This window comes from Lynx rufus, unplaced genomic scaffold (genome assembly GCF_022079265.1).
Source record: "Lynx rufus isolate CCGP_SWC_20201006 ecotype Redwood Valley unplaced genomic scaffold, mLynRuf1.p SCAF_5, whole genome shotgun sequence".
Taxonomy (NCBI): Eukaryota; Metazoa; Chordata; class Mammalia; order Carnivora; family Felidae; genus Lynx; species Lynx rufus.
In genome coordinates, this window is record NW_025814867.1 from 42,212,131 (window position 1) to 42,283,291 (window position 71,161).

The following is a 71,161-nucleotide window of genomic DNA, read 5'->3' on the forward strand; positions in this document are numbered from 1 at the left end:
CTTACAAAGATGAGACTCAAAATCACCAAAAAGGTAAATGTCTTCATTAGTCTGATCTCTGAAGACTGTCGAACATTTCATTAATTTATAATTTATGATTGTTTGACAAATATTGAAAAGTATGTAAATATGAGTGGGATAATGTCTTTTCTGCGGGAGATGAGGAAATGACCCAAACTGTACGTGCCTGCAAGATTACACACAGGACCCAGCTCTCTGTTATCAAACTGTGCCGCCCCTTTAGCCAACATATTGTGCAAGTGACAAGTGAAATAGTGCAGATAAACCAATGGTTTAAAACGTAATAAAGACAACAGCCATTTGCATTTTTTACATTTTATTACAAAGGTAATTTACTATGACACATTTCTGAATGTAATTTATGAAAACATGTTAAAGCAATTACATCGTGTATACAGCCCTCAGAGCTACAAAATTCAGATAAATAATAATATTATAGATCTTTAGAGACTCACTATTGAAAACATATCATGAAGGGAATCTTTTATTTCAAAAATGCGTTGTACAGAAGAAAATAATGGCATTAAAATTTAAAATTAAGAATAAAATCTTGAAGAACAATAGAAAGTAAATGAATAATATGCTTTGCTGGAGCTGTAGAATTAACTCTTCATGATGACAATTTGCTTACTTCACAGGGCTTATTATCAATACATTTTTTTCCTTCCTGGAGTCAATATTAGGTGCAAAGTGTTAAAGGTTTCTGGGGAGGGAGGTACAAGAGAAATGCATGCTCCCTCTTTCAAACTTCTGAGCTCTTTCCTTCTCTCCATTTCTCTTTCCCAAAGCACAGAATTGTACCAGCTTTGAAAAGTAAAAGAGAAATCCATTCCCTGAAGGTCAATATGTCTGAACTGATCCTTCAAGCAGACATTCTACACCAGCCTGTCATAAGCTATCAAAATGGGAGAAGAATCCATGGGGGGAAAGGGAAGAAAAGTTTATGTAATAGAGCATGAAATAAAAATGAGGGACGTTTCATTTCTCTCCCAACTCCCTAGACATTAATTTATTTTGTAATAACTCCACAATATATTTTAAAATTGGGAATGCATGGTTAGATACTTTAGATTCAGCCTCTTAACTATTCTTATCAACTTTTCTTTGTTGGTGGAGGGGTTGGGGCAGGAATCATCCTTCCTCCTGTATGTGCACGTACAACACTTTGTAAATGCATTAGCTTTAAAAGTGAACCATAAACTAAATCTGAAATGGGCCCTTCTGCCTATGGAGGGCATGCCCTGGGTTTATTCCACAATCTTGAGACTATCTGCAAGGCCTGCTGTATGTTTGCTTGAAAGATCCCTTGAGGAATGTTACCTGCTATGACAGGCTTACAGCCATCACTCCCCTCCCAGCCTTATTAAAATCTCTCCAACCTAAAGAAAAAGGACCTTGACACCACTCAAAGCCGAATTTGTGGGTCACTGGGTGCATGTAACAATTGTGCCCTGGTCTTCTCTTTCAGTTAGGGAGTCCCAGCAGCCCACAGTAACTGGCCCCCAAAGCTTCCCCCTCCTTCCCAGCTCAAACGCCCAACACCCCACAAATGGATGCAGAGGGGCTGCGGCCCTTCAAGAGTGCCTATAGAGAACCTTCCAGCTATTAGAGGTGGGCATGGCCTAACGTGTCCTCATCGCCTCGACAGCAGTAGGCAGGTGAGTCCCCGCCTACAAACTTTTGCTCTACCCAGCCTCCTGCTAGACATTTGGCTTCAGAACTGACAGTTAACGTTTCTACCACCTTCAGATGAAGCTAGTGCTGCCGCCCATCCCACCAAAGATCCCTCAGGTCCGTATTGCTGGGGGGACAGTTCCGCAGCCCAGGGGTCCTAAGTTTTCGGGACTGATCCCCGACCGCCACACCACCATTTTGGTAGCGTGGGTCGCCCTTGAACCCTGCTTTAGAACAGATTCTGACTCTAATACTGGGATTCGCGCCCCTCACCGCAAACACCGATCCCTACCCCAGCCAAGGCCGGTGCCTAAATCTGATAGCCCCTGGCCCTAGCAGAGTCTCAGCCCCCTCTCCCTTGCCTCCAGATCTGCACTGGACCTAGGAGGTGGGCTGTGGGTTAGTTTTAGCCAGGGTGAAGTCAGTCCTCAGCTCCAGCCTTTGTCTCTCTTGGAATGTTTAGGGGCTGCATATGCTTTTGTGTTGCAAACAGCAAGCGGGGTCCCCAGGAGTCCCTGACCCCATGCCTTGGCAGGAGCACGGTTTCCCCGGACAACTGTGGCTGGGCGGGCTCCGGGCGGTAGTCTAGCGCAGGCACACTGCCACGCACACCAGAGCCAGCGCAGACTTGCAGCGCCCCGCGCGCGCGCGCGCGCGCGCGCGCGCGCACACACACACACACACACAGAAAAGTTCCTAAACAAACAAACAAACAACAAACAAACGCTGATGGTGAGCTACCTGAATGCGTGGACTAGATGAAGGGAGAAATATAATGAACAAGGGGATCAATAAAGAGAGGGGAGGAGAGAAAAAAAACCTGCTGTTGTGTCAACTTCAGTGGGCAAATAATTTCCTAATAACAAATGAAACAATGAAAGGGCTACACTGTTTTCTATTACTCTCTCTATATATGACCCTGTTTATATCTGCATGGCCATGTTTTGATGACTTAGAGTGTATGCAAAAACAAACTTTCCCCGCAGTGTTCCCCCCCCCACCCTTCTCCTCTGCTTGTCAAGCTTTTCTTTCCAAACAGTCAGATGATTTTAAAAAGAAGGCAAAGGAGAAGAAGAAAAAACCTCCACCACCATCACCACCCAAGAAATGATAAATAGCATCGCATAGCTAATCGCTGGAGGGCGCATTTACCAATTCATAATCATTTATTCTTGGTGATGTATGGCTCTTACACTTAAATCTGAAAAGCTTCTATTTGAAGGTGTAAATAGCTTTTTTTTTTCTTTCCTGCAGTAAACCTTCCTGCATTAGCAGTGATTGATCTCATGTACAATTCGTCCCAGAGTGCTATTTTACAGGGGGAACACTAGCTTTTGGAGATTAACTGGGGAGTCTGTTACATATTAATGAAGCCGGGAGATATACTAACGTTTTGGTAATTTAGTTATTTGTGTCTATAGCTATCGTCGTTATTTTCTTTTAGACCCCTGCGGTTGTTATCCATCGAATTAAAAAGTGGTCCTTAGAATTATTTTTTCTTCCAATGGCAACTAAACGCCATTTAATGTGAAAAACAAATGTTGACTTCTCTCTTGAAGGAACTGTGTCTCTTGGCAAGACATCAAAGTGTTTTAAACTGTATTAGTGGGTTATGTTAGTTTTCTTACCCTGAGTCTGCGCTAAAATAATGACTAACAGGGAGAAAAAGGGGGGGGGGACAGTCTGCCTGCCTCTAAGAAAAATATTTAATCTGGGAGAAAGGGATACAGTTAAAACTCTAGGATAAAAGTATTCCTGGCAAAAGCTTCCACAAAACATTTGGAAATCCAAACTTAATGTTGGGAGTAGGGTTGGGGGAGGAGAAGCAGAGGTTTCCCATTGATTTGCAACTTGATAATTAATATCCCGCCAAATGAGACATCAGCTTCATTAATGCCTGTGGGTTCACAGATAGAGACTTTTGAGTCAATTGCAAATAAAATCCACATTCCACAAAGAACTTGCTTCATGGCCCTGGATAAAATGGCATCGATTCTGTTTTCTTGTAGGATTTTTATGGGGAGAGAGTGTATCTAAAATGCTCTGGCTTCCCACACTAGACCTAGGGGAGTGTCTGCAGGCAGGTAGCCTCCCCAGATATTCTCCAGTTCCCAAGTTCTGCGGAGGATTCAGAACCACTGCCAATTGCAGGAGTAACAGGATGAGAGGGGAGAAGCTGTTGAGAAATGCTGTGCTTAGAGTGCTGTGAGCACCTAAGTGTGCCTCACGTAATAAAAGGTGGATAACTCATTTCCACTTCCACGGAGTCGGGGAACTGCCTGCTGAGTTCAGGAGAGGCCAGGAAGTGGCATAACCTCCCCTAGGGACACATCTGCTCCTGGGTCTTGGTCACATGAATCTTAGCTCCAAGGCCCTTCTGACGCCTACCCTAGGCCTCATCCTTCTCCCCTCCCCCCCCCCCAAATAAAGTCTTCTCTACATTCCCCTCCCTCAGCCAGTTATCACTCTCCTCCCAGAAACCGGGATCTGGAGCTCTAGACTATGGGGGCCTTCCAGCCAGGGTTTGCCATGAGGGCAGCTTCAAGAAGCAACAAACTTTCCAGGGCCACAAAACACTGAAGCGTGATGGCGCCAGTTGGCCGGGGCGCGCCCCTTTTGTTTTGGGGGGCGATTTATGTTCTTTATAAAAATGTGGATCGGAAAAAATAGAAAGGGCCTTGAAAACGTTGTTACAATGAAAAAGGGACAAATTAGAAGACATTTTCCGTGATCAAAGGCGGGAGGGAGAGCGCGCATGGGCATTCACAAAGCTTGACTTATTCACTCCCCTCCTTTGCAAGCCGGGGCAACAAGCGTGTCCCCCATTGACAAGGCGCCCTATTCAGACTGCAGGTGCGAAGTGGGCCGGCGCGCCCGGCCACATTATGTCAAGGTTGTTGGAGATTAGTGTTCGGCCTTAATAACTAAAGCGCTTGATTTACATTGGAAAAAAGCCCCCTCAGCCGTGAAAACAAAATCGTTGAACGCGTGATCATTGCGAGGGCGGCTGATATCCTAATACTCGCATTGTCCTAGGCTGGGCCCTGGCGAGACAGGCCTCCTCAGAAAGGGCAAGGCCTGGGTTGCTGGTCGTGGACCAGGTCCCCAGTCACATACCCTGTTCGGATTCAGAAAGAAAAGAAAAGAAAAGAAAAAGCGATGGGTGGAGTTTTACAGGAGCCTAAGGAGAACAGAGTGAGGGCTTCCCTGAGAGTTCAGATCTGGGATAGGAGAGTCATGGGAGTCCCCCGGCCCAAGAATAGGCCCATGGTCCATGGTCTTGTGGCAAGTTTGCTGGGCCTCCAACATTACTTTGGGGGCGAGCTGGGGACATGTGTTGAAGTGTCACGGGCAAGAACAACTTTACTCAAAGATGATGATCATCTAGGGGTGACTGGAGAGCTGGAGGAACTTACAAAGGACTAAGACACATCCACTGACAGGCTGTCTTCAAGAAGAGCTTTGCTTTCAAGCTAAATCCTCCAAGAAGAGCCCATTTCAGAGAAGTGCAGAACAGCAGGCAGCCCCTGCTAATCTTTCTAGTTTTGTCTTCCCAATAACTGAGAGGGGCATCTACCTTGGCCTTGGTCCTGCTTCTCCCTATACCCTATATGGGTATTTCAGGGAAGATTCCATTCCCCCATACACTATCTGTGTCTCCCATACACCCCTCTTCCTCCACTCATGAGAAAAGATCCAGAGAATAAGACATCTGTAGTTAGAACCTAGGAACAGACATTTCAATATGGATATGTATCTATTCTAACTGCAATATTTGTGTGTGTGTGTGTGTGGAAGTCAAGCAACTTAAAGCGATTTCCATAAGGTCTGTCCTAAAAGAAAAGGTTTGGTGGGGACAAGGTGAGAAAGCTATTAACTATTGTCTGGCCCTGAAAAGGTCGTAAGTCAGTGCCTTGGTAGCTGACCTGTCAGGGGAAGGTATAAAGGCTTTATTCATGCAGTCGTTTCAATGTTCTCAGCTCTCACAAAAGTGTTTTTATGATTCAATTTTCTTACCTCTTTTCTTAATTAAAAAAGCTGAACCATTAGAATAGCACCTGCATCGTGTCCTGACGGTGCCTGCATACTAATTCCAGAGTCTTTACAACCAGTAATTATAACATAAAATCAGAGATTGAATAAAACAGAAGGATTTTGCTCCCAAAGCCCTGCTAATCCCCTTTTAAAAGGGTCTGGTGAAATAATTCAGAACAGTATCCGGAAGTTGGATTACCGCTCCTTTTTTTAACTTTTTACAATGAAATGATATTTCACACTTAAAGAAAGCTCTGTTTTTCTACAACAGTTTTTTTTTAATTGGCAGGGTTTTTTTTGAATGATAGAAAGCATTTGACTATGGATTCCTTGCTTACTAAATGCACCAGCAGAAAATGTAGGGGAAATTTTTATAGCGCATTTGAAACACTTAAACGTTCTCAGGTGAAAGTGGCTGCAGTGTGATTGAGAATTGTTTCTGTGCATCATGCATTAGGCAACTTTCCTTGTTTCCCTCAGAGGAAATAAATAAGCAAATCTTTCAGGGGCAGATACCTATTATTCATGACTTAGAAATATGCACATTTCAGGCAGAACATTTTTGAGAATATGCTGGGTGCATTTTTAAACACTTACTGAATACATTGATGAGTGCAAAAGCTAGAGACCTCCATTAACCCTGCCCTCCCCCAGAGCAAGACCTTGCAGTGGCTTAAGCCAAGGAGTTTGAGCTGTCTGCATTTTCTCCCCTGTTCTGGCAAGAAACACTATCTTCATCTGGCTAATCTGATCTTGCTTGGGCCAGCCGTCAGCCACAAACAAGGAAAAACTGGGTCATCCTTCTGATATTCTATATAAATCATCCAATAATATTACTAGTGTTTTTTTTAACCCTTCTTTTTGCCATTATCCTACAACTGCATGGTACAGCCAAACCCATAGAAGTTTACCCAATTTTGCTTTCTTCCCTCTGCAAACATTTCCCAAGTCTGCCCATTCATTATGAGGTTCAGAACCATGCACAGCCTGCCTGACTTATTTTGAATTGATCAATATTCTGCCCTGCATGTTGGCTCATACAGAGTCTCACTGGATCTAAAGAAGCCAAAAATGCAAGACAAGTTTCAAATCCATCTCCCTCCTCATATTTACATTTGATTAACTTGCATCCTAAGATGATTTTTTTTTCTTTCTTTTTTTCTATGCAGCTGTTGTATATGTTTGCAAGACTACTGGAAGATTCAGAAGCAACCCCCAAGACCACTCCTAATTGTCTAATGAGTTTCCTTTTCCTGAATGATTTTGGGATCTGAACTTGATAAGATTCCTAGAAAACTCTCAAGCATTTGCCTCACTGAAGATATTTGAGCAAAAAAGTGGTGCTGTCCTGATGCCCAAACAGGAAGTTGGTGACAAAGTGAACATGCTATCATGGGATCTTTGGTCACTTAATGATATCAAGACATGATTAATTTCCCCACAATAAACATCAGTATGAGGAAACTATAATTATAGAAAAAGGCTTTGGCGCGCTAGGGGAGACTCAGTCAGTAGAACATGCGACTCTTGATCTTGGGGTTGAGTCTGAGCCCCAGGTTGAGTGTTGAGATTACTTAAAAATAAAAAATCTTAAAAACAAAAGTTCTGATGCCTTCCTGGGAAAAATATGCTTTTCTGTGACTTTTGCTCAAACGCTCTGTCCTCCGTTGCCCACCCTGGCACTCCCCCCCCCCACCCCCCAATCGCATATTTCCTCTCTTCTCACCCGGATCTTGAAAAACCCAACCGACCTAAGACAAAAATAAATCAACCTCTGGGCCGGGCAGGCCGTAGAGTTCACTGCAGTGCCAGTGTCTTAACAAGTCATGGGGGTGACATTAAGACGATTGGGTTTCTCCAGCTTCATCTCGCACCGAAATAAACTCGATTCCCTTTAATTTTTCTTGGACCTTTTAAAAAATAAATGTCTCTGCCTTAGCGCCCTGCTGCACCAGGCTCTGGGACTCTCAGAGAACGTTACCTCACCTGGTTTCAGAACCCTCCTCTAGCCTCGGGGCTGTCTGGAGAGGTACACCCTGCTATGGAGCTTGAGGCCCCTGGCGGTACATTTTCCGGTCAGGTCTGGACATCTGATTCTGGGAGGAACTAGGGGACATGTCTGAAAGTCGCAGTCGGAGTCATATAAAGTAACGATAGTAACATTAACAAGCACTTAACAACATGTCAATGTTAAATGTTTCAAGGATTAGCTTATTTAACGCTCAAAAAAAAAAAAAACAAAAAAAACAAAACCAACAAAGTGAAGGAGAGTCTTTCAAACTCTATTTTACCAGATGAGGAAACTGAAGCACAGGACAGTGGAGGAAAAGCTCAGTGGAAACCACTAGCAGGCTAAGATACCCCCAAACTGCCCTTGGCGCCGCCATTGCGCGGTGGGAGGTGGGTAACCCCCAGAGGACACGCAAGTTCGTCTCCTAGGGTGAGGCTAGCCAAGGGCACTAGGGCACCGGTGAATGCAACCTCCCCCAGAGGCTACCCCATTCAACTTTCTGCCAAAAAATAGTGGTTTCCGTAAGGAAGTCTGAGCTCTCCTGGTGTCAGGGGCTGCTGAGGTGTTTCGCAGCACGACCAGCACGAGTTGCCAAGGGCAGCCATCCCTCCTCACACTCTCTTCTCCCTCCATTCCCAGGAATGGCTCGAGCCCTAACCCCCCGACCCCCCCCCCCCCCCGGGGCCCTCGCGGCAGGCACACTGCTGTCCGGAGACGGATACAGAGGGCAGGGGAAAGGCCTGGCTCTGGGCTCTCTCCAGGCGCGCACCGAGCGAAGCGCTGAGCCCGAGAGTCCTTCCCAACCCCCATGCTCCCCAGCGCAGCGATTCTGTCGGTGAAACGGGTTTAACGAGCGCTCTCTCCAGGAGTCCGGGTCGGGGAGACGGAAGCGGCAGTGGAGGCAGGCCCCTCTAACCTGTCCCTGAACCGGAGGAGGGGGACCTTTCCTCGAGAGGGACGGGAGGGGGCGCTAATCCCAGTACTAACATCCTATGGCCCTCCTCCCTCGCGGTTCCCAGCGACTCGGACGGGTCTTGGCGGCCCCAGGCGCCTTTCCCTTGTGGCCGCTCTTTTCCCACGCGCGCGTGCCCCTATCGCCTTTGCGAGCCGGGGCCCTTCCCCCAATCTTCTCTTCGGTACTGCAGCCTTTGCCCCAAGAGCTGCTTCTCTAAGGTGTTCTCGATGGAGCCCTAGCACCCCAACCCCAACAGCTGTGACCCTTCCACGGAGCGCAGCCCCCGATCCTCGCCAGACCCACAGGAACCAGTTGAAAGAGGCCAGGCGGAGCGTGTGCTGACGCGGCGCCTGCGCAGTAGGGGGGCAGGGCGAAGGGGTCGCAGGAGCCCTCCAGGCTCTGTGAGCGCGGTGAAGGTGGGAGCGAGGCTCTGACGATTCAGGGGGTTCTGACACATCTGAAATCTCTAGTGGCAGGACCAAATAGGGCTTCCGCACTCGAAGCTACAGCCCACTGAAGATCCCGGTCAGGACCCAGGAAAGAGTCGCTGTGGGCTGTAGCCAGTCTAACGGCTTGGCCTTTCGCAGCTCTCTGAAGGGAGTCGTGAGGTCTGAGCTCCCGCCACTCCGGGAGGGAGTGGGATCCAGCTAGGAAGACTCCTGCGGGCAACTGTGCCCGAGGTACCCCATCCGGACGTAGGCAGGGCTTGAAGCCAGCTCACTCTCGCTTGTTCTTTGCCTGTGTTTATTCCGGATGACTACTGGGCTCTTGTCTGGGAAGTGAGAAGTGGTTTGTGAAAGGGTGCGACTTGTCCCAGCGGTGGGTAGGCTACCTTTCCAGGAAGCCATTGAGAGCATCGTTTTACCTTTCCGTCTTCTGTGACGGAAATTGGTTGATGAGTGCCAGTGTTAGTGGGATGAAATTGGGGACGGAGAAGGCCTCCTTCACAAAGGCCGCTTTGGTGGGGCCCTCCGTTTTGCTGTCCTGAACCACTAGGCTTCCGAGGTGTTTCTGTAAAGCCCTGAGGGAGAGGCAGGGAAAAGGACTGGAGGCTTCAGGAGGGCCCCAATTCTTTCCCTGGATGATGAAGTAATAACAGGACACTCGAATTCAAAAGAGGAAGGGAAACGTCACAACATTTATTACCAAAGAAAGTAGCAAAATGGAGCTCCATGTACACAACGCTCTTTGGAGGGAAAGAGAATCACAGATTTTAATCCATTTTTACATATTTACAGCAAGATGAAGCCACAGCTTTGGACTATGTTTTTTCATTCAACAATCACTTTCAATCAAATACATAACAACTTTTATTTTTCTTTCAGGTTAGTTCATAATTTAAGGATCTAAGGGGGAGAGATGATAAATCACAAACAGTGTGGGTAGAGATGTACCAAATAGTATAAGGTTTCAGTCAGGCTTCTTGTGTGTGTGTGTGTGTGTGCGCGTGCGTGTGTGTGAATTTATGATTACAAAACATTTGCCTGTCTGTATAATTCACATTCATTGCAATCATTACATTTCCCATAAATTAGTGATATAAACAAACATATGGGGACTTCCAGTAAACAAATAAAAATCAATATAAGAGACAACATTTTGCAGCAACTATAATAACAGCATGGGTTACAGCTTGGGGAAACTTCTTTACAAATCATTTATTCAGCACACACAGAGTAGGGAGGCCAGTACATCCTTATGTATGTAAACCACCTTTAAAACCACATTGGGAGGTTTGGGGAAAGCTGGACAGGGTGAAATTTTCTTTCCTGGGCACAATATTAAATGAAGAACTGCATATGTGGATGGGAGGAGGGTATTTGCATGCACTTTGGGGACACTATCTTGTAAACTGAACTTTCTGAACTCCAATTGCCAAGACTCTGAAGAAAACAGGAAATGATAAAAATGTCTCTCCTTCAAGCCACTCTACTTTCTATTAATGGCAAAAAGGGCTTGCTGATTGCTGCTAGTGGGAAGAAACACACAATGGGTCTATTTTTAGAAGAGATTGTCTTTGAAGGAGCAGAAAATATTAACAATTGCTTGGCTGCAGTCAAAGGTTCCAAGCATCCTTGGCAAGAATATTGGGAGTTTGAGGGGTCCCCAAAGGAGGTTCATCCAAGTGATCTGACTGGGACTGATGAGTGCAGGCCAGTGCAGACAGAAGCGGACACACAGTTTGTGCTTGGGGTATGTACCCTCTGCCTACACCTCCTCTGCATTCTTTCCCCCATGTCCCAGAGCCTGTGCAAAAGGCCCCTCAACATCTGTGCGCCTCCACAGAACTTGGGCCTGATGTCTCTGTGTTGCTTTTGTTTTTCCTTAGCAGGACTGAGTCCTAAAGTTATCAGTTAGTGTACTGTGCATGTATTTTTTTTTAAGAAGTTTGATTTTATCTCTTTAGAAACGGTTTGAAACTAACGGGGCAGAGGGAGTTTGACAGAGAGGAGAACAAATCGCTGACAAAGAACCTTTTACGTTTCATCAGCGTTGTTAGGACGACAAGCAGGAATGTCTCAGATAATAACTCCCACTTCAAAGATTTCTCAGCTCAATAGAAAGCGGACCATCCTTTTTATTCAACCACAAGGACTGGCACTAAAGAAGACTCTACTGTTTGATTTTTTTTTTCACCGTGTTTATTTTTCCCCTATTCACTGGGGTACTTGGATAAAATAAACAACAAGACAATTAAGGGAACATGGACTTCTAACTTTCCTGCCATCTTCCCTATCCCCTTGGCCTTGGGCTCTTGAGTTCATGCCCAGGGCCAGCCTAGGCCTGATGGGTATCCTATGCCCCACACTAGGGAGAAACAATATGGGGGCCTGCAAGAGACCTCTGGGATAGAGGGGGCAGAATGGGTTGATCCGGGGACCAGAGTGGTAATGTCCCAAAGGCACAGTTTGAACTCCTTAGATTCATCCAGTGTGTCCCCTCCACAAGTCCCTTTCAAATTCAGGCCTCTACCCTACTCAAGTGGCAGAGAGGCGTTTTGCACAAAATCGAGCTGGGGATGCTCATTTGTTGAGCTTCTGAGGTTGCCCTAAAGTTATTTACTCTTGACCCTGGAGCTTCTTTGGGGGCGCAGTCAAGGTGCACGGAGTCCGGCTCCTCCTTTCCTGAATGCGTCCCTGGCATCAAAACGCCCCCTCCCCACAGGAGTGTAGGGTGAACCCCTAAACGCGGGCGACGCTGGTTCCAAAGAGGAAGTATATACTGGAGAACGTAGTGACAGTATTAAATGGCGTGAAAGCAAAGGTCAGCGCAAATGTATCTTAATAGAGTGTCTGCAGTGAAGTGTGCCGCCTTTGAAGCGGCCGCTCCCCGCGCGCATTTCCATGGCGAGCCTAACGCGGCATGCTGATGCACCGTCAAACTCACACTTTCAACCCCAAAACCCGACTCTTTGAACAACCCGAGCTTGATTAGACCTTTCTCCTTTTCTTTCCCCTCTTACAAACCATTTCCTCGCCTTTAGAAACTCGCCATCAAACCCAAATGCGCCCTCTGATCACCGCAGAAAGCAGAAACAAAGGGGGCTGAGCGGCGATTCAAGCGGCCCTTTTCTTCCCTCACATTATTATCCATTTTTATTATGATCGGGAACAAGTGCCCATTCGCGTGGGTTTTGTTTACCGGAAATTAAATGAAAATGATTTAGTCCGCGTCAAACAAAAATATATACTTGTATACACAAGAAAAAAGGCCTGTTAGACGTAAATATTATGTCCTTAATGAAAAGCCTGGACGGGCTCCAGGCTCGGCCTTTCAGGATTTCAGTGCAACTTGCCCATTGCCATAGAAATCCTAACTTACCATGAAGATGCACCGTGGCGAAGAAACATTGCTTTGTGCGCGGACCCTTTGATGTCGCAGGCGCTAGATGCGGGCGCTCAGCTGCGTTGGGCGAGATTACCTTGCGAGCAGCGCGGTGGACATCTGTAACAAGCAAATGAAAAATTAAAGGCTATTAGGGGCCGACCAAGCATTTTTATTTTATTTCACTATTTTGGATGGGAGTGGAAGGCAAACAGGGGCCTAGAAACAGAAGAGAAAGGAATGAGTCCGATTTGTTGAGGGAAGAATTTTTAAACGTCAGAAGAAGCGAGTTCTGCAGATGCCCTCTCCACCTTGGCGGTGGGGCGGGTGTTTCCCCGATGGGAATGAGTCCTTTGCTGCAGGCCGCCGGCCCTTGGCCAGGCGGCCTCTGGACTCCATTGTACGGGTGAGAGCAGTGGGGGGAGGGGATTGCGGGGCCACTTCCACAAGAATGGATTCACTAAGTGTGTGTTTGGAAGATTCTGGTTTTTTTTGAGAGGTACTGAAAACACCATTCCAGTTAGGACATTGTTTATCTGATGAAAGTGTGGGGCTGCAGGGCAGGAGTGAGAATTGTCTAATAGTGTCTGAAGGGGAGACTGTAGAAGAAAACCCAGCAGAGTAGCAGGGCCAGGACTTGTTGGGCAGTCTAGCGGGCTCCCCCTAGGTGGGACTAACAGAGCGCCCATCTTCCAATTCTTAGGGGATTGGGATAGGTCTACCAAAGCTTTTTCACCCTTCTTTTTTCTTTCTAACCCCCTCCCTCATGTTAGCAAGGATTTGGGGGCAGCCCCATCCTCCCTGCAGAGGGTGAGAGGCTGGGCAACAGGCCTTGATTCCTCCCCTCCTTGGCAACAATTGCAGACTTTCCTCTCCTCTGCCCCCAACATCTGGTTCTTTATCTGGGGACTTGGTCCGCAGGATATCGAATACTCATTCGATCTAGACCCATTGGGTATTTGCCTTTAAAACATTTATGATTGAAGTTAATCTCTCTTGTCCTCCCCCCCCCCCCACCTTTTAAAAAATAAGACGAACAATTGTATGATTTTTTACAAAGATTATCCCAGAATTGATGAGATTCATCCAGGCACTGTTCCCTAGGCCAGATCCCTTCACTGTGGAGGCCTTGGCTCGGTGACGTCATTGGCCCACTCTGCACCCCCAATGCCAAGCACCCACAAGATTTCAAAGGCAGCTCTTCTACAAGGGTAGGGGGGTGGGGAGAGGGTGATTGTTCCCAGGAGGCTTCAGAGCATTGAATCCTAAAGCCCCTCTAGCACTCCTTTGTCTGCATTTTCGGTTGTTAGGACTCACACCTTATCTCAGAGGTATAAGTATAGGGAGCAGATATTTCTGGGTGCTTGGGCCAGCTCTTGGGAGAATGGCATGTGATCCACAGGGGTAGGTGCTTAAACTTCTCTCCCTTTTAACTCCTTTGTATAAGTAGTTGGAAATTTTGGGGCCTGGGACTTGTGCATTTTTGTTTGAGAGGATAGCTGAAGGAGGAGAGAATGTAGGGAGGCAGAAGTAGAAGGAAATAGGCAAGATAATGGCTCAGGGATTCCCTCTGCCACCTTCTGCGATTGGAACTTTCGAGGAGGCTCCCAATGGAAGCTGGGAAGGGAGTCTCGGTGGCAGTCCCAGCCGCCCAGGCCTCGAGGAAAACATTTCACATTCTGTGAACCACGAGAGGACTTTGTGGTCTTAATTTCACCGCCTGCAGCTGCCAAGTTCGCACATAAACTCTCCTAATGTGTATTTTTTTTTTCTTTCGTCTCTTTCTGTACTTTCTCCACCCAAACACTGGTGTCACGCTACTCGGTCGTGAAGGCGTCGATGGGGGTGGGTGCAGGGTGCTGGGTGTGATTGCGGAATAAATATGGGAACCATATTTATATTTTAAAATAATGGATATTATATTAGCATATTCAATGAGCTCTAACAACTTTTAGCGGTTACCTTCCTCCCTCTCTCCCTCCTTCCCTTCCATCCTTTCTTCCTTCCTCACCCTCTCTTCAAGACTCAGTAACCCCGCCTAGACAAGCAGTCAGTGTACCGGAAGCGGCAACCAGAGCAGCAGCGCTAAAACCGGAGGCGGTGGCGGCAGCGGCAGCGGCGGGACCAGGTGGTGGCTGGGGCTTTGGGGGTGCGGCGGGGGCGGTTGCGGAGGGGCCCGCGCCCTGACACACGTACCATTCACTCAGGTCGGCGCCACGCGCCGCCACCGCCGCCGAGGAGGCCACCGGCGGGTCGCGGCCGAAGTCCGATGAGGGCGACACCAGGGCAGACGGCGTGGCTGAGTCGTAGCCAGAGCTAGGCGGCGGCGGCGAGCGCCCATGCACCTTCATGTGCTTACGCAGAGAACTGGGGTGCGTGTAGCACTTGTCGCAGCCGCGCACTTTGCACGTGTATGGCTTGTCGCTCGTGTGCACGTGCGAGTGCTTCTTGCGGTCGCTGCTGTTGGCGAAGCGCCGCTCGCAGCCCTCGAACTCGCACCTGAAGGGCTTCTCCCCTGGTGGAGGCAACGCAGAGACATTAGTGCGCGTGGGTCGTGGCCCCAGTTTGGCCTCACCACCCTTCTCAATTTCTCTGTCATTTTTAGAAAAAGACCCACAGAAGATTTTCATAAACCTTCTTTCCTTTTGGCCTCTCAGGACTAGCACCCCCTTCGCCGGCTCAGAGCGCGCCCCGAGCTTCCTCCAGCACGCCGTCACCCCTCCCCCTCTCCCGCCCGGGCCGGAGCGGGGGGCGGGGGAGGGTACGGAGGAGGAGCGATGAAGACTCCATCTTTGTCGAGTTTCCATCCTGATCCACTCTGGTTGTTTTCCTCCAAATTTTCTCCACTCGGAACCAGAAGTATCTTTGCCCGAGAATAGAGTTGACCGAGGAGCTAGCGTCCGTTTGCTTTAAAATTGCTGTTCTAGCCAAACGTCTGTATTCCTCCCACCACCCCCACCCCCCCACACACACAGTAGTCAACCCCGCACGCACCCTACCATGGCCCAAATTATTTACTAGAGTAGATTTTGTGCAAACGCCAAGGTGATGGAATAATTTAAAGATGCGCAGCCGTTGCACACGATATGTGCATAATGTGGATTCGTGCTGCAGGAAAAGGTATTCTGAGCAATGATTCACTTCAGACGCGATTTTTACGGGAAATGGAGCCCCCTCCCCCTTCCCTTCTACCCCCTGAGGGCAAACATTTAGCAGCATTCTTCAAATCTTGCCTAAACCGTCCGGGATCCCTCCAGATACGCGCGCCGGCAATAATATTTTATTACGCTGCGGCAGCAGCCTCCCGGAGACGCTGCCGCTGGCAGCCTGCTCTCCCAGTCCGAACTGACTTGAGAGGTCGAAAAGCCTCCCCAGACCACCCACGCCCGGCTCTCGGGCCTTGCAGGCCTGAGCTGAGAGGCGGGCGCTGCAGGGTTTGCCCGCGCCAGGCGGGATCCGGGGCCTCTCGCGTAATCGCACCCTTGAGCTCGGCGGCTTCGGGATGAGCGCAGCTGCTGAGATCAGACCAGGCCAGGACAAGCGGGCAGCCGGGGTAGACCCGCGAGGGGTTCGGATTCGTGGTGCGATGCCCTATAGAGCCGCGGGAAGGCGCGAGCGCGCGTTAGGGTGGAAATATTCGCCGAAGACAGAGCCCCAATCCTGGAGCTCACTGGCGGCTGGATTCGCTGGATTGTGGGGGTGGAAAGGACCCCAAGAACCCGGAAGCCCAGGTTCCTGCTGGAGCTGCAGATGCTGTGGCAAGGTGGAGAGGAAGTGTCTAGGCGCTTTAAACAATGGATGCCACCGGGCGCCCAGGGTTGAGAGAAAGGCTACCAAGCGTCTGGCTAAGAAAGAGATGCATGGCTGGAGGACTGTTGCCTTTGTGGTCGCTTCTCCGCCGCTTCCAGGAAGGCTGGGTGCTTTGGGGCAGGTTTGAACACACAAAGCCCCTATTCCTGAGCCGGGCTGAAGCTCAGGCGGAGTCAGAGGTTTGCGCACAACCCTTGCCTCCGTGCGGCTGCGGATAGTGAGCCTAGGGTTCTGGCAGGGCCGGGTCGTTGCGTTCTGACCCTGCAGGAGTACTGCTAATACAGTGGAACACTGGGCGGTGCTGGCATCTGCCATTTCTCGGCACACTGGTACCATTTTATTAAAACAAAAACAAAAACAAAAACGAGAAAGATGCAGAATACACCAGTGTCCCTATTTGCCCCTTGTTTTCTCCTCTCTGATCCCTGTTGGCATCTGCAAAACTAAAACTTTTCTTTCTCCCTTCCTTCTTTTCTTTCTAAGATTACTTACAAGAACCATGCAATTCAGGGCCTGCAAAAGAAAACAAGATTTGCTGAGAACACAGAGGAGGAATAGAATTTGAGGTTGACCGCCCCCCATCCCCAATATTCCCCTGCACACTTATCCCATCTTGCCAGCACCTCGTTGGTCATTCACGTAAAACAGAAACAATGATTTCATCCCAGACGAGGAGCAGAGGGGAAAAAGCATGGCACTTCGAGCAGTCTGGAAGTTCTGAGGCCCCAGGGATGCCAGGTGAGGCCGCGCCCACTCGCGCCCTCCCGGCCTCTCCCCAGCTGCAGGAGGCCCCCTGGACTTCACGCTTAACACTGCGCCCCCACCCCCACCCCCATACACTGCTTCCCGCCCCCTCCCTTCCCACAGTGTCCGGGCGCTGCGCCCTGGGTGGGTGGGTGGATGTGCAGAGGCAGGGTAGGGCCAGGACCCTGCAGCCGGTCCGGAGCGGCCGGGGCCTGGGGCTTAAGTCAAGAGGGGCCGGAGTCTCCTCCCAGAGGCTCAGCACCCGGGAGCGGCCTCTTCCGCGGCCCTGCGCCAGGCCCGCCGGACAAAGTTCGGAAGCCGCGGGGCAGTTCGGCTAGCGCCATTTTCTCGCACTTGTGGCTGGACCAGGTTACCGAGCATCTCTGTAGCGGCGCGGTCACTTCTCTACCTGGGACCCCCCGCCCTGTCTCTCTCTAACGACTGGCGGGGAAGGTGGGGCGAGCCCCCAGCTGAGGGGTCCCGAGAAGGGGGGGTTGGGGGACAGGCGGCCGGGTCGGGCCGGAGCTCGGCGGCTGCCCCGTATCTCCCTCGCGGCGGCACCATTGTTCTGGGATTGCTGTGACCGCCACAAAGTGAAACCTTTCGGCATGGGGCTTGGGGCAGCTGCCTCCCAAGCCGGGCCCGGGCTTCAGATCCGGGAGAATCTCAACTCCTGAGAAATCAGCTCCTGTTCGCCGCTTCCGCGACTCGAGGAAATGAAACGCCATTAATATTTGAAAAGGCAATTATTTTCCTGTTGAATCGAGAACTGTCTTCATGAATAATTTGTAGTGAGGTCTATTGCCATTTGAGAAACATTTTGTTGTTTTTTTTCCCCCCTCTCTCTGTCTTTTCATTACTTAGGAGGGGGGGTTTGAGAGAAACGCTGGAGCAGGAGAATCTCAGTAGGTTTTTTTTTTCTTTTTTCTCTCTCTCTTCCTTCCTTCCTTCCTTCCTTTCTTTCTTTCTTTCTTTCTTTCTTTCTTTCTTTCTTTCTTTCTTTCTTTCTTTCTTTCTTTCTTTCTTTCTTTCTTTCTTTCTTTCTTTCTTTCAACTCCAGAGATAATGAGTCAGGACTGCCAGTGGAAAGGACGCACTTAAAATTCTGTCCTGAATGGACGCAAACCTGAGCCAGCCCGGGCGCACTGAACTTGCTTCTCTGCTGTAGGTCGATTGCACTAAGAATTTAACCATTTTCTGCTTCATGGACTTCAAACAGTAGGCCGGCAAAGAGCAGTAAAAGTTTGTTTGTTTAAAAAAAAAAAACCCGTCATTAAAAATGAGTTCCTTCTCTGGCTCAGGACTGCGCGTCTACCTTCGCAGTACGGGCCATCAACTCCTGGAGTCAGCGGGCCTGTGGGAGGTGATGGGGCCTCACTTCTCCTCCCCTCCTCTGGGATGAAACTCGGAGAGCGCTAAAGGGGAACAACTGCTTGCGGAGGGGGTGGGAAAGATACTGGAAACAGTGGGGGGGAAATTGTACATTTCTAGATATACTATGGAAATAAAGGAAACTAAGAGTGGACTTTGGTCTGGACTCCACCTGTGCCAGCTTCCTGGCCAAGGACCTTCCCCAAGATTGCAGGGCTTGGGGGAGAAATCAGGCTTTGCAAGTTTCTTTCCCCAGCAGTATCAGCCTGGGGGAGTCCTTTGACTTCAATCCTTGCTGATACTGCCACCAAGAAGAGAGGTGAGTAAGGTAGAGCCCCAAGAGAGTAAGAGAAGCGGGGGGGGGGGGGGGGCACCAAGCTGGAACTTATTTTATCTTCTCTTCTCCCCACCAGTCCCCTTCTCCGGCCCCCAAAATAGAGGAGAGGAGATGTTGCCTTCTTAGACTTCTAGGGTGTTTGGGTGAGAAAACCCTAGCTAGAGAGAATACAAACATCGGCTGCTAAACTAATTAATGTAACTTCACAGGCTGTTCTGGGAAGTGTGAAAACTTTCTCCTTGCAATTGCATTAATTAGAGATGCTTCTGGCCAGAGGAGTTCAACTTTGCATGCTCTTCAGCAGGCTCCTGTTCTTTCTGTTAACTAGAACTAACAGATGTGGTTGACACATGTCCCCATTTCACTTAACAGCTCAGTAAACGACATATAAGGCAGATGAGTCTCCTTGGTCTCTCCTAAAGCAAAGGAGTTTGTCAAACATCCCAAGTGTCAGGTCACCAAGGGTCCAAAACCCTGGCAAAGTCAGCCCATGAGACCCCCAAATCCTCAAGAAGACACCAAGGGCCCGATGATCCCTCAGTTCAGGTGGTAGTCAGGTTGTCAAGTCCACCAGGGGAAGAGCACTTGCCTCAGGATTCCAAAAGGACCAAGAAAATGAAATTGGTACTATGTCTTATGACTTTGGGGAATAGTGCTGTTTTAAAACCTGCAAATCAAGCTCGATCAGCGAACACACATTTGCACACACAGAGACCCAAGTATGTTCACACTCGCCCCCTCTCACAGAGCAGAAATCACTTGCTTTCCTCCACACACAGGCTCAGGAAACTTCTGTGATTCTAATAGAAGGGCATAATTAGTATTTTATGGACTTGGGTCATGGAAATACCAAGATAGCCTCCCTCCACCCAGATGGAACTTGAGGAAATCCAGCCCCGAGGGCCCAGAAGAGGCCGCCTGCTCCCCCAAAGGGTCCGCACGAGACAGACAGTGCCGAATACTGACCTGTGTGAGTTCTTTTGTGTATTTTGAGATTTTCTGATCTAGCAAACACCTTCCCACACCCCGGGAAAGGACAGGGGAAGGGCTTCTCGCCCGTGTGCACGCGGATGTGATTTACAAGTTTGTATTTGGCTTTAAAGGGCTTGCCCTGGCGCGGACACTCCTCCCAGAAGCAGATGTGGTTGGCCTGCTCCGGGCCGCCGACGTGTTCCACGGTGACGTGCGTGACCAGCTCGTGCATGGTGCTGAAAGTTTTGGAGCAGAGGCGCGGGGGCGCGGGGCTATCGGCTGCCAGCCACTTGCAGATGAGCTCCTGTTTGATCGGCTGGCGCATGTAGCGGAAGAAGGCACCGGGACCGTGGGGCGCCGTGAGGTTCACGGTCAGGTTCATGCCCCCGTAGCCGTGCAGGGCCGCGGCAGCTGCCAGGGCGTCGCTGCGGGCCACCGGTCCCGGCGTAAAGGGTTCGGGCCGCGCGTACATGTCTCCAGGGAGCCCCAGACGCAGGAGTCCGTTCAAAGTGCCGCTGGGGGAGGCCTGCGGTGGCTGCTCTTGAAGGCCCGGGAACACCGAGGGGCTGGAGGCGGCAGCAAGCTGGGGGCCATGGTGTCCGGAGCTGCTACCTGTTGTGGAGACAAATAGCGCGCGTGAGAACGGGCGGCGTGGGCCGAGCATTCCACCGGGCCCCGGGGGGCAGGCCCAGCCCAGCCACACCACGGCCTCTGCCGTCAGCGCCGGGACCGCGAGCCAGACAGAGGCAGCAGCGAACGGAATGGACAGCAAGAGGCCAAGCACCTCCACTGCGGACCGGCTGGGCAGCAGTTCGGTAGAGCCCCCTGCCGCTCCATGAGCGGGAGAGGGAGAGAGACTGCAGGGCAGGTGGAAAGGGCAGTGGGGTGCGCAGTGCTGAGTCTGTGGGTTGCTCGGGGACCCCGGGCTGTGCTCCAGAGGGGCCCGACCTGCGCCCCCAGAGCGCTCTGGCAGCCAATCCCCTGGAGCACTCAGGGGTCTCGGAGCCCTGCGGGGAAATGGCAGTGAGGGAAGCGGTGATGTTTTAGGTGGTGGTGGTGCGGAAGCGCCCCAGCCATTTTTTTAATTTCAGTGCCCAGCTCTGCTGAAAGAGGGTGGCCTGCTGGATCCTGGCCGGGGCTCCACAGAGCTCCCTAGGTCAGGTCGCTCAGGCCAGTCACCTGACAGCAGGGAGGGCAAAGAACAACCACAAAAAACTTATGCAAAGTTTTTTTTCCCCCTCAAGTTTCGGGGTGTGTTCCCCCCTCCCTCAGTCTTTAATGCCTACTTGAAATCCCGTACACTACAGAGGTAGCAGCGGGGCGCGTGAGGAAGTGAATAGAGATTCGGGGCCATGGCCGGGGCCCGCGGAGAGGAACAATCGCCTAGGTCGCCTATTGGCCCGCAGCCGGGCCCGACGTCAGCAATGACAGGTCCCGCCACACGCAGATACACACACACACACACACACACACACACACACACACACACACACACTCCTGCTCCAGCGCCTCTCCACCCCACCCCACCCTACCCCCAACATATCTTGCTTCTACTGCTCATGCGCTCTGACCCGGGCACGGATTCTTTTCTCTCCTCTTGAGCCCCCTCCCCCTCCTCTCTGGAAAGCTGAGTAGATCTGCTCTGCCTCACTGCTCCAGGAAGTGAGAGGGGTTGGGTTATGCCTTCTTTCACCACGACTTTGGGGAGGGGGTGTTGCGCCTTACGTAAAATACTCGGGTTATTAGACGGGCAGTCCAGCCCTGCGGACGGGGCAGCACCGGGCGCGAGGGGATGGCGGCCTGCTTGGTGGGTTTGTCCCCGGAGCCAGAGGCGGGGGGAGGGGGGGGGGAGGGGGCTGCTGTACCCAGGGGCTGCAGACTACGCGTCCGGGAGCGGAGGAAACTCTCAGGCTAGCAGCCCTTGAGCTTTATTATTATTTTTTCTCGCTTTTGCCGAAATTTCTCGTGTCCCTCATGTCTCTTTCTCTCATTTCCTTGGACTCCCCGACCCTTTCCCTTCTCCCCACTCTATCCTTCCCACCTAGCCTTGCCAGCCTCTCCTTTCAAGTGGCGCTCGGAGACCCCTAAACCCAAGAGTCCGGCCCTGACCAGACCCAGAATGACCTGGGAGAGACTGGCCTCGAACCCACGCCACTCTCCCGAGAGGGGCTAAGAATCCTCTCCGCCACAAACCCCTTCGCCCCGCGGGCCGGCTGGCCAAAGAAACAGAGGCGAGGGGCACGTTGCAAGGAGAAACAGGTCCTCATCCCCGGGTCTCCCCGTGTCAATTTGCAGTCTTGAGCTCTGTACCCTGACGCCAAACAGAGCCTCTGGGAAACGGGACCGCGATCACTTCCACTTTCAGCTCCCTCCACTTGTTGCCAGTGGCCGGAGTCTCTGCGTCTATGCTCGCTAGCCCTTAGGGCTCTGAGAAGAGTGGACACCAAGTTTCCCAGCCCAGGCTGTGAAAGGGACTGCGGGCCCACGGCCTCCTTTCGCCGGACGCCCTCCCAGGCTGAGGCTCTACCGTCTTGGGGTGGGGGTCGGCGGGCGGAAATAAACCTTTCAGTTTCGGCCTAGCCTAGTACCGCCTGAACAGGGGGGAGTGTCCTTTGTCTGCGCCGCCGACCGGCTAGGGCTGGCTGCACAGCTTGGCGATTTAAAGGGCTGCTCGCCCTAACGCCTGCCCTGCTCTCTGAAGCCAAAAATGCCAACTTAGGTACTTGGGCCTCCCTAGCGGCCATAGAAAGGGCCTCCAAAGCAGAGGAAAGCTTGGATTTTTAAGAGAAGTTGTAAGGATTGAGTAAAAGATCCCATATCCCTAGCCGAGGTGAGAAGTTTGGACAGATTGCAAGGAACTCTGACTTGGAGTTGATTGAGCTGCCCCACCCACCCCCAGCACGGAGAACTATTCTTATACATTTCCTGGTCAGTAAAAAGGGTTTCTTTTAAATTTTTTTTTAAAAATAATTAACTTACTTATAATGGTTGGCAGATTCTTTGAGACGTTCTTCATTTAATACATTGTTCCCCGCTCGGGCCGCATTTTAGCGAGGGATTAACTTACACAATTTCCCTCGGCTTTGACAAGTCCAGGTCTTTTGCTCCTCTGGCCGGCCGGAAGAGCTTAAGCAATGCGACCAATAGATGCTGCGTTAGCATTAAAAAGAAAGAAAGAAAGAAAGAAAGAAAGAAAGAAAGAAAGAAAGAAAGAAAGAAAGACAAAGAAAGAAAAGAAATGAAAGAAAGGAAAGAAAGGAAAAGAAAAAAGAAGAGGAGAGAGAAAAGAGAAGAGAGGGAAAGGAAAGGAAAGGAAAGGAAAGGGAAAGGGAAAGGAAAAGGAAAAGGAAAAAGAAAAGGAAAAGAAAGGTTGAAGGAGAGCTTTTGACAGTCGAATCCCTTCTGCTCTGGAAACCAAGGATGTGTACATAGTGTTGAGACTAGACTTTGAGGATTTGTCTCCTTCCTGGCTTTTACCTCCTCCCATACTCTCTCTTTCTGGGATTTACCCTTCTGCCACAGAAGCCTCCTCTCCTGTCTCTCACTCTGTTTTCCCTTCCCCCTTGTGATGGCCAGGCCTAGTCTTAGTGATTTCAAGGCTCCTCACTGCTCAGGTGTCTGTTGAATGCGCAGTTGTCTAGGCAAGTGTGGGCCAAACCCATGAAGGGCTCCTAAGGACAAACAAACAAACAAACAAACAAACAAAAAGCCCCCACACACAAAAAAAACCCAAACCCAAAATGAATGTGTTCCTCCCTGGGACCCCTTGCCTAGCTGTTTCTCCTAACCAACTCTGATAGAGCTTAGTCAACTCCTCCTGTAGCTTTCAGGCCTAAGTGCAGGGATACTTCTGCAGTGGTCCAGCAATAAAAATATCTTCTTTTCCACCTGAACCTACATGATCTACAACCTACTGTTCAGGATGTTTGTCAAACTCATCATCCACTTTTGCTCCCATTAAATCTCTGATTTGCACAAAAATGGATCCCTCAATATATAACTGTGACCTCACCTACATCAAAAGCTTTGAATAACAGCAGAGAACAGGGGTATTAAAATTGTTTTAGTCTATGGACCCTTTTGGAAGCTTTGTGAAGCCAGTGGACTCTAATAGTCTTGTTTTTGTTAACACATATAGTAGAAGAAACATGTAACTTTCCATTAGAAAGTGGTGAAAATAAAGATGCAATTTTTCCCTTTCAAGTTTGTGGACCCCCTAAGTTCTAAGCCCTGACTCTGTAGACTCTAGGGATAAGAAGCAGAGGTTTTATACTTGTAGACTGTTAGTACGCTATATACCCTTACTAACTTTACCCTTGAAAAACTTTGAACATGTGCGTGGCTTTTTGTGCCAACAGCGAAAGGGCAGATATGTCTGATTCAGCCAAATTCACCGATAGTAACCTGGCCCCATGGAGCTCCTTCCCAGATGCAGCATTCTCTTGAAGTACTGAAACATATGGACCCATCCCGGGTAGATGCTTCTTGAGTAGCCAGGGATTACTTGACCTGCAGGTCAGTAAGGCTGTCTGATCCTTGCAAGTTCGTTAGAGCCACATGGTTCACACGTTGGCTAAACACAGAAATGGGACAAGGAATTCTCCTAGAGGGACATTTTCCCAGGGACAGAGACAGGGAGGGGAAAAAAATCCATTTAGCCACTAATATAGACAGGGAACTCTAGGTGATTACACGAGGGTCTTTAAGGTATATCTCTGAAATAAGACCCAAAGCAGTATCCAGGTAACCACAGATGACAGGTGGAACGCCGATGGCAGGGAGGTATATTTTAGTTTTCGGGGTGGTTTCTTTGAGTCTTCCAGTGCCAAGTATCAAAGAGTCCTGACTTCATTGACTTGACAGGGCAGGCTGAGGAGTGGTGTTCCTCAGTGGTGCTCACAATTTTTCTTTCAGAAAGTTATCTCACCACACTGACTCCCAATACCAAATGCTTGGCTGGAGCATTCTATTTCTAACCATGCTGGGAGTTACAGCCCTGTTGAGTTCACTTTCCTACTTGATTTGCAGGAGAAAAACCACCACATTCTGCAGCCCAGAGATCTTCAGCAGAATTCAGAGAAGCACTGGAGGCTTTTGTAGGGGCCTGTGTGGAGCAAGCTCCACCACCAGATGCCAAACAACCGTCCAGTGCCCAGAATCCTGCCCTAAGAACCTTTGTTCACCTCAGCCTGGCCAAAGCAACAGCATACACTAAAGTGATTTTTTAGCCCTGCTGTATAGAAATATGACATTTGGTGGCCCTGCCATCTGCCAGAGCTCCTCACATCACTGGTTCAAATAGGGGAATGTCTGACCTCTCTCCTTTGGAAAAGAAAGAAATGGGGGAGGTTTCAGATCAATAACTAGGCTATTTTTCCACTTTGATCTTTTAAGCAATGCTAACTGATGATTATCTGTTGCAGGTTATGCCCAGAGCAGGGTCTCAGGAGCTGAGGGCCACCACACAGAGCCTAGACGAGAACAAGCCTTCTTGTCTGAATATTTGCATCTAGATCTGCAGTCACTTGTTCAATCCTTTCTTCCCTGTTTCTAGCCAGGTTACCACCCCAAACAAGAAACATATCTCTTTATAGGCTATTCACAGACAGACTTTAGATTCCTGCAGTGAGAGGTTGTCTCTAGTCTTATGAAAAAAAATAATAACTTAAGCCCCAGGAGCCCACTGTATGTCCCAGCCCAAATTGTACAAAGGAGATGAGATCTAGGATTTTGGAGATAAAGGAAGAGATTTCCCTCCTCTGCTATGGAAGTTTGGGCTTTAATCATCATTAATGGAACTGAGTATGAAAGAAAATATACTTGGATAAAATTTAATTTCCAAGCAAGGGTTCTGCTAAACATCTTTTGACAAAAGATTAAGAAACATGGTCAAAGACCTTCCAGAACAGCACTGAGGGATTAAAACAAGTGAATTTACATAATAAGCACATCTCTCTTGAGAATTCTACCATCGAATTATCCCAAAATAATAGAAGAAAGCCATTTCCTGAGTTGTCCATTTAACTTTTGTTAAGAAGGTTGATTTTCCTTCCACCAAGGGAATACCTTGGAGGCAAGCATCATCAGTTGGTGGTATAGTTGAAATGAGGAAAACTAGAAGCGCCTGGAAGGGAAAACACCCAACCCTAAATCATATGCTTATTCTAAATGGAATATTAAATTAAATTCTTCACAATGAAGGTATTCCTGACAGAGTGGCTGTCAGTCACTCCCTGTTCAGACACCACATTGTGGGAACGTAGTTGCCGCCACATTGCAGAAGGCTGGTGTCCCTGGTAAAGATGATGCATATCATGTAAACCCCATCACCAAGATCAAAGTCTGCTCCTTTCATGGAAGCCAATACATGTCAAACCTCATTCCAATCAAATCGTCTGGAAATGAATTCAAGATGAATATGTCATAGAATAATGTGACAGTGGAACTGCAGAAGGTCAGGGGTGGTTGTTTCAATGAGAGAGTCGTCAAATATTAATTCTAGAATGTCCAGATGAGTAGGCATTGAGGGGGATTAGCTGGCTGCTGGTGGGATGTTGTGTCACTGATTTGTGTGCAAATGCATCAAACGCCAAGGTGTTGTTCTCAGTTTCATTGGAACTCAAGAAATATCTCCAAGCTCACAACTCAACATCACCAGAAGACCAAACAAAACTTCCCACTATAAAAGAATAACTTCAGCAAACCAATATTCGAAAGAGGATTTTAACTTACTAGACTCTTTTAGGGAGTTTCGGTAAAGCCGTAATCTTTTCCTCATCACCAAGGAAGTCTTGTATCTCATTTTCTGACTTTGAGCCTGTTTGAGAAGAAAAGAGAGATGGTCACTGGTTAAACAATTTCATACATGTTTGTATGGCAAGATTGTGTGGCCTTAATATATGAGTGAAAAACAGTGTGGTCTGAAGAGTCTTTCAGTCTTTCTTAAACCATTTTCAAATTTTAAAGTGAGAGAAAGCACTCTGCTGGGAACTACCGTTGCAAAACAATATATCCTTCATGATACAAAATATTAAAAATCATTTTCCTCCTAGACATTTTTTTGTGAAACTCATCTGTTGATTTCCCTTGTAAATAGGATTTAAGCACCAGCCAGTGTTCAAATACCTCTAACTTCTTGAATTTGAATTTAATGTATGAGAAGTTCCCATTTTTTTCTTTAAGTTTACTGAGTTTAGTAAAATGTAATGAGGAGGGCTAGGTGTCCTCTGGGAGGCTGACAGGTTAAAAATTGAGGTACAAATATTGAAATTGAGAAGAGAGAAATTTCTTTGTGGATTTGTAGATCTTGCCCATAGTGGTGTGGGATCCCTTATCCTTACATGGCTTCCACCCTCAAACCCATTTGGAAATCATCATTGGTTGATTTTTTAAAGTTAGTATAAAATTCACCACAATAGGGGGGAAAAAAGTATCATTTCTATCATCTGGTCCTGGTTGGCTCCAGTTCTTAGTTAAGAATGTCAGAACTGCAACCCCTCCCCCCTCCCGCAATACTTGCATCCCTTATCAAATTCATTTTGTGGATAATGCTACCAAACCTTTGGCCATCTTAAAGTCTGAAACCCATCCTGGGGACCTTTGCATCTGTCAGGCAACACTAACGACAGTGGAACAGCCAAAGAGAGACGATCCACCCAGCCCCAACCCTCAATTTGGCCTAGAAAGACAAACAGTCATTGAAAAGGTCTCAGGCTGGACAAACACAGCACGCCCTCTGTCAATGAGGACGTCTGCCTGTCTTGACACTCCAGCCCACAGAACAAGCGATTGTTTAACTTGTTGAACCACAGGCCAAATCCAAATGGGGCTCTGCTATCTCAAAGGCTTTCCAATTCTCTATGCTCAAAGATCTCTTTCTCTCTCCCTCAACCCTCAACCTGGGCTTGAACTAGCTTGTGTGTTTTTGCCCTTTCCTCTATCTTTTCTAGGTCCAAGCCTGAGGGGTGTGTGTGTGTGTGGGGGGTTAGACTCACCTTTTCCCAGAGGGTTTTATTTATTTTCAATTTTTTTTCTAAACAAAAGGCTTCTATCCCCAAAAGTAATAAGCTCTTCCCTGCACGAATCAGGAAAGAACGGGGGGGGGGGGGCAACGTTGCATTCCTACAGAAGTTTGGCACGTGAGGCATCCTCGCTCTAAATTTCCTCATGGCAGGATATCTGGCACTGGAAACATCCTGGTTGGTTGGGATTAGTAGAATTTACCTTTTTGCTTCAGAGGAAAATGGGTGTGTTTCCCTAGAGAGCCCCATCCACCCACAATGCTGCCCAAGTCCCTCCCTGCTTAAGAGGCCTGGGTCGCTTCTACCCCTAGATCCTGGCAGTCTTTTGTGCATTACAAACCCACAGGCATGCAAACAAATGCTGCAGAGGCTGGGCTTTGGGCTGGCAGCCTGGCAGCTGAGAGCTTATGCTGCTCTGTAGCAGCTCCATCACCAGGCTGGTGTAGAGAACCAGGGTAAATATCTCCTCCTTTGGTTCAAACTCTGGTCCCACTTAGCAAGCCAGTTATCTCACTGAAGGAGGGGTGAAAGAATATGGGAACAATCCCTGGGCCCCAAGACATGAGTTCCCCACTAAGCCAGGGATATAAAAGCTCTGAAAATGCTTGGCTAAGTTCTCCTCAAATTACTGCTCCTGGTTTGTCTCCACACACTCCCATGGCTACTTAATCAGGAGTCAGGAGCACAACCTGGAGACATCAGAACTTACCTTCCTCCTCACACTTTGAGAAGAGGAAAGGGTGCCAGCCAGCTGCCGTAATTAATTGGTTTGGGGGAGAGCCAAGCAGGTGGGCCAGTGGGTACACGCAAAAGACACTGTTTTTCTTTGGGGGAACACCGAGGCTGAACGTTGTAGGGTCGCCCCGGACTGCTCAAGCCTGCCCAAGGTCAGAGGTCACCTACAGCCTGCTCTCCAAGCCAGAGATTTTAGTCCGGGAGCCACGAACGCTGCTCTGCACTGATTAACCCGCAGGCACTCAGGCAAAGGCATGCCGGCCTCTCGGCCACGGCTCAGCTGGGACAGTACAGAACAGGGGCCCTTCAGCCTGCCAGGGAGCTCTGAAGCCAAAATCAAAAAAAGCTCCTGGCTTCTACCCGCAGTCTGCTATTGCCAGCTGCACCGACATCTCCCCGACTCCCCTCCATCAGGCCCTTTAGCACAGAGACAAGGCTGGACTGTGTGACGGCCTTCTCGCCTTTTTCTCCTCCCTTGAGGAAAGAGTCCCGGGGTTTCCCGGCTGCGGGCTGAAGGCTGGGTGACCTCCGTCGGCTCAAAGAAGAGTATGCATTAGTGGGTTGCCAGCAGGACAAGCCGGGACATTTAACTGTCTCTTTGAACACCCCCCACCCCCACCTGCCGGCAGCTAGATAGAGGAAAGGAAGTTGGTGCCTCGCCTTGGGTCGCTCTGAGACCAATGCTGTTCGAAAGTGGGTAGAAATATGGCCTTGGAATCCATAGGGAGCCTCCTGCAGACAGTGCCGGCCAAGGTACAGCCCTTCAATACCCCTTCTCCATTCCTAAGACCTCGCTGGCTTCCAGCTGTCCCCATGGACCGCCAACCTCATTCATCAACCCAAAACTTTCCGGTCGAGCCTTTGAGGCAGTCCTAGCTTTCTTTCACATCTCGACTCAGTTCCCGCCTTACTTGCCCCAAATTTCCTGTGTCTCTAAATGTCTAAGATACTGATCAGAATTCTAGGCGGCTGCGGCCTGCTCCCCAGAGAACTAGTTGTAGCCCTCGTTCGAATCTGGGAGAAAGAAAGCCAAGTCCCGAACCCGTGGCCCGCTACGCGCAGAGAGCGGATCCCAGCGGTCAACTTCCTGAAGCAGGACGAGGATACGCCAGGGCGAGGATCCGGGCCCCGCGGCTGACCCAGCCAGCATCTCCCCTCCGGTTGGGGCGGAGAAGTTCCATCATCTTGCTGCCAGCAAGGCTGACTTAGCTCCTTTGACCCTGGAAAGGGGAAGCCGGGTCCCTCCCTGCCATCCTCGCAGGGACCGGCGAGAAGCTGCCTGGAGGGGGGGGGGGGGGTCCTCCTCCTGGAGAGGGTCCCGCTCACTTGGTGAAAAGAAAGCTCTCCGCCACGACTCCCCTCCTTGTGCCTATGGTGGGGCACCCAGGCAGTTTACAAGGAGGGGAGGAAAGGCGGGTGGGTAAGAAGCTGGTCTTGGTCCCGGTGCCAGTGGGAACCCCATTCGTCCTCCTTGCCCCCCCCCCTCCCTGGGAAGAAAAGATGGACTCATCCCCAGCGCTGCCCTTGGCGGAAGGGCCCCCTCCTCCCCTCAATGTCAATGGGGTGGGGCCTATGCCCACGGTTGGGGGGCTAATGAGGGAGGGGATGGGGAGAAAGTCTAGCTGGGCCTCTTTCCCCAGTGGGGTTTGGGTGCCAGTGGCCCCGCGAAGGGCGCTTGCTACCCGGCAGCTGGCTGTACAGGTCCCGTCTATCTGCCCCCTGGACTCACACACTTACCCCGCTCCACCTGTTGCCGGGATCGCCTCATTTCTGCACATCACTTTGGGGTGGCCGAGGGGGAACCACAAACCCCTCCAAGCCTCTCTTTTGTGGTTCCAGCGAGGCGGTCATCCTTCATTTCTCCTTTTCCAGCTTTCGGGAAGCAGTTAGGGAATGTATGATGAAGCAGAAATGAGCCGTCAGGATGATATTTTAATGGCTTATATGTCACGTTGGTGCATGTGGCTTTGAACTGGAGCCGCTTGCGTTTCCTGCAGAGAGCGCCGCAAATCCCACTTGATAACTTCTACAACCCACAACTTTTTTTTTTTTTCCTCACATTCACTCTTACCCTGTATATTTGGAAGCGTTTCCTAAAAATACCCTCTTGTCAACGTCCCCCTTGGATTTTCCACGGACTGGAGAGAGAGGACTGACTTTTCTTTTTTGAAGAATTATTTTCCCTCTCCCCCTCCCAACGGCTACCATTCCCCCTCAGGTCCCCTCCCTTGTTTTTTTTTTTTTTTTTTTTTTTGAACGGCAGGCGAGGTGGGTTCAATATTTGTTCTCCCTAGTGAGAACACTATTACAGCCTCTAGAGAAAACTTCTCCTTGCAAATAAGGTTTTTACAACTGAAATGAAGGCAAGATCCAACTTCCCCTTGAGTAGTTCTGATACATCTTTTGAACAAACTGTCTAATTGTTTTGTTTTGTTTTTGAAAAACCACCCCTCAAGCCATAGCCCTTTTCCCTCCATTCCCCAACCTGGTTCCACTCAAAGTTGGTGGGGAATACTGGGCTGCTATACTGACTTGTTGCTGGGTACAGAACATATGATTTTTTTTTTTCCTTTCTCAAATTTCTATTTCCCAGCACAATAAGCGCAAATGCTGGCCAGGTCCCTTCAGACACCGGGAAACCATCCCAGATACACAAGCGGAGTTTTGAGCCGGGAGAGCCCAGGGAAAGGGCAACTCATCTTGCCAACACCAAGCGACAATCTAGTCGATGAAAAGACCAGAAAATTAGAAAGGCGAGGAGAGGCTGCCGCTGACCCTGCCTTCCTCCCACCGGTGCGGCCCGCGCGGGCGACTGGGCAAAAAAATATTCATTTTCATTTTTTCCTCTCGCCGGGGCACTGGTGAGTTTCCTAACGGGGCCGCCAGTGAAAGGATGAGTTGAGGTTTCTTTGTCTGAGAAGAGTTTAGGGCTCTGATTCAGCTGCAAAGAAGCCAAATGAAGTTAGAAACAAAGGGCAAATTGAAGGATTCCGACTCTTGGCTTTTTGTGTTTTCCTTACTAGAAAATAATTAGACCTAATGAATATGCAGACGCTACAGCTAAACCCTCGGCCGGCCGGCCGGGGCTGTTGGGTTTTAAACAGAGCTTCCAGAAATGCAACCTTCATCCCCCAACCCCCCGCATCTGCGTGCATTTTTTGAAATGCATAAATGTTGCTCGCCTTAATTGATTGAGTCACAGGGATTTTTTTTTTCCTGCTTTTAAGTGCCATACTCCTCTACCTTTCAACAATCATTTTAATATATAGTCAATGGCTCTTTGTGGACGGGACAAAAAGCAACTACGCGCAGTTGTTGAATAGACTTTGCGCTGGGCAAAGACAGGTTAATCGAGGGCCGCATCGCGAAAACAAGCGAGTGTTGTATGTTTGCACTGAATCCAAATGTCTGCATTTTCCTAACTAAATCAAAGGGAGTGTTATTTCTTTTTCTGCTCACTCATCTGAAGGTAAGTAAATTTTCTCTGGCGATCAAAAGCCTGGTCGGCAACAAAGACCGCGCCCGCTTTTTCCACCGTCCTGGTGTGGCGAGTTGCGGAATTTCAATAACTGTGACAAGGGTGACTGATTTGTGAACCAGAAAAGGTTTGAATGTCACAAAATTTACATTGGTCCTATCTATCGGGGATTTAAATACCAAAAAAGTATTCGGGGGATTTCTAGGGAGCTTTGGGCAGTATTGAAGAACAATGGCGCGTTGGGAAATTTACAGTTTTACCTGAATGAAAGGGGCCTCGGTTGGGAACAGGAGTGCAGAGGGAGGGGGTTAGCGGGGGCAAACCAGGGAGACTAAGGAAAAGGAAGAAAAAAGAAGAATAACCCAGGAGAAGGAAAAAAAAAAAACCCAACTCGGCAACAATGTTTCCAATTTGCCACACACAAAAATATGTCACCTTAACAATCTGGAAAGTTAAGAGAGCTCATCCACCTGTGCTTATTGGGGGGGGGAGGGAAGCGCAGGAAGCCTGGTTTATTTGATAAAAGTGAGAAAATCGAGGCAGCCGATTACCCTCAGAAATCACATTTCTTGTAAATTCATAGTGGAGTGCCCGTGTGCTACCGAGATCTTAAATTATGAACAGGAGGGGGACGAGGCAAGAGGGAAGCAAACTTCAAAAGGAGCAAATAACAAAAGCCTCCTTTGCTGCCCTTGAAGGGGTGGGGGTAGAGGGGAGAAGAAAGAAAAGAAAGTTGCTGAATCGGGACATTCTGGAAGTGCCTTAGCTGTGTTTACCAGCCCCATCCCCACCTCCTACTCTCGGAGACGCCCGGAGTAGCTAATCGCTCAGCTAAGAGCAGGTCTGAAGAAGGACTAGATAGAGAAAAAGAGAGAGAGAGATGATAGAGATAGAAATAAGAGTGAGAGGGAGTGGAAGAGGGAGAGGGAATGGGAGACAGAGAGGCATCAGAAGAGAGAAGGAATGTATATCACTGCGAGAAGGAAAAGGAATCGTGGCAAAACAATTCTTCCATGAGAAGAGGGAAAAATTTGGCTAAAAAAAAAAAAAAAGTTGCTACTCCTGGCAGCCCTGTTTGTCAAAAGGGGATGTCAAGCGCTTTACAATACCTGGGATTGATGAGGCGGGCGGGCCAATGAACGGCGCGCGGCGCCTCGGCGCGCCCTCCGTTGGCGCGGCGGCTGCAGGAGGGGGGAGTGTGGGCACACCAATGGGCGCCCGCGTCAGCAGCACGTGACACCTCCCCCTGCTCCCATTCATCAAGGGGGGGACGGTGTCGTCCTTTCAATTCATTTATCTGCAGGAATGATTGCTGCTATCAGTCTCGCGCTCACCGCCCGGCTGAGGAGGTGAAAGTTTCTCCCCAGGAAGATAAACCGCAAAAGACAATATTGTGCATGATTTGCGCCTTTTCTTTGGTTTTTTCTTTCTTTCTTTTTTCTCCCCCCCCTTTTTTTTTCGCAAAAAGCAGAGGGGGAAAAAGGAGAGTGAAGGAGCGAGAAGGCGAGCCTGAGAGAAAGGAGAGAGAGAGAGAGAGAGAGAGAGAAAAGAAAGGGCGAGGGGCTAGTGGAGAAGTAAGGAGGGGCATACGGCGCGAGGCGGAGAAAGGGCGAGCAGTCGCGGCTCCGGCGCTCACATTCCTCTATGCTACAAATCCGGGAGGAAGTTTTTTTTGGGGGGCTGAGATGCTCCATGCCTTTCCCTGGGCAGCCTTGACGCAAGGTCCTCTCGGCAGAGACTGAGCGGCGAGAAAGTGCGAGCCGGGCCGGCAAGGTCTGTTTGGCGGGAGCCGGAGCCCGCCTTGCTTGCGGCCCGGAGCCGTCCGGCTTCCCCGAGCTTGGTCAGGCGGGCGTCCCGGCGCGTCGCGCCGCTGCCTGCGGGCTAGGACTTCGCGAGGTGGGTCGACTCCTCCTCCCTCCTCTTCTTCTTCTTCCTCTTCCTCCGCCTCCCGTTCCTCCTCCTCCTCCTCCTCCTCCTCCTCCTCCTCCTCCTCCTCCTCCTGATTTTCCCTCCTCGGCGGGCGAGGGTGGGGGGGGGCGGGGGAGGCCGGGGCTCGCCCCGAGCAGCCACGATGCTCCTGGACGCCGGCCCCCAGTACCCCGCGATCGGCGTGACCACCTTTGGCGCGTCCCGCCACCACTCGGCGGGCGACGTGGCCGAGCGCGACGTGGGCCTGGGCATCAACCCGTTCGCCGACGGCATGGGCGCCTTCAAGCTCAACCCCAGCTCGCACGAGCTGGCCTCCGCCGGCCAGACGGCCTTCACGTCTCAAGCGCCCGGCTACGCGGCTGCCGCGGCCCTGGGCCATCACCACCACCCGGGGCACGTCGGCTCCTATTCGAGCGCAGCCTTCAACTCCACGCGGGACTTTCTGTTCCGCAACCGGGGCTTTGGCGACGCGGCAGCGGCAGCCAGCGCTCAGCACAGTCTGTTCGCTGCTTCAGCTGGAGGCTTCGGGGGCCCACACGGTCACACGGACGCCGCGGGCCACCTCCTCTTCCCTGGCCTTCACGAGCAGGCGGCGGGCCACGCGTCGCCCAACGTGGTCAACGGGCAGATGAGGCTTGGCTTCTCCGGGGACATGTACCCGCGGCCCGAGCAGTACGGCCAGGTGACCAGCCCGCGTTCGGAGCATTATGCAGCACCGCAGCTGCACGGCTATGGGCCCATGAACGTGAACATGGCCGCGCATCACGGCGCCGGCGCCTTCTTCCGTTACATGCGCCAACCCATCAAGCAGGAGCTCATCTGCAAGTGGATCGAGCCAGAGCAGCTGGCCAACCCGAAAAAGTCGTGCAACAAAACTTTCAGCACCATGCACGAGCTGGTCACGCACGTCACCGTGGAGCACGTCGGCGGACCTGAGCAGAGTAACCACATCTGCTTTTGGGAGGAGTGTCCGCGCGAGGGCAAGCCCTTCAAAGCCAAATACAAACTGGTCAACCACATCCGCGTGCACACGGGCGAGAAGCCCTTCCCCTGCCCCTTTCCTGGCTGTGGCAAGGTCTTCGCGCGTTCTGAGAACTTAAAGATCCACAAAAGGACGCACACAGGTACGAAAACGCTGTTCTTGAATCCTCACCCCTCATCCCGGGTCTGGGACCCGAAATCCAAAAGTCAGCGGCCGGGGCGCACAAAACCGGCCGCGATTGGGTCTGGGCGTCATTTTCCAGTAGGCAGGCAGTGAAAAGTGTGTGCTGGTTTTGTTGTTGTTGTTGTTGTTGTTGTTTTCAGTTTGAGGCTTGAAATTATGAAGAGGTATAGAAAGGATCGGACAAGATGTATCTAGGAATATAGATTTTAAAATGAGCACTAAAAAGCCTGGGAGAGCAGAGAGACAAGCCCAGCTTTGCGGAGACCTTGGTGCGCGCGAAGCCGAGAGAGGTGGCAGGCTCTCGGCGGCGGAGGCGCCAGCCGCTCCAGCTGCAGACAAATCTAAACGTTTGCTTCCAGCCAACATCTCTCTCCACGCACCTTAGTGAGGACTTTGTCAAAGGAAGGAACTGAGAAAATTGGAAGAGATAGGACGAAGGCGCAGAGAAAGAAACAAAAACCGAAAGGGGGGGCGGAGGATTGAAAGCAAGTAAGTTGGGCCTGAGGAGGCTTTTGGAGACTTCTGCATAAAGAGCCCAATTTTAGCAGTGACTTGATTTTGAGTAGGCTTGAAGAGTTGGGATAGTCGGCGGAAGGCGAAGTCTTTTTTTGTCAATTAGATTCTATGAGGTAGTTTTCAAAACACCGAATATTCTGCATTGGCCTTTAAAAATAAAGAGACCGGTCGGGAACAGTTAAAAGAAAAGTTCGCGGCGAGCTCAAGGCTGTGGTCTGAGTCCCAGGCCATTCCAGGCCTCTAGCGCCAACAAGGCCGGGAATCCTGTCTGCTTTCCCATTCTGGTTTGCCGGGGTGATTTCTGTGAACCGCGTTTGGAACTTGGGGTTTAATGCCGGAGTGAGGGAAGAATTTGCGGCGCCGAGCTCTCGGCCCCGATTACCTTATAAAATGTGAGTGTGTGTAGGGGGTGGGGTGGGGTGGAGGAGGCGACCAGGGGGGGTGCGGAGCATCGGGGAGGGGGTAGGGGGTGGAGAGAAGAGCAAAACAGCAGGAGAAGCAGCTCGCGATGTGAAAATTAGAAACCAAGAGCTAGGTAGAAGCCGCCGGAAATCGTCTGTATAGCCTCAGGCAGAAAAACCAGCAGTCAGACCTGCTGCTGCTCTGGGATCTAGAAAAACTACCACTACTTATAATAATACTAAAAAATTAAATCCGGATCTGATTGGATTAGGAGTTAAAATGGTTCAGATACCAATAATTCCGCTGAAGATATAAGACTTTATTGAAGACCCAGGTTTTTGAACTTGCAAAGTATTAACACTGGGCTGCTTTGTTTTGGTTTTTATTTCTTCCATGGTTTATATTTTTAAAAACAGTTGCAGGATTTGTTCTAATCAGACTTCTTTCTTGCCTTTCGCACCAGGGGAGAAGCCCTTCAAATGCGAGTTCGAAGGCTGCGACCGACGCTTTGCCAATAGCAGCGACCGCAAGAAGCACATGCACGTGCACACGAGCGACAAGCCCTATCTTTGCAAGATGTGCGACAAGTCCTACACGCACCCCAGCTCGCTGCGCAAACACATGAAGGTAATCGCCGCGCTCTCGCTGCCCGCCTTCGAGCCGGGGCCTGCCCTGCTCTTCGGCCAGGGTCGGGCGGCGAGTCAGGGTCGCCGGCGGGAGGAGCGGGGGCGCAGGCAGACAGGAACCGGTTCCACTTTGCTGAGTGGGGCCGGGCGGAGAGGGCAGGGGCTCGAAAGGGGGGGTGGGGGCACCCCAGGGCGTTCTAAGTTCACCGCCGAATGAGAAAAGTAAAAAGCAGTGTGCACTGGAGCAGAAGCCGCGGCAGTTTGGCCCAGGTAGGGAGCTAGGGCTGTACCGGCGGGCTGGCTCTGCCGAAGCTGCCGCCATTGGAGCCGCCGGCGTCGGCAGAAGAGTTGGGCTCTTGCGCGCAGGCCTGAGCGTTTGCTTACCTAACTCTGAGCAAGCAAAGTCCAGCGGCTGCGGGAGGGACCATCGCGGGCTCTGGCCTCCAGTGCAGCCTCTCTCTTCCCAGTTCTATTTTTCTTTTGTGAGTCCCGGGGGCGCTGTGCCTCTCTGGAGCGCTGCCTTCGCAGGGCGGAGGCGGGCAAGCCTCCCTCCGGCCCGCCAGGCCTCCCGCGAGCTGCACGGGATTCAGCGCGGCGTGGGGAGGCGGCCCGCGGCCTTCACCCCTGCTGGGCGGCCGCCGCGCGCGCTCGGTGTCTCCGTAAAAACGCGACTTTATTCCCGCAGGTCCACGAATCCTCCTCGCAGGGCTCGCAGCCTTCGCCCGCCGCCAGCTCCGGCTACGAGTCCTCCACGCCGCCCACCATCGTGTCTCCCTCCACAGACAACCCGACCACCAGCTCCCTGTCGCCCTCCTCCTCCGCAGTCCACCACACAGCCGGCCACAGCGCGCTCTCTTCCAATTTTAATGAATGGTACGTTTAAACTCAGAAACAGAACACCGAGCAAAACCCTATTTAAGAGACTGAACACACACGTACACAAAATATTACTGAATGAACCCTGCGAATCAACACAGCCCCCCCACCCCCTCGCCCCAGACCCCGCAGTCCTATTTTTTTTAACCTGCCAAAAGACCCAGGACCGAGTAAGAGAAAGAATACCCCAAACCTTTTATTTTTTTTCCTTTTCTTTCTTTCTTTTTCTTTGATTTATCTTTTTCTTTTTCTTTTCCTTTTTTTTTCTTTTCCTTTTTTTTCTTTTTTTTTTCTTTTTTGGCAAAGGTTTGGTAGCCGAGGGGCGGGAGGGTGGTCGAGGAGAAGGCGGCCGCCTGACCAAGTGCCGCTAACCCCGACCGAGGGCCAGTTTCTCGTCGGAATCGAACAGGCTCTCTGGGCGTCCGTTTTTGTTTTTTGTTGGTTTGTTTTTTTGTTTTTGTTTTTCTTTGCATTCTTGTAAATACAGAATTACTAGCTTAAAAAATGTACTGTTGGATTCTGTAAATAGTTATATCTCGGTTGGAGCGGGCGGGTGGGTTCGTGGCGTTGTGGTCTTTGCATTGGGGGAGGGGGGAGGGGCTGGGTGGGTGGGGGAGGGGAGGGAGGGTGGGCGGCCGAAAGCCAACTGTTTGTACTGAATGGCAAGAATGTTCTAGTAAATGTGTACCAAAATGTGAATTACTTTGTACGATTTCAGTCTCCACGTCGACCTAACAGAATATTATTGGTATTAATGTGCTTTTTTTTTTTTTTTTTTTGTATAAAGTGCAAACATTTCGTCCCAAAGTCTAAGTACTTTAGTGCAGTAAAATGTTGTTTCACGTCCTGTCAAGAATTCGTATAGTACGAGCCTGGATCTGCGTGTCAAACTGTTCCATTTGTTTATGTAAAGTGATATTAAAAAAGATATAAACTATAACTGTCCGTTGCTTTTGGCAAAAGATACAACCACATAATGTATATAATTCCTAGTTTCCATATTTATCCGCATGTAAAGGGCCGGTTTATTCATGTTACAGCTATTCAATATTTATGGCTAGAAAAACTCGTATGTACACTTTAGTTTCCAGAACTGTTTGGTAACCTTTCGTACCTTATTAAAGATTCTTAAATCTCAGTGATTGTGGTAGGAATTTCTTCTTCACCCCCAGCAACCTGCTGCCTCTTCCGCCAGCTTTAGTGGGTCTTGAGAAAAGCTTTCCAGTCTCCCTCGCCTTTCTTTTCTGTCATCGCAGGTCGTATAAACGTGATAAATGAACGCTACCCTGCTGGCTCTCCGAGAGGGTGTAATTAGTATTTATATCAAAATTTATGAAACAAATTTTCGGCCGCTGTATAATTTAAATGACCTTTGCAGACGTAGAATAACAACCATAAAAATAACAGAAATAGATTGCACAGGCGACATCAATATTAATGTAGGTGAATTGTCAGAAGCTCAGGGGCTCACTCTGCAGTGTTGCAAATGAACTTGAAGCAGAGGGTTCCGCTGCCCCCCAAATTAAATTCCCCGGGCTGAAACCGACTTACAGATTTACAATATCATATTTTAAATTGCTGTCTTCAATTAAACCATTTACGGCTATAACTAATTTTCAGGATGTTGATGCATGCTTTTACAGACCTTCCTTCTTTGTACAAAAGTAAACGTCCATAAAGCGTCTTACTTATATTTCTTCAAACGTGATGCTAATTTAAATTAATTACTTCCTATGATATGTTATTATTCCTATAATTTTGCCACTGTTATTAGTTCTTTCAAAAATACATCTAGGGAAGAGAATTATTTTATGTAATTTGATTATCTTTCTATCTCTTTTATTTATTTCTCATTTACTTAAGAAATTCGTTCCATTGGCTGGCGTTGATACAGTAAATTTGTAAATGAGGAGACAATATAAAAAATCTAAATTACTTGTGCTTAATGACTGTAGCAGAACGCCTTTTCTCTAAATCAGATTGTCTTTCTTGCAGTTTAGTTTGATAGATTTGCAAGCTATGCTGCTCCTTCGAAGTTAGCTGCGCTGGTAGGAACGCGAGCTTCTTTGTCTCTGGTTGTAGCTTGCATGATCGCCCCATTAAGCAGACAACGTAGGAGAGATCACAAATCAGGGCCTTGGCTGTAGCTGCAAGGGTGTGGATGTGTCAGAGCAGGAGGCAGAAACTGACCTCACTGTGGGCAAGGACGAACCTGGACCTGCTTTTTTAATATACTCTGTGTTTCAGGGAATCACAGGCCATATTGACTCAGTGAAGCAAAGTAAGAGGGGGAAACCCTACAAAAGTGTAAGAACCCCTTCAGATACTCACATCTATTTTAAAGTGACATTAATTTTTCAGAGTATGCCATTGACCAATTACAAAATCAAAATGTTAAATTCTCTTTAAAAATTCTTTGTTGACGTGGCTTTTCATTTATTGCCATTTGTATTTGTCACTTTTAGCCGACAAAGTTTTATTGGTGGAAGGGATTGCTGCACTTTATTTAGCACATGGAAAACTGGAGATGGTGGTGTTTAACTTTTTAAAAAATACTATTGTGATTCTAAGAGTAAATATCAACCTTCCATGAAAAGAGCGCCACCTTGCAAGGTTTGGCGATATTTAAGGAAGTTGAACACCTACATAAGCATTGCTTCTAACTCCTAAGATTTGTGAGACCAAAAGCTAGCCCCAATTGGCTTTGGAGGTTCCAGATTGATTAACAGTGTAGTACTTGAAGTGACACCAGACATTAGGCCCAATAATTTTTTTAAACATGGAAAGAAGAATAAAGATAGCTCCATCTCTCTAGGAAAGTCAGATAAACACCTCAATTAATAATCCTTTCTCTTCCCATTAGGAATCAGAATGTCTGGTAGCCTGACATGAGTATTTATGACAATGATCACAATCACAATAATAACAATACTTTTTAACTTTTTTAGTATATTTGAGAAGATAGTAAATGAGTGCATTTTTTCTTTTGACCATTCATAAAAGCAGTTGACTTCAAATTTGTAAATATAAATGTGTCATTATTTGTTATGTTCCTGGTTATTTAATATTATTGTAGAATAATTATACTATGATACATGATTTAAGTAGGATATTTTAAATATAAATTTTAGGGGTCAATATTTACTCTAAAAAAACATTTGAGGAATACTGTGTGTGTCTGTGAATAACACTCACAGGAAAGGAACTTTTACAGCAGAAGCCAATATTTATGCCAAAGCCCCTCATGCTTTCTTTTCTCCAACACCCACCACAAAGAAAAAGTCATTAATGATGTAGGTCGCTTAAAAAAAATGCTTCAAACTTAAATGTAGCCTATTATTTTGCTGGTACCTTTAATGTCTGCTTCTTGAGATGTATTCTTCATACTTTTCTTCATGGGCTATTAGGTTTTGAAATACATGAATGTGAACAGCGAGATATATTGTTAGACCCTATTTAGCAGGAGCACAGGATGCTGCAAATGGCTGGTTTCTGTGTGTAGCTGTAGATTTTGGTTTAGGTAGAAAGCCATCCTGATTCATATTTCAACTGCATTGTAATCTGGATACTACCAAATGATTGGAACAGCTGACAAGTTATTAAAAAGTTATATTGTGTCAACAAAAAAATGCCTAAGTACAAGCAATCATATTTGAGAAATGAAGAGAAATGAGTTGTGGTTTGTGTGTGTGTACATTTACAGAATAAGCATATAAATATACAAGCACCATTTATATGGGGGCTAAGTAATTTTCAACCATTTCAGATCCTTTGTTTTCTTCTTCAAAAGCTACCCCCAACTGCTTTAAGCATTTGCAGCTGATGATTTTGATTTTTTAAAGTCAAGCATTCAAGTTAACCTTTAAGAAGCAAACCACCTCCAAAAGAAAGATGTAACCTTTCAATTGGCCCATATGCTTATCATTTTTTTTCTTTTTCTTTCTTTCTTTCTTTCTTTTTTTTTTCTTTAGCTGACAATGAAAATAGCACTAACCTTCTTTGGTGATGGGCCTGGCATTTAGATGTTTCTATTTGTTGATTGTGAAGTTTTCTCAGAACTTTTAAGGGCTGGCAACAGAACTGTACTCCCCAGCTCTGAAGCCTTCCAGACAGCCCATTTTTGAGGCCAAGATGTAACCAGTGTGCTGGATCCCTTGTGAATCAGTGCTGGTGTAGTTAGTACCTAAACATACTGCTTTCCAGGAAGAAGCTTGGAGAAGGCCCTGGTCCCTAAAGAACAGCATCAGTTTAAGATGGGTTGGGGAGTAACTATATATGGTCTGGCAAACTCAAAAGGAAAGCCCTGAGCTTGGGCTTTTGATTATTTGTGAACTAGATATGAAACCATCAGATTCCAGAGATTCCCAATTCACATTTCTTTCTTTTTTTTTTAATGTGAAATACTAATTAGAAATTTATCTCCTCTCTAGGTATAGAGTTCTCACTTCCTCCTAGCACCAAGTGTAGTTCTTAGAACCTTGTGTTATTATTGGCTAAAAAAAAAAAAAAAAAAAAAGTCTTGCTTTCATAAAGATGGTCACAGTTGACAGCACTCTCTGGTTTTAGAATTTTTTAAAATAGAGGGGCAATGAAAAGATATATCCCATCTATGCCAGTTAAGCCACTAAAGGTTGACATTATCTATGGTACTCTTTCAGCTTTTACCACCTCATTCACCATCAGTACCATTCAAACTGGTTGGATATAGAAAGTAATACTTTATAAGGATACCTATATATATATATTTTTCAAGTGACAATTACTAGTTTGGGGCTAGAAATAATAAAAAATGTTAACAACTTCCTATGACATGTCACATTTGAGCCTTTTCTTCAAAGTTTATTGCAAATATAATGGTGTAATATACACAGAGAATGGGCAATATTCTCCATTAATCTATGCAAGACTGGTTGCTCCAGAGTCTCTGCCTGAGCAAGAGGCAACAAGACCAGGCCAAACCAGGGACTATTTATACCATGCAAGCTGAATTCTGGCATTAGTTCCTAACGTTTATTTCCACTTTAGAGGAGGAGCTAGAACAGTATAAAGTTTCCAATTGATGTTAAATTGGAGGTGGGTTTCTCAAGAATGAGAAATAAGAGTTAGCTATCCAGTATGGAAATAACATTGTTTGGCAGCGAAGATGCTAGAGACTTAAAACTGTCAACTGTCCACAATATTTTGGCTGCCTCTAATGGTTGCAGGGCATCTCTAGTAAATGCAGGGAAATTCACTGGTTGTGAAACTTACACAGTGATATTTTCACCTACAGCACCTACAGCCTACTCTTAAGCGTGGATATAAACATATGGGAATCGTATCTTTAAAAAAAAAAAAAAGCCTCCAGACGTTTGAAGTCGAGATACCTTAGCAAATCTATCCTTTGTGTAACAATTTTCATTAAGCTACAGAAAACATAAGGACGTAAAGACAGTGAGAGAAGCTCACATCTTGATTCCTTTTTAAAAATCATCTGTCCACTCGGAAAAACCCTAGCTTCTCGCAAAGCAAACTGAGTTGTGGAGGAAGGTAAAACCAAGAGAATGGCGTGGGTGAGTCTATGTGTCAAGGGAGATTTTTGTCCTAGAGAATTTCCTGAAAAAATATAAACACAGGGGTTGGGGGTGGACGTGTGCGTCGGGGGTGGAGGGTGCGGAACAGCAAGACTTCCCCACAGCACCACCACCAAAGGCCAGGCGGTCAGCTTTTGAGGGGCCCTTTGCGCCACCCTGCAGGCCAGCGGGGCGCTTTCCAAGTCGCTGCCGCGGGCTGGGGCTGCGTCTGGGAACGCAGTGCGCATGCGCGGCCCGCGGCCCGCGGTTCCACGTGCTGATGAATATGCAGCAGGCGCCTTTGCCCACGCGGGCTGCGGAGGGAACCTCTCAGAGGCTCAGGCCTGTGAAAGCCGCCGGCCGGGATGCCAAAATAGTGCGGCGAGGAAGCTGCACGTGTTTGTTTTCAAGCCGCGCTGGTTTAAGTGAGTTCACAAAGCCAGGCAGACAGAGTAGGCTCGAGCCTAAGCTCGCAGAACTTAGAAAGAACCGAAAGCTGAGCCGGCCAGGCGGTCTCCCTTACCCTGAGGGCCTGCGAGGTGCGAGAGTCCCAGACCAGAGCCAAGTCCGCTGAGGATTCCTCCACCTCCCGTCCCCGCCCAAACCGGAAGCTGGCATCCTGGCTCTTCTCATCCCTTAGCTCCTAGACGGGGCACTCTCCCCTCTGCCCATAGAGAGAACCCAAGCCTGAGATGGCGGGAGGGGGGAGCAGGCAGTAGGGGTTTCCTAGTGCCCACTTCTTTGCCCAGATATAGGCCTGAATGTCCCCCTGTCTGTCTCTCTCCCCCTTTCCTTTCTCTCTCCTGGTCCCTCTTCCTCTTTCTGTGCCCTAGCCCTAGTTACCCATTTAGGGGGTTAGCAGCAGCTCGCTCTAAGGTTTTCACTTGACCCTTCCCAAATAATGCTCGTCAGCTCGCTTGTCTACGAGCGGATGTAGTTCTGTTAACCTCAAACGTGCTTATGTGATGACTGGTGGAGGAACTGCCCTGGCTGAGAGACCTGGCAAGTGTAGGGTTTGCTGAGAGACATCCGGAGTTCAGGCGCTGGTGACATTCTTGGGGTTCTGCACGGTGCATGACATTTTGTGGCCAATGTGCTGACAGTTACAGAGCGAGTGAATAACCTGTCTGGTGGAGTGACCAACGCTTTTAAACAAAGGGGAGGGGTGGTGGAAGGCCCTTGGATCATTCTATTCTCAGACGCCTATAGAGTCCTGTCTTTGAGTGTGTTGGTCAAAATCCAACCAACTGGATTGGATGCCATGGCATCAGATAATGGCTGCCTCAGGTTCTAATCTTCAGGATTTTACTTTTAACTGAACGGGTGGACCCATTCCTTGACACCCATCCCTCTTGCTTCCTCCACTGCCAACAGGAGAGGCCTTGTGCCACTGCAGTCTTACTGAGGGCCAGCTTCACCCTACCAGCTCTGATGGGGGGCCGTAGCATCATTCCATCTGACAGTCACCAGTCGCCAAGTCTTCTGCTGAAGGGTGCAGCCGAGAGGGGTTTTGGAAACGTTCCTGCCAGGACGAGGCCTTTTCTCTTTGCCAGCCTTTAGGTCTCAGAGTTCGATAATACAAAGATGGTTTGAGAAGAGCCTCACGGACCTGGATCCACAGAAGCCTGGCAGAAGCCCCTCACTCCCACACCCAGGGACTTGGCGGAACGGGCTGGAGCGAGGGGTTCTCTTGTCCGAGGTCCCCGGACGCCAGAGCGTCCAACGTTTAGTCCCGGGTGCAAAATCCCTTGATCCACTGAACCCCTGCCACAAGAGCCACCTCACGGGAAACCCTTCGCGATTTGGGTCCTTTTGTGTTTAAACGTGTTATGGGGAGGGCGATTCCACGGACTCCATGCTAATGATGAAGACCTGTGTCGGGCACACTCTGAGCAGAAAGCTCAAACCCAGCGTGGGTTCCTGCGTTCCTCCCCAAAAGGCCAAAGCCCAAAGAACCCTTTTCATTTGGCGAGGGGCTTGACGAAAGGGAGGGGCGTAGGCGGGAGCGGGCCGGGGTCTGCAAGCCAGCGGCCGGACGCGACGGACTTGCCCGGCTGCTCAGCTTGGCCGCCAGCATCAGTGCCTGCGACTTGGTTGCTTCCTCTCCGGCCAGAGAGTGGGGACGCTTCTCCCCCCCCCCCCCCCAACGGCGCCTCGGGGTCGGCGCCAGAGGCCCAGAGGCTCTGGCCTGATGGAGGCGAGGCAGGCTCTGTGGCCTCCCCGGGTCAGTCCGAGTTTAGTCTGCGGAGGCGACGGCGGGGGAGCTGGCCGGGGCCAAGATGGACCCCAAACCAGACAGGCGCTTTCCTCCCCCCCCCCCCCACTCGCGCCTTAGTCCCTGCCCATATTGCCCGTCTCCGGTAGGACTATCTGCCCGGCTTCTGTCTGCTGCCAACCTTGCCCGAAACCTAGACCCCAGACTTGGTAAGTCGCGTTCTTCCCCCACCCCGCCCTGCCACCTTCCTAGCGGACTGGGCCCGCGACTTCGTGCACGCGCGTGGCCCGAGGCGCGCGCTGAGAAGTTGGGCTGGTTTGGAGCAGCCGCGCGAATCCGGCCTCTGCGGCTGGTGTGTATGAACGCCTAGGACCTCAAGGTAGTGAGAAATGTCGCGGGGCTCCCCAGTGAGGCGGGAGCGAAAAGGGTCCAGCCTCGCTCCCCTGGATCCTCTTTGTCCCTCTGGACACCAAAAGCTACCTTTTAAGAATAAGCTTTCTGCTGGTCTCTAAAGAGAGAGAGCGAGAGCGAGAGGAGAGAGCGAGAGGAGAGAGAGAGAGAGTGTTGGGGGAGTATGGGGGAGGGAAACTGTCCCTTCCCTAAAGCAGTGTCTAATCCCTAAGGTCTCCAACAAAGTTTACTCAGAGGTTTCATTCGAATGCTGTGAAGTCCTTGTCGTTGTTGTTGTTACTATTTTAAGTGAAGATTTCTAAGTCACGCTTCTCAAATATACGTGCCTCTTGAGGACATTTCGACAATTACCTTGTCCACTAACTCCACTCCCTTCCCCTGGAAAAAAAAATAAACGTAATTTTTCAGTAGTTGCCCGAGGACCCATCGTTTACATGTCACTAATGTGAAGAAAGAAGGAAAGAAAGAAAAGCAGCCTTGGTGTTTCTCGCTGGAACTCCGTGTGCTCTATTATTGAAACGTGAAAGATGGATTTTGGGGGGGAGGGGTAGGCAGGGCTCTGGAAGAGTGCTTTTGAACCGTGCTGCCCTGTTGCACGGGACTGACCTTTGGCTGACACGGCCACGGAGCGGGCCGTTCGTTAACGAGGATTTGATACATTAGACATTCGAGCTGGGCGTGTAAACCCACACTCTGAATCCAGATTTTGCTCAAATTAGTGTACGAGGAAATGATCTTTTTAAGTCCCGAGGCTTAACCAAATGTCAGGAGGGCCAATCGCTGCCTGAAAAGGGCAGTGGAGGACACCGGGTAAAAGACACATTCCTAGCTCCTTAAAAAATAAACAAAACAAAACCAAAAAGCCTTCTCTGAATAATTCCTGAAATCTCCCAAGTCACCACTTGGACGAAATGCTTATAAATAAAGCTAATCATTCGTTCTAATAAATTCTGTTGTGTTAAATCCGAATACTAAGCAAGACTGTGAAGGCAGCGGCGCAGTTAGGGCAATAATCCTTTTCTGAGATTCGTATATTTTGAGATGCTGTTTTACTCGGTGGAGATACTGGAGTATGACAATTTATATCCGCCAGGCAGTGGGGCACACACAGAGGAGGGAGTCACAGATTTTAAAGCCGTTTCAAAGTTGACGCGTCCCTCAATTTGATTTGGTTCGATTTGTCTCCAGACGTTGGAGCCCGGAAAGGGAAGGCAGGCTGGCCACCAGCACCCTGGCCTGGAGCGCAGCGGCCGCACGGATGGGGCAGAGGTTGGGGACTTTGCTGCGGCCACTTGCAGGGTGCGGCGGCTCCCGCGGTATTTATTGACTGATTCGGGAAGGTGTCATTATATCTAAGTTCACATTAAAGCTCGAACTTAAAAAAAAAAAAAAAAAGAGTACCGCCAGAAAATGCTTTTCTTTTCTTTCCCCCAATAGCAGAGCCCGCTGTTGTCAGTTGGAATGGGGGGAGAAATTCTCTCCTGTCCAAGTTTCCAGCCACTCTAAGACTGGAAGGGGGAGGGCGAAGCGAAACGGTGTTCTTGCTCTGTACCTGGCAACCCTCTAACCGCTGGCTTCTTCACGTTGCTGTCCTGGGGAGAGTATCGCAGAGGCAGACGCAGACGTTTTATGCACCTGAGTGCTGGGTTCTGCCGCTGGGTTTCGCTGGGTCTACGCAGGGGCGGTTCCTGGGATGCGGATTTAATCCAGGGGAAAACGTACACGAAACAGTTTTTGGCCTCCTATCTTTGCTTAGAGAGGCTCTGTCTCCATTCCTCGGTGTCCTCTGAGTGTAGATGAAAAGACGGAAAATTAAACGAGAAAGGCACTATCATGGGGAAAAAAAGATAGGTTAAAAATAAGGAATCTAGGGGAGAGAGGTCATTCTCCAAGGGCCTACGTTGAAGAAATACAGACAGGGCCTATGAGAGCTACAGGACTTGCTCCACAATGGGTTTTGTAGATAGCGTCCCCACGCACAGGCCGACCGCTCGCCAAATTCTGGTTCCCGACCCTTAGGACAAGGGCAACTAAGCCGGTTGAACACTTTTCGAGACGATAGACGTCCTGGCCCCCTTTGGAAAAATCACACCTTTCCAGAATCTTGAGAACCCCGCAGGCTTGAGAAGGTTGCAAAAATGGTCTAAGAGTTAAGAAGAGAATGGAGAAAGAAGGGAAAGGTTGGTAGAGGATGGAGAAAGGAAAGATTGTGGCCAGTTAACTGAGAGATCGAGTTCATTTTCCCCCAGTGGCGGGTCCCAGCACCCTCCTACCCAGTCTGCGATCACCAGTTACTGGTGCAAGGGCGAGACACTGCCCGGGACCACCAACTTCCGAGTTGTGTCAAGTTGAGGTGGAAACGGTGGATCTATTTCATTTTAAGGTCCACTTTTGGGAGTCGGTGGGATTACTACAATGCTGATGCTTGTAAGAGTGGAAGGAAGGAAGCACTTGCCGCTTACAGACTTGCTCCGAGTTTCTTTGGCCCCCTTCTCTACAGCCTCCACCCTCGTCTAGCCCCGGGAGCCTACACCTGGGTTTGGGCCTCCGGACCCGGTCGCAACTCTGGGGTACCCGCGAGCACCCCGGAGCCGTGAACCCTGAAGTTCTAAATGCGACGTGACTTACTGGCTGGCTTGAGGAAAGCCTCTTTCGCCCCTTCTGGGATATCATCCAGCCCTGCCCGGGGCTCCCTCCCCGAAGCCCCCAAGGCCTCGGTAGGTCGGTCAGGGCCACCTTCGGGGCTGCTCGGGGGACCTGACGCAGGCCGCGCTGCCGCTGACGTCAGGGGCTCCCGGTGGCCCGAACCCCAGTCCTGGCAACAAGGCGCCCGGCGGCGTGGGCGTCATTAATTATTAGATGGTAAATATTGCAAAGAAAGCTCAAGCTATAATTCAGGCGGGAGATATATATATATATATATATATATATATATATATATATATATATATTTCGGTTTCTCAAAGCATAGTTACCAACTTCGCACCTTCTTGTGGTCCCGTCTGCCCTCTGGGTCCACACTTTTGTAGGTTTGAGCTCTTCACTTTGTAACTGGTTTTGGGGATTCTTGGTGGAAGCGCCAATATTTGTTCATGTGGGAACTGCATGGTTACAACTTCCCTGTAGATTCAAGCTTGAGGAGCTTAATCATCTCTATCAACCAAGGGGGTGAGATGTGTGTGGGCATTGCTTCATAAAGCTGGATCTAGGATGCTCACATCCCCTCTTCTGTTTCGTCAGATTCTTAGTCCGAGATCTGATACTATTATTGTTGTTGTTGTTGAGTGAAGAGGAGGGGAAAAAACCCTATCAAACACCGACAGGGCCAAGGTAAATGAATAATGCCATTCGGTATCAGGAACAAAACCTTCCATTTGTAAAATCAAACACAGCTCTCCTTTTTTCTTTTGTTTTAAAAGGAATCACACCTATAATATCTACTTAAAATAGAATGTTAAGGAGCAGTAACTTCTTCAAAATAACACTCGTTCTCGGTGCTAGCTCTAATACATTTTCAAAATCCTTTCCCCGAGGATTACTGCCGAATAAACATAGGGCACAGCAGGGTCACTGTGGCACGAATTCTCCCTTGGGCTCTTCTCTACAAAAGGAAAAAAGAAATCATGCCATATATGATGGAATTCCACAGGTGATGGTGAGGTGATTTTCTGGAAAAAGAATGAAATCATGTAAGAATTAAACTAACCCATTTGAATCAAGACAATTTTTATAGGAGTGGAAACAATAATCCACAAATTTAAGCGTCTTGCATATTATCTTACTTGTCATAAATAATTTCTCTGCAATTCTCTTGTTATATTAGCTGTTTGAAAGATCCTGTATATAAAAATAAAGTTCACATGTATCACTGCATAAGACCAAGAAGTAGCAGCTCTCAAAAATATAAAATTATCTTCATACATATGAATATAAAATGTATTTGTCAGGATCCACAGGGCCAGAATGAAAAGCCTCTCTAGTTATATCTATAGGAGGTAGAAATATCCTGAAAAGTATTCTGAAAGGCAGGTAATTTGTTTAGTGTTTCACAGACAGAAAAACAACTGACCGAACTTTAATTTTTCTTTTGGAAGTTTTAGAGCCCTGCAGGCAGCTTTTGACTCAGAACTGTGATGGTGACCATTTTATTCTCAAGTTTATAATTTATTTTTAACCAATAGTTATGTGGTAAATATTTAACAAATATATACAATCTCTCAGAAGTGTGCAATAATTATTTTCTAAAATATGAGTAAAAATGGAGCTCATTCTTATACATCAGATACATATATTTGCAGTATTGAGAGCTTTGTGAAGGAGAATTTTAAAAAGTGTCAACAGTCACATTAGTAAATGTACAAAATTCCACAAGCATTCATCAATAAAAATTTCCAAGAATTGTGTATAAAATGTGTTAGAAAAGAGATAACTGCACACAAAAAGAAAAATGAAAAGAAACCTCATTTAGAGAAATAAAAACAAACAAAGGTCCAGGGTCCATCATTTACTTTTTCTGCTATGATTATTATGTATTTCTATGGCTTGTTATACCTAGACTTTTCTTTAAAATTCCAAAAATGTGTGTTAGCTGGAATAAAAAATATTTGGAGTTGCAGACAACAGTTAATTGGCATTCAACAACTTCGGTGCTGTTTTCTATTTTACGTACTACTACTTTTATATACTACAAATCTTTCCAGAGAGTTCTGCTATTTTTGGTACAGCAGGCTGAAATTTATAGGCCTAAGATATATTCCAGACTATGTTTATAACACCCTGGCTGAGAAAAACCCTAGGATATTCATTAGATTTTTTTTAAGTCAGCTAATATTATTACAGTTCCTGAATCAATAAATATTTACAGATTTAAGGCAATAATTGAATTGAAGGGCCACATTTGAAAGTCATTGTGTGTGTGTGTGTGTGTGTGTGTGTGTGTGTGTATCTTCAAATAAGTGATTTGTACAATTTAGACAATATCCTATGGAGGTTATGTGATTTTTCTGCTGCTTCAAACATGATTTCACTTGCTGACCTCGTGAAGTCAGTTGATATTCTTGGCTCTTACTTAGATTTGCACTTGTGAAATCAGTGTCCTAGACAAGATGCTCACTAAATTTTTATGTAGTCCTCAAAGTAGTGATTTCACTTAGTCTTGCTTATGGATTAAAAAAAGCAACAACAAACCTTTTAACTTTTTATTTGTGAAAAAAAATAAATCAGGGAAATCTTAACTGATTTGGGATATAAATGAAATCAACTAGCAATTCCTATTGTAAAACCTCATTGTTAAGTTTTCTTTCTTTTTTTTTTTTTTTCCCTGAGAGTCTTGTTTCAGAAATGTGTTCTACTAAACAAGGAAGGCTACAGGAAACCTCTTTTTCTCCTTCTTAGTTTGAAAAGGAAATAAAATACATTTCCAGTGTTTTGTTTATGTGAATTACAAGGAGTATTTTCGTAAACAGGGGCAGAGGATGCTTAAGAGATGGAAACACTATTAAATTCAAATGTTTAAGAGCATGAATTTAGGAAGTGTAAACTCAGTTCTGGTCGTATACAAATAGATGTATATTTGAAGGCGATACAAATCCCACCATGTAAGTAACAAGAATAAGAGGAAAACACAATGCTCCTGCACACTCTCCTCGCTAGATCAGTGTGAAGAGCTAAATATATTGAGTATATTATTCAATCCACAGGTTCTGCAGCTGTTGCTTGTTACTTACCTGTCAGCTAACTGCACTTGACTAGACCAATTAATTGATTAATTAATTACCCCGACAAACATTAGAGATAAGTATAGTTATTGTTAATAGAGACTATGTCATTTCAAAATTAAATTTCAAATGCTTTCTTCCTTCCAGGCATATAACAGGAGAAATATACACAGTTATTTAAAATATAAGGTAAAATATGGTACTTGTCATAAGAGAGGCATACACAAAATTGGGGAATGTTTTACTTTTTGATTCTCTTTAGAAGATATTGGATGTCACTTGCTGCTTTAGAAAATCAGAACAAAATGTCATATCACGGATTTTTCTTTCTCTTTCCTTCATGCCCTCTTTTGCTCCTTTTCCTTCTCTTTAGCTCCTCCTTCTTCTCTTCTTCTCTTCCTTGCTCTAGAACCTAAGGTAAAATGAAATTTTCAGAAGACCTTTCTCAGGATGGTGGCAGTGGTGTTGTGAGCTCACTGCCTGAATCCTTGCCAGGCCTTTGTCTTTTGGGGGAAGTTTTGTCCGAGTGCCCATCTGTAGTCAGCTAGCCTGGGCTCCCATGGATGGGCTTAAACTCTGGGAATGCTGGGATCTGGGGCTGGTCAGAGCTTTTCAGCAACCAGGGTGTCCATTTTAATGGTCGAAGTGGGTCAGACCAAGCAGAGACCAAGTTCTGACAACTCTAGGTAAATATCTGAAAAGAGAACACTGATTGGTCACCAGGACATTTACACTTTATAGAATTGAGCAGGGTTTCTCTCTTTTCTATTATTTGTTTGATCTAAATACAGATTCCCTTGTCACTAACAAATAAATCTTTTGTTTGTTTTCATTATGGTTCTTTTGTTCATTTTAATTCAGTTTTTAAAATATTCACTATAAAAGTGTCAGCATAGGACTAATTTTTCAAGACTATTTTTTGTTCTGAAATATTAAGCCATGTTTTCCCTTCCCCTAAGGCTGATGTGATTCTCTGGCAGTATTTTCCAAGGAAATTTTATGTCCACTTTATAACATTTGATAGTCACCCTATGAAACTAAGAAATAATTCATGTTTTCTGAAAAGGGTTCCAATCAGGTTCTTTAGAAGCTCAAAGTAGGACTAACCTGTAACCAATCAAAGAATTAGAGGTAACTGGTCCAATTACATATTATTCACATTCCTTTTTTTTTCCCTTTGTGCTGTTTTTGGGTCATTTGGGAAGTGGCACAACTCAGATCAGTTTGATTTGTATTTTCTAGCTGTTTGGATGAGTTGATTCAAGCAGGAAGGGTCACAAAGTGTGTTTGAGGACTTTGTTGTGTCATTGTCATGTGATTCTAATCCTTTTTGTAACAAGTTTTAATATTGAGCAATTTCAAATACATACAAAAGTAGAGAGAATAATGTAATAAATCTTTATCACCCAACTTCAGAGTCTATCAACAAATAGCCCAGTTTATAATATTTCCATCCACCGTTCTCCCCCAGAATTATTTTGAAGCACACCCTAGACATCCTATTATTTAATATGTAAATATTTATTATTTAATAAGTTCTTAATGTTTGCTACAAAGCAGAGTGGCTTTTTCAAGTCAACTAGTATGTTTTTCTGAAACACTGCCTGGCCTGAGCTTTGAGCTGCTGTTCTCGATCCTTTTAACAGTTTTGCTTCCAATACCAGAGCCTTTATTAGCCACTGGAATCAAGGAGCTCTGTAGTTATCAAGAGCAAAAGAATAATTCACTTGATTATCATCATAATCAATGAAGATGGAAGCTTCAAGTGGGAAATCTCATAATCTCCAGAGTCTAGTAGTCATAATGGAGTGAGAATAATTCACTCCAAAGTTTCTGATTTGGGGAAAAGTGATGACTAGGAATCTTTTAATGAAAAAAAAATCCTATGAACTTGTACTGGTATGGAAAAATCATTGTACTTGAAAAACTGTCACTTAAATGCATTCATTGGGTTTCAGCTTTATTTCACCCAAGGTAATCCCCCAATTATTGATATAATAATAAATATGAATTTATGCACTGTGATTTAAATGTATTGTTTCCTTATCTCATTAAGTCACATGAAGCCATATGTTGTTGATTTTTCAAAAGAGAGTACTGATATTTTAGAGCTCTATGCCAAACTATTTATGTATGAAATTATGTGATGTCTGAATTTGCTTCAAATAATCTTGGGTGAGGGGTGGGAATGAGTGAGTGTAAGAACCAAGACTTTTACTGCAGGGAGATGGGTACCTGGGATTATGGTAATATTCTCTACTTCTGTATATATTTATTTTTTCTTAATAAACTAGCAAAAATGAAAAAGATAAAATGTCAAGAAGAACTCCACTAAAGTGTTTTTCTATCAGTAGAGAAGTCAAAAGAAGGAATGAAATTATATTAAAAATTAAAAAGATAAAAGTTTACTTGCATCATCCTGGACTACCCAAGCGTGTCCTTGGAGAAGCCAGTGAATCTCTTTCAACTTCAGTTTTTACATACATGAAAATACTCCCTCTGGTTTAAATAAATGCTAATATTTTTTCCATATACCCCTATGTATTAGATATGAATTCATAACACCTTGCCAGCAAAAATGTTGCTTGATAATTTAAACTTGTAGTTACTTGAATGTTTGTCATCTAAATGTTTCAAGATCTATGGAAAGGTCTGGTTGTCACTTTCTACTTGTGGTCGTTTTGTGCATTGATTATGGTAGAACATTTCTCAGTATGTGGAGAAAATACTGACAGTTATAGATTTTAAAATGAGATTCTTGCTATAGCATAATGCTTTTCTTTTTCTACTTTTCTTATGGGAAATAGAGACTCTTGAAATTCAGGGTTAACTCCTACCTCTTGTTTCTCCTTCCATAACACATCTGCCCTTCAGACTTCATTTCTGGGCCATTCCTTATGGAAGTAGAAAACACAGCATCCTCATAATGTAATTCATTATGGAACTTGGAATTGAATTATGATTTTCAGGTTTGAGTTTTTATAGTGGGCCTCCAGTTTTGACTTGTGTTGCCCTTCCCCATTTCCTAACCAGTTCTAGAATATTAGGGATAAGAATAAGTAAATCCTTCAAAGTGCCAAGTTATCTTCCTCTCAACCTATCCTGCCCAGATTGGCATTCTGTCTCAGTTTTCTTCCATGTTCTCACTATGCTGGATTTTCCTGTCTGCAACCCAAATCTCTCCAAGGATGCAAACCAGCCTAGACAGCACCATGAGACTAGAGCATTCGAAGCATTCTAGTTCTTTCCTCCATGGGACTAGATCCTGGTCCTACATCTCTAGCAGTAGTGGTTCTTGTAACAGCATTCAGAAATGATGGCTCTTCTTATCACTTTGTTATGTCTGCTGTAATGTATGTATGTATGTCTCTCATATCAAGCCATACCTGACCATGCCAAGCTGTGGAAGCCATTCATTGAACTAACTAACCATCCCCAGACCAGCCTTTGAAGTCAGGTAAGCTCTCTCTGGACCAGTATTTCTCAGGGGGCTTGCATCAGCTGTTTATACAAATTCATATTCCTGGCCTTCAGTTCTAAGTGAATGAGAATGAGAATGTCTGGGTTAGGCTGTTATTGGGAATCTTCATTTTAACAACGTGAAGTTTAAAACTCATTTGATTGAGGTCCTAGACTGTGCCCTTGGATGTGACTTTTTCTCTGGGCCTTGCTTCTATTGTTGTGATTTTAAACTTCCTGGTGCCTGCATTTTCTAGAGTCTGAACTTCCATCGAGATTCATAAAACAAAAAGCCAACAACAGTAATGATGTTGGACAGGTTCTTAGCAAACAAAGCTGGTGGTCTCAAACATACTATTTGTGTTACCACCATTACCCTTACTATAATCGCTGTCTTCTTCTTGATTTAGAGTTAGAGGAAGAATATGTGTGTGATATTAGTAATGATAATGTGCATCAAAGTGCCTTTTAAAAAGTTAAAAAGCACCTGATAAATGCAGTGTATTATTCAACAAACACTCAGTTAATGAACTCATAGTCTGTTTGGGGACACTGTACAACTTGCCCCCTGAACAGAGTATGAAGAAAATGAAGAACATGTTTTCTGCTCAGGGGAAGCCCATAATGAGGATAACATGCACACATAATGTTATAGGAAAACAATTGGAAAGCAGCATACTTGATTTATATCCCAAACATACTCTTTAGTGATATAATTCTGAGTGCCCTGGGAAATATAGGATAACTATGTGCTTATGTACCAACCATTGTATCTGTTGATGTATCTATGACTCTGTGTATTCATCTCTATCAAACATCTGCTTTCATCACCTCTACTTTTAAATATCTTTAAAGTAAATGTGATGCAGTTAGAATATAAGCTCCATGAGAGTAAGCATTTTTATGTTTTGTTTACTGATATATTTTCACTGCACAAACGGTGCCAGCTACATGATAGACATTCAATAAGTGTTTGTTGTCTGACTGACTGTCCTAGTGGTTGACTGAATGAAATTAGTTAGAAAAGATTTCCGAAGAGCGATGAGTGTAAAGGATATCTCACAGTGCCCGCCTACTGGTTGACAATGGTTGTGTAGAGAAAGGGCCATAGGACATAAGATAGAATTGGCTTAGTGGTGAAAATCTCCATATTTGACAATTCCAGTCTGCCCACTATGGATCATTTCAGTAACCAATGACTTGGGGTGATTGTAATTGTGATTTTCTGGCTCAGAGGAGGAACTTCCTACCTCCCTTTTATTTATTTATTTATTTATTTAGTTAGTTAGTTAGTTTTACATTTTTTTTTTTGAAGTTTATTTATTTTGAGAGACAGAGAGCGTGAGCGGGGGAGGGGCAACGAGAGAGGGACAGACAGAATTCCCTCAGATGGTGGAGCTTGAACTCAGCAACCATGAGATCACGACCTGAGTGGAAACCAAGAGTCAGAGGTTCAACTGACTGAGCCACCCAGTCGTCCCCACCCCCTTTTAGATCTGTGTTATGAGGTGTAACTGAATTCTGTTTGTGGAGATAAACATGTGAGGTTTTGTGTTTGCTTGTTTGTTTGTTTTTGGAACGTGGCCTTTCCTTCCTTTAGGAATTGTGTCTATTTGTATACACAGATACATTGGGCAGTGACATATATTTGCCAAATGTCAATAGTTGTAGTTTAATTGTAGTGAAGTCTTCTCCTTTGCAACTTCATTTTCTAGTCTGTCTGAGGAAAGATAGAACATTTTCTCTTGGAAACTAATGAGTGAGGATAGTCGAAATTGAACAGGCTACTGATTATAAGCAAGTAGCAGCCAACCAGGATTCTAAATAGAGCTGGAAACATAATTTGACAATCTTTTCATCTAGATGCCATGTGAAATTTTAATTGTCCAAAGATTATTTGCACATATAGCAATTTAGTTTGTTGCCTGTTTCCAAATACTGAAGAGCAGTGATACCATGTGTGGGTGTATATTTTAAAATTGCAATTTCCAACCTTTCATTCACTCATTTAACAAATATTTATCGAAGGCCTCCTAAATCCCAGGCCCATTCTGGAGATGCGGTGGTAAGTCAAATTTCCTCATGGGGTTTACATTCCAGTGGGGAGAGCAGTGACAACAATTAACATGAAAGGAATGCATACAAAAGGGAACTTCACATAGTCGTCAGTGTTGTGCTTAAACTCAACCAGTGTGGTGGGACCGGGAGGGCCTTGCAGGGTGGAGAGGCTAGCGTAATCAGTGGCCTTTCTGCGGAGCTGACGTTTGACCTAAGACCTAAATGATGTGAAGGAACAAGGAGAAGGGGGTTCTGGCTAAGGAAAGACAAAATCTAAAGGTGCTGGAGTGGTAATTAGTTTGGCATGTTAATTAATCCATTCCTTTATTCTTCTCCACAAATATTTGCTAAGTGCCTGTTTTGTATCAGATGCAATGTATTCTAAGGTGCTGGGGAAATGGTGACGAACAAGACAGATACCTTGAATACCAGCTCCCATGGAACCATATTCTAGTGAAACAGAAAGACAAACAAAGCAAACAGAAAAAATATCAGAAAATAATAAATGAGATCATACTAAGCGGGATGGAACAGTGCGATAGATACTTTTTTGGTGGATATCCTAGCTTGAGGGACTAGAAAAGGCCTTTCTGAGTAAGTGACTGGTATGATAGGAAGCTCACATTTGTGTCATATCCTACCTTTGGATATTTCGAATTATGTTTTGGGATATAGTAAAACAGGCTGATGATAATGTGTGGCTCTTGTTGGTCTACCTGTAACCTCACCATTTTCTCTTCCCCTAATGAATGCATATGGGAATGCAAGGAACTGTAAATTTTCAAGTTTATAAAACAGGAAAAAAATTCATAAATTTATGTACTTTATTAGTAGTAGCAAATTACATGAAACTTTCCCCACTGGGGGTTTGGGATATTCAGGCTTAAAACAGCTGTTTTAATTATTGGGAACGTATGGCAGAATTAAGGAATTTTTTGCTGAATAAATATTAAAGAAAAGCTTTAACCATGATGAAACTTAAAACTAAATAATGAGAGTATGCAAATTAATATAGATTTGAGCAATCCTGCAAAGGCAAGAATCAGCCTTGGTCTTAGCCTTGTTATACTTTTTAATTAAAAGCAGCAAATTCACCATTGAGCACATTTTCTTATATTTTATAATTTTTCCCATGTTGGGATATTGTCTTAGTTTTTACTATCAACAAGATATTGGTATTTAAGTCAAGATTCAACATCACAGGGAATAGAACTCTATTTAAAGTAGTTCATGTTGAAGGGTGTTTATTGATAGGAAAGAACATGGACAGGAAACAGTGTAATGTCTGCATGTGGATGACACTGAAAACATCTCTTTATCTACATATCTGCTCCACTAGTTTCCTGTTTCTCTTTTTGCATACACTTTTTTTAAAAGATTTTATTTTTATTATTTATTATTTATTATTTTTGTTATTTCTTAAAAATTTTTAAAAATGTTTATTTATTTTTGACAGAGAGAGACAGAGCATGAGTGGGGGAGGGGCGGAGAGAGAGAGAGAGAGAGGGAGACACAGAATCCGAAGCAGGCTCCAGGCTCTGAGCTGTCAGCACAGAGCCCAACGTGGGGCTCAAACTCACAGACCGTGAGATCATGACCTGAGCCGAAGTCGGATGCTCAACCGACAGCCACCCAGGTGCCCCTAAAGATTTTATTTTTAAGTAATCTCTACACACAACGTGGGGCTCAAACTCACCACCCTGAGATCAAGAGGTGTGTGCTCCACCAAATGAGCCAGCCAGGTACCCCCATAATCTTTCTTGTCTTACATATGTTTCTTTGTTTCTCCAGAAATTCACTTTACATGTGGTATTGTTTGACATTGGTCTCAAATTCCATGTGGCCTCTAGTTCCAATTTTCACAGCTCTCTGACTGCCTTAGTCTTACAATGACCAGTTTCAAATTCCTGGGAGAGATACTTTGATTTTCCCAGTTTAAATTAGGTATATACACTGGTCCAATCAGCTGTAGCTGGAGGAGGGGAGCAGGAGATAGGAGCTATACAGTATGTTCTTGCGATGTGTTATGTTATTAACAAACAATCGATCTCCCATAATATAAAAATAAGGACTATCTCACATTTAAAAACTTGAAATAATACTTAATAAGGATAAAGTACCATTTTGATATCCTCTTCCACCCACACCAATCCTAATACCATTTACCCTCTCCCTACTCAGTACTCTCCCTAGAGCTAAATGTGCTTTAGAGATATACACACATACACACATTCCACAGAAAATAGTATAATATCACATAAATTTATTTCTCTATTTAGCAAATAGTAATCGAACGCACTGGAAATTTAGCACTGCATAAAATGAACAATAGTTGTTGCCCTCATGGAGTTTACCTGCCAGAGGAGACAGACAGACATAAAACTCGCTAAATAAATATGTTACATGGTACTTGGGAAGATCATGAGTGCTCTGCAGAAAAATAAATTCTGAAGATAATAGGAAAGAAGTGGCCAGAGAACAGACCAATTTGAAGGTGACATTTGAGCCAAGACTTGTAAGAGGCCATCTAGAGAAAAGACATTATAAGCATACGGAACAGCAGGTGACTGCATGTTCAAAGAACATGAAGAAGTTCTGTCAGTCTGAAGCAGAATGAACAAGGGGGAGAAGAGTAGGAGAGGTCAGAGTAACTATGGGATTCTGGGAGCCGGGGAGGAGTTGGGACTACTCACTGAGGTTCTTGTTAACAAGTTTAAGGCCTTTACTTTAATTCTCTGTGAGGTAGAAGACACTGTAATATTTTGAGCAAAGTAACTTGATCTGACTTATTTTGAGTGGATCATCATGATTTCTGAGTTGAGACTAGACGGAAAGAGGCCGGCAGCAGTCAGATGTTAGGCTATTGCTATGATTCAGGCAACAGATCATAGTGATCTGGGCAAGAGAGTAGCAGAGAAAGTGATGAGTAGTCAAGATTCTGGATTGATTCTGATGGTAGAGCAAGCAAAGTTTCTTCTGGATTAGATGCAGATGTGAGAAAAAAAGAGAAATCAGTGTTGACAACAAGGATGGCCTTGAATAATTGGAAAGATGCAGTTTTCATTAACTGAGATAAAGAAGATCGTGGAAGGGGAAGTTTTTAGGGCATGTGTGTTAGGGAGTGGAAATCAGGAACTCAGTTTTGGAAATGGTAGGTTAGATATGCCTTCAGACATTTGTGTGGAATAGTTGAGCAGGCAGTTGGATTGGAGTCATCAGCATAGTGATGGTATTGAAAGCTTTGAGATTGAATGAGACCACCAAAAAACAAATATAAAGAAAGAAGAGGTATAAGGCTCAGGTCTTGGCCTCTCCAAAATTTAGAAGTCATAGAGATATGGAAGAACTAGAAAAGGAGAGAAGCAGTGAGTGAGAGAGGAAGAAATCTAGGAGAGGTGGTGTCATGACAGCTACGTGAAGAAAGTGTTTCAAGAAGGCAGGAGTGATCAGCTGTGTCAAATGTGATGGCAGGCCAAGTCGGAGTAGGAGAGAGAAGTGATCATTTAATTCAGTAACAGAGGGTACCAGTGATTTGACATGAACAATCAGGGGGTTGTAATGGTAGAGATAATGATCTCTTTGGAGTAGGTTTGAAGGAGACAAAAGGGGGAGAGGAATTGGAATTTATCCTATTTATAGGATAAATAAAATGGCAATATTATTTTTTGGGAACTTCTTTTATGAAGCGATATGTGCTAGGGATTTATACTATTCTTTATAGCTCTAGCTCATTTCTCCTAATGATCATGTGATTTTTAATTATACGGATGACCACAAAGTGTTTAAGACAGTTCTCTAAATAGACCTTAACTCTTTTGTTTTAGTACCAAGACTATCGATCATCCCTCCCCTGAAAGAAAAATATAGATGAAATGTTCAGAGGGAATCCATAGATAATAGGAGAGGCCAAACCATGTGCAGACAAGAGTTGAGATAAGCCTGGCTATGGTGGGGATTTCATAGTGGAAACCGGTTGGAAATAAACTCCCCCAAACTTTTCCCCGATAACTCTTCCTTGGTTTAGTGCCAACACTAAGCAGGCAAACGCAGTTCTCTGTCTCACAAGAGACACAAGCGTAGGTCATAGATAATTTTACCAGTTGTATTTTTTTCAAAACATTTAAGTTTGTGTAAGTTGATTATGAAACCAACTACAGTTCTCCATTATCCTTTGTGATCGAGTGGAAGGTTTTTTAGTTGTTGTTTCGGTACCAATCTTCAGGATGAACATTCTTGCTTTCTTATGTTATTCTGTCTACTCTCAAAACAACTCAACCTATTTTGGAATGCTTTGTAGCTAGAAACCCCTTTTAGTTCCAAGTCTCTCTTATGAAGACAGGAGCTGTTTCTCCCCAACCTCCCACATTGCACAGCTGTTTATAAGGCTTGTAATTAATGAAGAGTTGCTAATAATCACACACCCAGTGATGTTCCGGGCTTGTTGAAAGAAATAGGGTGGGCAACAGTCATTGGGCTGGGGCCTGTAACTGTGCCTTTTGCCAATGGGCTGTAGATTGGCTATTGTCTTTTTTGGTAAGAGAATTTCTGGGAGCTCTACTCACATAGTTCATGCTAAATTACTTTGGTAAACAGGAAATGATCTGAAATGTGGAAAAAAGTAGAAAAGTTAAAGAGGAATTTTCTAAATAGAATTAGCTTCTTTCCGTTGGACTTATTTAAAAGTCTACAGATCTTCAGGAATTTCCAGATTAATCGTCTGGGTTTATTGATTTCTATTTTCAATTGCTTTATTAAATGGCAGCTTCTGCAGGCAACCTCATTTTCATTGTTCTAATGAAGAGAGCTTGATCTAGTCCAAAAGTTGAGAAGTCAAGTATCTGTAGGAGCCAAAGAAAGAACTAAGCAAAGCAGCCCTGAATTAGAACTCACTGGAGAGAAGTGAGGACTGGGGTGGATTTGTTGACACATGAGAATGTCTGCCTTGTCTTAAAACTCCTCAAATTTTTCAAAAGAAGATAGAAATCTGGATTTTAACATGACATCTTTCAGCTTGGAAATATTGGCAATGAGCTCAAAGTCTTAAGAAAAGCAATCTGTAACCAAATACGTTTCAGGCCAAAGCAAACACCTCTGCAGGCTGGATCCAACCCCAGGCCACCAGTTTGCAACTTCTGGTCCAGAAGGATCGGTGGTTAGGCAGTGCTTTGGGACCAGTTCTTCACAAAGACTTAAAAAAACAAGTGGTTGCTAATTATCTAAATGTTCATCGTTACAAGTCGTTCTCTTTTTGTTTTGGTAGCAAATTTTAAATCACATTAGCCTGATGTTTGAAACCTGCTGGTGGAAAGTAGAGTGATCATATATCATGGACTTCCCAGGACAGCACTGGCTTAGGCCTGTAGCAGTTAAAATGATTAATGCTACCCCTTTTCATTTCCAACATTATATGGACACTTTAAGTGTCTCTTTTGTCCCTGCTTCCCATTTTTCACTTATTTCTTCCCCTCCTCCTTCTCCTCCTTCTTCTTTAAGTAAGCTCTACACCCAACCTGGGGCTTGAACTCATGACCCTGAGATCAAGAGTCTCCTACTCATCCGACTGAGCCAGCCAGGTGCCCTTCACTTATTTTTTAATTCATTTCTTTTTATAAAAGCTATCATGATGCATTTTAAATATATAAAAAAAAAACTAGACAAATATCATAAACCTCCATGTAGCCATCATTCAGTTTCAGTACCTATCAACTAATGGCCACATGTTTCTTCCGTACCCTCACCCACTCCCTCATCCTGTATTATTTTGAAGAGAAGTCCCGATTTCATATCACTTCATCCATAATTTCTTATGCATCTTAAGTCAGTATTGTCTAAGTACCAGTCTAACACTAAACATTTGGATTATAACTCATTTTGTTTTAAGTTGTCCTTACTTTTTTCCTTGATTTCTTTATAGCTTTTCTTTCTCCACTGTGCACCATGAGTCAGTCCTTTTGTTCCTGAGTACTAGTACTGAGATACTTCATTAGCATTTCTCAATAACTTTTCAAGAGTCATTGAATATTTGTTGCTGCTTTATTTGTGTCTAAAAATAAATTATTCTTATATGTATTATTAGAAATAAAAGATAATTTTGAAATTTATTTTTTCTAGTCCTTCAACTTCATCCATCTTTTCAACTACTGATTTGCCCACCCTTGAGTGATTCTTGGTGAAATTATCTCATTGCCTTGTTATAAAGTGGAAAGATGCTTGCCAGATTCCAGTTCTATGATCTCTTATCTATTGTGGGCTAATCCTGGGCCCTAATTTCAAGGTTTGTTTGACACTTTTTGGTGGAAAATGCGAATTCTGGTAACTATGCCCTTTGAAAAATTTTATGAGTTGCAAATAGTAAGAGAGACAGCAGACATGATTGTTAGAGAGGAATGGACTTTGGAGTCAAACAAACTCATCTGTGTGCATGTATTTCCTCCCTCCCTTCCTTCCTTTCTCCCTCCCTTCCTTCTTTGAGAACTTCATTAAAGACTCAAAATACTTTTCTTACGTCAGAATTTTTTTCATAGTACAAATTTTTTGGATTAGTATTTATGAAGGCACGTTATATAATACACACATATAATTTGATAATAAAAATGATTGACTCCTCAGATAAACTACTTCTGTTAACTTCCATTTCACCTATTTAGAAACCTTGAATAGAGATGTATTATATTTTTACTCTCTTTTCATTTCCTTCTGTGTTGTATTTATATTTTTCTTTTCTATGATTATTTATTTATTTACTTACTTGGTTGTCAAATGATCCTTTATTGAGTTATTTTCTGTTATAGCTCTTAACTAGCTGGGCATTCCACTGTACCTCTATTGCTGTCATCTGTAATGTCATGAGGGTGGTGGCCATCAGCATTGCAGCTCACAGATTGGGCACTCCCCAGGATCTCTTTAATGGCTCCAGAGAGTTCTCTGGCTAAAGATCTGTGTGGCATCTGTCAGGCAATGTTGACAATCTCATCAAAAGGGCTATTTCTGGTGCCTCTGGGTGGTTCGGTTGGTTAAGTGTCAGATTTCACTCAGATGATGATCTCACAGTTTGTGGGTTTGAGCCCCACATCTGGCTCTGTGCTTGACAGCTTGGAGCCTGCTTCGGATTCTGCGTCTCCCTCTCTCTCTGCCCCTTCCCCACTCATGCTCTGTTTCTTTCTCTCAAAAATAAATAAACATCAAAAAAATTTAAAAAAAGTCAATTCTTTCCCTTCCCTTTAAAAATAAAAGTGATATTTCTGCTTCTTTCTGTCTCTTGGAAGTTCCTTTAGGGCTTTGATAATCAGGGCAGAGGCAGAAGGTACTGCTTCAATCTGGGCCTATGTGTTCTGAAGGATCAATTTCACTGTAATCCTCAGACCTATCCAGTCACCCGTTGCCTTGGCAATGTCATCACTAACCTGTTTTGGAGACAGACTCAGGGGGCCAGTCTTTGATCTTAGGGGCCAGGACAGATAGGCACCTGCTTCCTCACTGGTATACCTCAGGTATACGACTGATCTCGTTGAAGTCAAACTTAGGCGGCCTGGTGGAGGCTGCTGGTGATGGATGAACCCAGATTTGGGATGACCAAAGACAGTTGCACCTTTGTCTCCTCTGAGCCAAAAGCCAAAAGCCAAATTTTTAAATAACATATTAAAATTTTCTCTTTAATTGAGTTTTACGTTTTTTTCCTCTTTTTTTGTGTGTTGGTAATCCTGATCTGCATTTTCCCCCAATATTCAATTTTCATGTGGAGGGTACCAATTGCTCTATGTTCTCATATGGCACATAATTATCTTATTTTCTTATTTAATATAATTTTGAAATTCTTTGTGATCTTCATAGTTATATACATATATATGTGTGTATGTGTGTGTGCGTGTGTGTGTGTGTGTGTGTGTGTGTGTGTGTGTATATATATATATATATATATATGAATGAAAAAGAAGATGTTAGAAGGTAAAGGAATTATTCTTTTTCTAGTTATTTACACAAGTAGTCTCACTGTCCCCACAAATTTTCTGGTTAGAACTGTGCTTGGGTTAAATTTAGAAACAAGTGAAGATTTTGCTTAAAATCTCCTCTCTCCTCTTGAAGTTCATCTCTTCTTCCTGTGCCTCATCATTCAAAGGTGTCTTGTCATTATATAAGTCATACCTCTACCTCAGTTTTTCATCATGTTGAGACAAGAGTTTTTTAGACCTTAGATTCCTGATTTTGTATTTAATGTGGTGTGCCTTCAGTGACCGAAATTTCCAGTCGAATATATAAATGCTCCTTAATCATGCCTTGTTTGAAGGTTTATCCCTTCTACTGATAGAGTTAGCTCTGATAATATATTTTGTTATTTCTAGGTTTACTTTTGCAGGTATCTAGTTCTGCAAAGAATGCATGAGAGGACAAAGCATGATGTTGGTATGCGTGTGTATGTATATGTGTCTGTGCGTATGGGTGTACCAACATGTGTCTTCTTGTCCTGAAACAACGGGTATCTCTCTCCAATATCTTCATAGTGTTCTGGTATAGGATGAGTTGGGGAGGAGTTTTCAACTTTTCGAACTTTTCTAAGTTCTGCCGTCCTTGTATATTCCCTTCCTTGCCTGGCTGGGTAGACAAAGTGTAAGCTTGAAGTGCTTCATTGCCAGAGTGACCTTTCATTCTCCCAGGTGGCTGGGATTAGATACTGCAGTCCTCAAACACTCACTCACAGTTCTTAGTCAGAGACTAGGTCACAGCCAAGCAGTCAGCCTCGGGGGATGGCCATGTTCAAGTTCAGCTCATTAGTATCAACTCAGGCCATGTCTTCTGTTTCTGTTCTCACAGTTATGTCAAGAACATGCAGAATTTAGGCTGCTTTAAAAAATTTAATCATGTCTTCTCAAGTTTTGACTGCAGAACACATAGAGAGGACTGGATTTTGGAGTCAAACAGACTCATCTGTGTGCATATATTCCCTTTCTCCCTTCCTTCTTACCTTCCTCCCTCCCTTCCTTCCTTCTTTCATTTTTTCTCTTTTTTCATTTGTTTATTTATTATAGGAATGGATATAAAACAGCATGATAAAACTTCAAAAAATTTAAGAGAGTATGCAATGGACAGTAAGTAGTCCCTCCCTTTCAGGTCTCTAGACTCCTCTCCCAATTTTAGTATATGAGCTGCCCAAGCCAACATTAGACTCCTTTCCCAAAGGCAGCCAAAGCTAGCATTTTAGGTATCCCTCCATAAATTTTCTATTACTAATCAAACATCTATTTATATTTATACCCCTTAATTTAAGTTCTTTTAAAAAGCTCAAATGTTTCTGGCTTATTTTCACTTAAAATGTGTCTTGAATGTTATTCCAAAATAGCATATACAGATCTACCTCATCCTTTTTCAGGTCTATATTTGGTTACATAGTGTTCTATTGTGTGGGTGTAAATGTTTTCTTGAACTCGCCCATATGGAGGGAACTTATTTCCAGTTCAAAAATAATTTAAAAAATTAAAGATGGTATACGGTGAACATTCAAAGAGATATTGGAGTATAATTATTGGAAACGTTCTTAAAGTGGATTGCTATATTTAAGCATTTAAATTTTGATAGTTATTGTCAAATAGTCCTTCAATGAAGTTGTATCAACTTACCTTCCATTAACATTTAAAAAGGTCCTAGTGTCAGACTATATACTTTAAGTTTTTAATTTTTATTTTTTACAATTTTTTAAGTTCATTTATGTATTTTGAGATAGAGCGCGCGCGCACGCGCGCCCGCAAGTGGGGGAGGGGCAGAGAGAGAGAGAGAGGGAGAGAGAATTCCAAGCAGGATCCATCTGTAAGTGTGGAGCCCCCTGTGGGACTCAATCTCACAAAATCATGAGATCCTGACCTGAGCCAAAACCAAGAGTCTGATGCTTAACCAACTGAGCCACCTAGGTGCCCCACCTATTTTTTTTTTTATTTAAATTTTAGTTAGTTAACAAAAAATTTATTTTTTCTTAAATTTAAATTTTAGTTAGTTAATACAGTGCAATATTGGTTTCAGGAGTAGAATTTAGTGATTCATCACTTACATACAACCCCCAGTGCTCATCACAACAAATGCCCTCCTTAATCCCCATCACCCATCTAGCTCATCTCCCACCTCCCTCCCTCCATCAACCCTCAGTTTGTTCTCTATCAGGCTATATACTATTAAACTTTTAGATCTTTGCCTACAAATTCAATTTTCTTCAATAAAAAGGAAGCAAACAAACCCTCTTTCTTTCTCCATTTCTCTGCTGCCTTTAATTTTCTTGTTTTTATCACAAAATTGGATATTGAAGGTCATAACTTATTAGGGTTAATCATAAATTTCAAATGTTGATTATGTAATCACTCCTTATAAGGGAGAAAGAGGTGTTTCTCTGGGCCGACATTCAATTTCCATGCTTCAATCCCTCTTTGCTTTAACTCTGCCCACATGCTGATATGTGGCAGTGTTAATTGGGCATTCTGCTTTTTGAATCTCACGTAGAATGTACATCCAACTAATTTACCACAAAATTAAAAAAAAAATGAAGAGAGCGAATACAGCCATTAGAGTTGTTGTGAATAATTTGAGTTAAATGTAAATGCAGAAAGAAAATAGGAAAACTACTATTAAGTACACCTTACCCTCCTCGATAGAATACAATACAGATTTACAATGTTAATTATTTCCACCATCTATCTATTTAAAAGCCCTGAGATTGAAATATGAATATGTCAGGTATTTAAATACTAACTTATTAAAAAAACTACTTTATTAAAATATCATTATGCATATTTTAAAGCTATAACTCTGCACTCTGTAGACGTAGAGGTAAAATTCCCATTTATTGTCCGCTGAATGTGAGGGAAATTGGATTTGTCAGGAAGCTGATTGATATCTCGAAGTGTTTTGTTTTCAGTGACTGGCACTGCCTAGTTACAACCATCTATCATCTAACAGGTAATTAGTCAGATTTCTCATCATGAGCCTTCAATCCTGCTGTTTTATTATTGAAATACCACAAACCAGTAGGCAATTTGAATGCAGATAAAGTTCTCTGTCATGGTCTTAAGGACAAAGACAACATTTTGCAATTCAGCAGTAGTGAGTTTGAATAAAAGTCCCTGAAATGTAAGTTTGGGTCTTATGAGAAAATAAATATAAAAAATTTAATTTAATACCACATTTGTCCTCTAACGTGACAACTGAGACATTTGCGATTTACAAAGCAATCTATTGTTCTAATATGAACTTACTTTATTATAACACGTTACGAGTAGAAAGTTAGGTGAAATAACATTGATAGCATGAGAAATAAAGTTAGATAAAATAAATGAACTAAGTCTTGAGTAGCTTTCATCTATTTTCCAAACTATTTTAAGATGCCGGATGGAAGTAATCTGTAATTAGTAGTAGCTAATCATATAAAAAGTTTACCATTTTTCAATTATTTTTCATAAGACAGTTTAGAAATTAAAATAATTGGAAATTTTAAAGATGAATTATTTTATCACTCTTACACATCGAGTAAACAAATTTGCTTCTGAAGTTGTTGCTAAGACACTTTTGGGGCCTTCTATGATTTATAGATTCAGGCAACTGATTTACATAACTGATATTCCAACAAGATTGGTTACTTCATAACATTTAATGTTATTTTCTTGACTTAATTAAAAATCATTTGGGGGCACCTGTCGGGCTTAGTCAGTAGACCATGCAACCTTGATCTCAGGGCAGTAAGTTCGAGCATAGAGCTTACTTAAAAAAAGAAGGGGGTGCCTGGATGGCTCAGTTGGTTGAGCAACTGACTATTGATTTTGGCTTGGGGTCATAATCCCAAGTTTGTGGGATGGAGACCTACATCCAGCTCCATGGTAAGCATGGATCCTGCTTAGGATTCTCTCTCTCTCCCTCTGCCTCTCCCCCCCCCCCCCCCCCACCTCTCCCACCTGCTCACGGGCTCGCGTGCCTGCTATTTCTCTCTAAGAAAAAAAAAAAAAGAAAAAGGAAAGAAAAGAAGGGGAAAAATCATGTGTTATTTTTTGGAAAAATGAGTCTCAATCAATATACATCCACTTTCCAAAAAATTCACAGGACACTATAGTCATTACTTCTTAATAAAATGTAAATATAACCTCTCTTCCCTTCAACTTTTTGTGTGGGAATGAATATGCCTACATGCTTTCTCAAACCTTAGTTAAATAACAATTTCCTTTGCTCTACAAAGTATTGTATATACAGCACATATAGATTAAAATTAACCGGATCAAATGATGTTTTAATTCAGTTACATAGTCATGCCTTCTGCTGTGTAATAGATTTTACCAGAAAGAACATTTTTCCATAATTAATTTCAATGTTAAAATATAAACTAGGGGCACCTGGATAGCTCAGTTGGTTAAGCATTGAACTTCATCTCAGGTCATGAGCTCACAGTTTGTGAGCTGGAGCCCTGTAACGGGTTCTTTGCTGTCAGCTCAGAGCCTGCTTCGGGTCCTCTGTCTTCCTTTCTCTCTGCTCCTCCTCCCGTGGCTCACTCTCTCATCAAAAATAAATAAACCTTTAAAGATAAATAAATAACTACATAAAATACAAACTAAACATTAGTTTTGTATGAGGATGGCACACATACTTCACAAACATAATGTATAATAATGGCATTCAACAATTCCTATGTAAAATGTAGAATATAATATCAAATATTACAAAATTGCTTACACTTGTTTAAAATATGGCGTTATAAACTTTTCTTGTACTGCACTTCAGCTCAGGTCATAATCCCACCATGGGTGAGTTTGAACTCTGTGTTGGGCTATGTGCTGACAGCTCAGAGCCTGGAGCCTGCTTCAGATTCTGAGTCTCCTTAGGTCACCCAATTGTTTTGTCACAAACAAAATGGTAAAAAATGTTTTGATTAAAAAAAAAAAAAGATTCCCTGCCTCCCTCGTTCACTGCCCCTCCCCCACTCGTGCTGTCTCTCTCTCAAAAAATAAACATTGGGGCGCCTGGGTGGTGCAGTCGGTTAAGCGTCCGACATCAGCCAGGTCACGATGTCGCGGTCCGCGAGTTCGAGCCCCGCGTCAGGCTCTGGGCTGACGGCTCGGAGCCTGGAGCCTGTTTCCGATTCTGTGTCTCCCTCTCTCTCTGTCCCTCCCCCGTTCATGCTCTGTCTCTCTCTGTCCCAAAAATAAATAAACGTTGAAAAAAAATTAAAAAAAAAACATTAAAAAAAAAACCTAAAAAGTTATATTAAGGTACACAAATATCTTTGTGTTTCTTTAAATAGCATAAGCTTTGTTTCTACCATGAACATTTCATAAGGACTTTTAGGATGAAAACAAATACCAATTTATTATAAGCCATGATTGCTTACATGTCTTTAAATTTTTTTAATTTTTAATTTATTTTTTGCAAAGATTTTATTTTTAAGTAATCTCTACACCCAACTTGGGGCTTGAACTCACAACCCTAAGATCAAGAGTGTCATCCTCCACCGACTGAGCCAGCCAGGCGCCTGGCTTACATTATCTTAATGCACTAATGTAAAAAATATTCTTTTAGCTTTTATCACATGGAGAATAAAAAAATGAAGAAAATAATTATAATATTAAATAAGTGATCTTGTTAAGTAGATAAATAGAATATTGCATACATTGTTGCTCAGTGTAGATAATGTGATAAGGTTTCCAGACCTGGATAAGAAGGTCACAATCTCTATTAGCACATAAAATGCAAAGTAGCCAGTTCCCCGAGAATTTTATTTAGGTGATATTTAGGCAACGCTGAATCAACACAAACTGAAACCTTAAGTCAAACTTCTAGGGTCTTACAGGCATCAACATGGAGCACACACTCTCTGCTAACCCCTGGTACCTAAACATATTGGATTTTCTTTCTGGTTGTAAGAGAATGGAAAGTTTAGATGTCTACATTGACTACTTGATTACACTGTCGTATAATAAAAATAGTGACAACTGAGATTTGGTTTGTGGCAGCTTCTCTTGCTCATTCACTCCTGTTTTGAAAAAGATACTGTGATCCCCATTTGGTGGATGGGCTACTGAGGCTGAGAGAGATTAAATATTTTGTCAGATTTCAAATAGCCAGTGAAGTGGTGGGGCTGGGATTTGGAAGTAGGTACTTCAATATGGGTCTTAGGCACTTTGTCTCCACTTGTTAGGACCAAAACATAACATGGCTGTCATCCTAAGGACTGCTCTGTTCACTCATTCTAGGGATGCAATGTCCATGATAGTCTTCAGCTATGGGCA

General features: G+C 45.4%; 2 protein-coding genes across 2 annotated transcripts; one reads left to right on the forward strand and one right to left on the reverse strand.

Moving 5' to 3' along the window:
- Nucleotides 1–14,539: 14,539 nt before the first annotated feature.
- ZIC4 (Zic family member 4) lies at nt 14,540–27,923 on the reverse strand. Its single transcript, XM_047100400.1, has 4 exons — nt 27,750–27,923; nt 26,488–26,572; nt 19,750–20,367; nt 14,540–15,036 (listed from the first exon to the last, which is right to left on the reverse strand). The coding sequence occupies exons 1-4, from the start codon at nt 27,921–27,923 to the stop codon at nt 14,540–14,542; spliced, it is 1,374 nt and encodes a 457-aa protein (XP_046956356.1).
- Nucleotides 27,924–34,060: 6,137 nt separating this feature from the next.
- On the forward strand, nt 34,061–37,510 carry ZIC1 (Zic family member 1). Its single transcript, XM_047100282.1, has 3 exons — nt 34,061–35,042; nt 36,465–36,628; nt 37,313–37,510. Exons 1-3 carry the CDS (start codon nt 34,061–34,063, stop codon nt 37,508–37,510), a joined length of 1,344 nt encoding a protein of 447 aa, XP_046956238.1.
- The last annotated feature ends 33,651 nt before the right edge of the window (nt 37,511–71,161 follow it).

Bases quoted from the DNA above. Each gene is read 5' to 3' on its own strand.
- ZIC4 (XM_047100400.1), bottom strand. From the start codon at position 27,923: ATGAGGAAATTTAGAGCGAGGATGCCTCACGTGCCAAACTTCTGTAGG. The intron at 20,368-26,487 runs GTAAGTTAAAAT...TCTCCACAACAG, and splicing joins AAACTCCCTAAAAGAGTCTA to GTAGCAGCTCCGGACACCAT. The intron at 15,037-19,749 runs GTCAGTATTCGG...TGCCTCCACCAG, and splicing joins ACACAAAAGAACTCACACAG to GGGAGAAGCCCTTCAGGTGC.
- ZIC1 (XM_047100282.1), top strand. From the start codon at position 34,061: ATGCTCCTGGACGCCGGCCCCCAGTACCCCGCGATCGGCGTGACCACC. The intron at 35,043-36,464 runs GTACGAAAACGC...CTTTCGCACCAG, and splicing joins CCACAAAAGGACGCACACAG to GGGAGAAGCCCTTCAAATGC. The intron at 36,629-37,312 runs GTAATCGCCGCG...TTATTCCCGCAG, and splicing joins CGCTGCGCAAACACATGAAG to GTCCACGAATCCTCCTCGCA.